At 35.9% G+C, this 72,089-nt stretch overlaps 3 protein-coding genes across 3 annotated transcripts; 1 reads left to right on the forward strand and 2 right to left on the reverse strand.

The window, feature by feature from the left end:
- Nucleotides 1-16,986: 16,986 nt before the first annotated feature.
- LOC145619627 (uncharacterized) lies at nt 16,987-29,370 on the reverse strand. The gene is made up of 2 exons (XM_081674335.1): nt 28,518-29,370; nt 16,987-18,080 (listed from the first exon to the last, which is right to left on the reverse strand). Exons 1-2 carry the CDS (start codon nt 29,368-29,370, stop codon nt 16,987-16,989), a joined length of 1,947 nt encoding a protein of 648 aa, XP_081530461.1.
- Nucleotides 29,371-39,531: 10,161 nt separating this feature from the next.
- On the forward strand, nt 39,532-42,625 carry LOC145620881 (transmembrane 9 superfamily member 12). Its single transcript, XM_081675604.1, has 2 exons — nt 39,532-39,673; nt 40,184-42,625. Exon 2 carries the CDS (start codon nt 40,281-40,283, stop codon nt 42,258-42,260), a length of 1,980 nt encoding a protein of 659 aa, XP_081531730.1. The 5' UTR covers nt 39,532-39,673; nt 40,184-40,280; the 3' UTR covers nt 42,261-42,625.
- A 5,586-nt stretch (nt 42,626-48,211) lies between these two features.
- On the reverse strand, nt 48,212-54,374 carry LOC145620567 (uncharacterized). The gene is made up of 2 exons (XM_081675261.1): nt 53,863-54,374; nt 48,212-48,851 (listed from the first exon to the last, which is right to left on the reverse strand). Exons 1-2 carry the CDS (start codon nt 54,143-54,145, stop codon nt 48,469-48,471), a joined length of 666 nt encoding a protein of 221 aa, XP_081531387.1. The 5' UTR covers nt 54,146-54,374; the 3' UTR covers nt 48,212-48,468.
- Between the last annotated feature and the right edge of the window lie 17,715 nt (nt 54,375-72,089).

Consider the following 72,089-nt stretch of genomic DNA (forward strand, 5'->3'; position numbering starts at 1 on the left):
CGCTATAAGCCTATAACGGCTCAATCAATAGGTTTTTAAGCAATAAACCGCGTAATACATTTGGCGGATTAATTACGCGGATTTTTTTTTACCGTTGATGATATTCGTATAATTGTATCCGTTGAAGTAATTTGTACAGTTGTACCCAGCCTACACAATATAATCAAGCATTTTTTTTTTATCTAAATAATTGCAATTTTTATTTTTTTTTTAAGCCGATGCATTACAAGTTTGATTATTATCAATTTTTTTTTTTCTTGAAAAGCTTGATTATTATCAATATTTTCTTGCTTGTGTTATGAAATTTTTATTCTATATACTTCCTCCGTTTCTTTTTCCTTGCAACACAGCCTTGTGGCATGTGTTTTGAGGTCGGGTTTATGTAATGTAAACGGATAAATTATTAATTATAATTTTTACAAATGATACTTAACCCTATTCTAATCTTCGTGTAAAAATTATATTGATACAATCGCTCGTCTACCCTCACTAATCATCTCCTAAAACTGCGTGCCTAAAAGGTGTGTTGCAAGTAAAAGAAAACGGAGGAAGTACAAGACAAATTTTTGTATGCGGCCTGCTTACAAAAAATAACAGAACCTCATTTTTATCCTATTTTCCACTATTTTAAAGCCAAACATAACATAATGGACTCGCATTTAAAGTCTTCTTTCTTTTTTTTTTTTTTTTTTTCCCACCTCTCACTCCTCATCCTACCTTCCATGAGGATGAATGGTACAACATACAAACAAATTCATTCAAGAAATTTACACAAAGAGCAAGTAATTTGAAAACCCCCAAATCGATTTTTGGTGTTTTTACGTGCGATTTTCGGCAAAAATTTCAAGCAATTCCGCAACGAAAGCATATAAACGGGGTCGTTGGGTTTCTAGGTTGATTTGGTGTAGTTAGGGTTGCTCGTCGTCGTCGTCTTCTTCGGCGCCATTGGAGTAGCTTCAAAGGAGATCTAATAAAGAAGAAGATGAAGAAAAGAGGTTACTTATAATATGGGTTAACTGTTGAAAGGTGATGGTATTGATTACTTGAAATTAGGGGAAATTTAAAGATGAGTTACTTGAAATTAGGGGTTACTTTTGTTACAAAAAAGTAAAAAAAATAAAATTATGGTTTACTTATAATATAAATTAATTGTTTTTGTCTTCTATTCTAGGTATTAGGGGTAATTAGGGGTTACGTATAATATGACTTACTTAAAATTAGGGGTTACTACTTGAAATTAGGGGTTACTTGAAATTAGGGTTACTTATAATATAGATTACTTGAAATTAGGGGTTACTTGAAATTGTGCATGAGTGTCAGACTCTGTTATGCGCGTTTGACCATCGATATCTTTTATTATATATTTGTCAGACTCCCACAATTTCCTCACTCTAGCATAACCAAAAATAGCATGACTATCCGATTCCACCTCTCTACACCATGGGCAAATAGGGGATCAGATTCAATTTCACGTGTTTATAATGAAGGAGTCTTCTTACCGGGAGAGTGTTACTGCAAAGTCGCCACAAGAAATGTCTAACCTTCGGACTGACCTCCAGTTTCCATATATCAACAAACGCACGATGATACTTGTCAAGGTTTCAACCTTTGTCTAGAATATATGCTGTCTAACGGAGTAGTCCCCATCCTTCGTGAAAGCCCAAGAATTTTCCTTAAAGCTTCACTAACTCAAAGGTGTCCATGTCATTCAAACACTCCTCAATTAGCTCGCTCCACCATTCCCTCCTGTCATGATCGATCAGAATAGCAACCGTGTCCAGAGTATATCCACAACAAAGCTAGTCGCAAACCTTCCCTCGCCATCCACCACCCACGGGTCGTGCCAAATTTTAGTGTGCAAACCATTTCCAACTTGCCGCATGTATCCCTCCAAAATTAGAGCCTTCGAGCCTGTAATACCCGAATATTTTATGATTTTATATTATATATTCTATAAAAAGAAATAGTTATTTTTATTTATTAAATAACTTTCCTAATCTCATATTTTTAATTTAGAGTTTGAAAAGTTTTAAACCCTATTTAATATCAAGTAGGACTCTTGTTGCTTTGAGACTATTAAAAAAAATGCCGTAATTTTTTTCTTTTGCTTGTGCGTGAAACCAAACTAGATTTGATATTTTCTTCATAAAAAAAATAAATTCATTCTCAAAATTTGATGTTTTATGATGTGATCAATAGAGAAGCCTATCTACTATATTAGCAGGGGCGAATCTAGAAATTTCAAAATGGGGGTGTAACAATTTTTAAAGATAAAAAAAAAGGATAATGTGTTTTACTTGTTAGTTCTATATTTCATTTACATACATCCTCCGTACCTTTTGTATTAGTACGAATCTCAAAAAAAAAAAAAAAACAAATGACTATTTTTCCTTACGTATAAATCACAATTTGTGGTTACAAAAGGCGATGTAAATAGTGTTAAAAGATAAAATATTTATAAAATGTTATTTTTATTAAAAATTACGAAGGTCGTGTTACTTTTAATTCAATAAGAATAATTTAAGCTCAACAAAAATAAGATGAAAATTGAAAATAATAGGGCCTAAATATTTAGAATGTATTTTTATTGCTTGGTTTTGTTTTTTAGAAGATCAAGTTATGAAAATGGGTTAGCAAAAACTATTAGAAAAAATCTTACTGATTATACATAGGAAAAATTGCTCCCATTAATCTGAACTTTGCCTCATCCACCAAAAATAATCCCAACTTTCGTTTATTATCTATCACTCTCAACTTTAGGGGGTATTAATTTTTATTGCACCCAACAGGTCAGCCAACCTGATGTAGCAGGTTACCTAGACACGTGTCAACACGTGATAGGTCCAAAAAAAATAAAAAAAATAATAAAAAAAACAAATTTTTTTTTTTTAAAAAAAAACTACCAAACCCAGCCACCACCCCCCCATTCCCGGAAAACACTCTATCACCACCCCCACCCCACCGAAAATTCGTGCCCACCCCCGAAAACCCCTACCCAGCTGCCGGAAACCGCCGCCCAGCCACCCCTTCCCTTCCCCCTCCCCCACCCCCAAAAACCCCTCCCTTGCATCGAACACCACCCCAAAAACCCTAGATCCGTCGCCAAGCACTTCCCCTTCCCTTGAAATTCACCCCTTTCCTTCCCCCACCCCCGAAACCCCCTGCCCGGTTGCCGGAAAACGGCGCCCATCCCTGCCTCACCCTCGAAATCCATCCCTTTCCCTTCCCTCACCCTCAATTTCACCCCCTTCCCACGAAAATGGCACCCCCTTCCCCGTCAATTAGCCACGAAAACAACTATGCTAAGGTTGTTTCCAAGGTCGGGGATGGGTGGTGGAGGAAGGCCGGTGGTTTTTAGTGGAAGTCGGGGGTTGTTCGACCGTTTTCCGGTGAAATTAAGGGCCGGGGTTAGGGTTTCGGCGATTAAGGGTGGTGGTGGTGGTGGAGGTGGCTATGCGTGGGTCTTTTTTTTTTAATTTAATTTTTTTTTAAACCTATCATGATGTGACACGTGTGCAATTAATCACAAGTCAGCAATGTTTACCTGATTAACCAGTTGCAAGTCATTTGGGTGCAATAGAAATTAATACCCCTTAAAGTTGGGAGTGATAGATAATAAACGAAAGTTGGGATTATTTTCGGCGGATAAGGCAAAGTTCAGATTAATGGGAGCAATTTTTCCTTATACATAACCCATGAATTTCATTAATTTTTTGCAAAATGGGGATGCAAGTGCTCCCCTTAAGAGCCAAATACATCCGCCAATGTATATTAGGTTTGTAAAACTCAAAGCATACGAGCTGAGAGTCATACATTAATGTCGCCCGACCTTGTGCTATTTTGTCTAGAGGTAATCACACGGAACTTTGGAGATGTTTGTATAATATTTTGTATTATTATGTGTGATATGATTTATTATTGATACTCTTTGTATATATGATTAATTATTATGATATTATATGATTTGATTTGATTTGAATATCATATTATTCTTGTTGTATATAATTAATTGTACAATTATTTCTAGGGTTTTTTTTTCATATTGTTGCTATATATAGGGAGTATTGTTCTTGAGGTTTTAGGGTTATTAATGCAGAGTATAATTTTTGGGTTGTGAGTTACTTATATTTGGGTATTAGTTTATTGTCCTATAAAAGTTGAGATATACTATGATTGAACAGAGTTCGAATTGTTATATTATTTGGGTACTTGTGTCATTGTTGATATACTATCTATTAGTTGTGAATCTTGTGAACGATTATTTAATCAAGTATGAGATCAAAAGGTTGAGAATTATTATTTTGTTCTTGGTTTGAGGCTCAGCATTATAGACCTTAATCCTTGGCATGTTGGAGATAATGATCATGAGTTAAGAAAGAGGTACAATCTTTATTTATTTATTTATTTTTCTATGGTCCCCTATAGTTGGAATTGGCCCGTATGTGGTCTGGTGTAAGGTGTTTTCTGATTATTGAGAGTATTCAAGTTTTTATACTTGTTGGTTTGTTATTCGAATTACCCATGTCCAAGGCTAGGTATAGAATAACAAGCATGGCACACTTATAGGTTATATGAGTTGATTGAGTAAAAGTTCGTATTATTATTCGAGGTTGAGTTGATAAAGGTTATTTTCAGAGTATAATGTGTAATGTAGTTTTGAACTACATTGTTTAATTGAGCTAGTAATATTAATTATTCAATTATGCTCTATATTCTGATATGTGGTGATTACTCAGCTTTTGCTGACGTGTGTGTTGTTTTGTTGTGCTACTTGTGTTTGCGGCCATATCTTTTTCTTATGGTGGCCCTATGATATGTCTATGTTATATAATATTTTACCTCCGTCCCTTGGTCATAATTAGTAGTGTTTTTGGCTCTTTAGAGCCACTTTTATTACTAATAGTGTTTTCTAGTGTTTTCGTAGTTTTGGTTGAGTTTTGTAGGGAATTGCACCTTTGGAGCATTTTCCCGGGATTTTATGGAGCAACTACGAGCATTGGAGGAGCACGACCATCTTTCATAGCCAAAGATCGGTTAGAGTAATCAAGCCGGTGAATAAGGGTTCGACTTGTGTGAAGACGAGGCATTTGGACCGAATGATTTAAGCCCCAAAGAGGATATTTGGTTTGGGCCAAGTTACGAGCCCAAACGAGGAGTCCAAGCGGCCCAAAGGTGTCCGCCCGATGGTCCGCCCGATGATCCGCTCGATAGCGCGCCCGATCGGGAAAAGAAGACTTATATCGCAGCAGCCCTTTGTCCGATCAAAAAGGCGCGCCCGATCGGGTGGTGCCTTGCCCGATCGGGCGCGTGTTTCTGGAGGACGTTTTAAGCGTCGTTTAATTTGTTTTAACTTATGATTTTCTAGCTTAGTATAAATACGCTTTTGTTAAGCGAATTTAGGGGGGAGTTCTTTTCTCCCTTCCCTTACTCTCTCTTTTCTCTCTCTAACTTTTCTCTTTCTCTCTTCTCTTAAACTCTTAGTATTATTTTCTCTCTCTACAACTCTTGTTCCTTTTAACTTTGGTAACGATTTCTTCTCTTTTAATCTCAGTTATTTATTTTATTTCTATACTCTATCATGACTACTTTTATTGCTTCGTTTAGTTTAGATTTAATTATGTCTGAGTAGTTTAATTCTAGGGTTTATGGGGATCCATAATTAATATGAAGGGATAATTTGTTATTATTGATATTTGATATTGCATAATAATTTCGTGTTGAATTGTTTTAATTCTTTGCAATTAGATTATGAATCGAGCATATGTGATTTGATTGTAAAAGTATAGCAATATTGAATTGATGAATCGAGCAGACGTTAATTTGATATTAAATGCTATTTTCAATAGGAACTTAGATCTAGTAAATTGCGAGAGCCTGTTAGATCTATGTTGGTTAATAAATTGCGAGAGCCTGTTAATCATGTTATTTGTGTAATGTGAATTATTGATTGTTATGTTTTATCCCGGAATATTAATTATTGGTGAACCTATGACCTTAGGCCTTCTTATTATTGACTTTCTCTCTAAACTCAATCTCCGTAGTATAATTTCATACTGAAAACAACAAATTGGTTACTTTAATAATTTAGATTATAATTAATTAATTAGGAATAGAAAGACCAGTTTCCCTGTGGATTCGACCCTACTTCCCAATCTACTTTAGTTAGAGGATTTAGGTAATACTTTTGATTAGGTGATACAATTTTAGCCTGTCAAAATTTTGGCGCCGTTGCCGGGAAACAGTTTTATTTTTATTTCTAGTTGTTATTAAAGTCTAGATTATTATTTTTTTTATCTTTTATTTTATTTTTATTTATTTTTTGTTTATGAGTTGAAAATACCCATGCTTACGTCACTACAAGAATTATATGATTTTTATGCAGCAACTGACTACTGTTGTTGTCAACGTCTTTGTCATGAAAATCCTGAATGCCCTTATAGTGAGTTTTTCGTGCGTGCTCCTGATGATTTTAGAGTCTTTCCATTAACATATGATCATATTCGGAAATGATTAGTTGCTAATGAATGTTATTGGAAGGCTCTTGATGAAAAAGTCTATGGACACTATAATAATACGAATGTAATTGAGGTTGAAGAACCATTGGTTATAGAATGTGTGGTTGAAAAATCACTGGTTGACGAATTAGTGATTGAAAAATCATTAGTTGTAGAAACGGTGGTTGAAAATTCCTTTGTTGATGATGAGGTTATTCATGAGGGTAAAATATTCAAATCATTATTGGATGATAAAGACAATGACTACCTCCATGTTCGTTCTACTAATTCTAAATTTTTAAAGGAGGAAGTAGAAGGTTGTGGTGTATTTTCATCTCTCTCTTTTGATTTTTCTTTTTATCTTGAGTTCTCTTTGTATGCTCCTAACCTTTTCTTTGTAGGGATTAATGTGCTTGTTATTAAGCCCTATCTAGTGCCTAATGAAATGTTTGCAGGAGCGTTTGATAAGTTACTCAAGGCGTTGAATTCCTCCGATTGAGAGGAGGAGTATGGTCGAGCGGGACCTTGATAAACTAGCGCTTTGCGGGAGGCAACCCGTATTTTGTTGCTTTTTATTTAGTTTTTTTTTTAGTCTTTTATTTTTGTGTATTTTCTTTTTGTTTTGTTATAGAGAGGTAAGGAAAGTGTATCTTATGCTTGTGGGAGTACCTTTTTGTGCAGGTTTTGATCAAGAGAGCGAAAAAGAAAACGACAAACTAGTACAAAAGATATTTGGGCAGAGAGTAACAGCGATCAGCCCGTCAAATCAGTAGCACGGGCCCGATCGGGCAGAGCTCACCCGATCGGGCACGCTTATGCGTCAGCAAACTTTGTCAATTTCGACAGGCCATAACTTTTGCGTTTCTTATCCGATTTTGGTGTGTGACCTATCGTTGGAAAGCTCTTCAAGTCTACTTTCCAATGAAATTAGAACCACTGCATTATGATTTATAGATCAAAAGTTATGATCAGAATAGTGCACCTGACTCAAATTTAGACTTTTTCCCACTAACACTTTGTTTCATTCTTGCCCAATTTTGTTCTAAAGAGATGCATTGCAATCCTCGAGGCTTTGGTGAAATTTATGAGGTGATGATGATGAGTAGTCACCTTGACTACTAGCTTCCCTTTAAGACAATGAGGACATTGTCTAATTTAGCTTGGGGGGAGGTTCTCGTGTACGCATGGTATATCTTTCACCCTCTCTCTTTTTATTTATTTTTTTCTCTTTTTATTTATTTTTTTTTCTTTTGACGTGCTTAGTATAGATTTTATTGTTTTCTTAAGTTAGTTTCGTTCCAATGAATTATGAATCATGCTTCCCTGTGCCCCTTGATGAAAATTTTTCGAATTTGTTTTGATTCTTGGTATTTGATGATTAATATTGTGGATTTGTTGATCATGATTTGAAGTTTAATTGCTTTGATTCCTAAACATGCGTCAATTTTGTCCAACTACATGTGAATATAGTGCTTGACTAGTTGATTTGGTTAGGAATGTGTGATTAGTTCCTGGTATGTCAATGAATTTGAGTATTGGTTTGCAACTATGAGTAGTGTTTCATGACTCAATATTATGCACATGTGGAGGACGAAGGCATTTGTTCTTTAGGTAGCCTTCAGATGATTTTAGATACATTTGTTCCCTTCTTGCTACCCACGTTGTTGCCTTGACTTTTTATTGTTTATTAGCCACATTACAAGCCTTATTTTCCCCATTGGTTACTAGTCCCAAGCTTGGCTTGGGGGAGCTATTAGTGAGTGAGGTGATGGAGTTTGTAGTGTGCACATTATTTGCACAATTTGGGTGGGTTTTGAGAAGTAATTTGTTTTTGATCATATTTTTGTTTTGATGAGTTTAAAGTTGTATATTTCTTGAAAAAAAAAAGTGTGATGAAAAGGAAAAAAAAAAAGAGAAGTTCAAGGAAAAAAAAAGTGAGAAATTTGTTGAAAAAAAAAAGAAAGTGAACTTCTAATGAATTCAAAAGAAAAAAAAAAGAGAGCAAAAGAAAAAAAATGTTTGATGTTCAAATGTTCTAAGTGAAGGTTGATTAAAAGAAAAAAAAAGAAAAAAAAAAGATGAGTTTCAATGAAATATTTCAAGTTATGAGTTCAAAGTTTGTTTTTCACTCTAGTTCATTATTATCATATTTTTATGAGTGAATATTGTAAGAGTTGGGATTGTTTATATTGTTTGGAGTATATTTGGTGGATTGTTATTGGAGTTGATTATGTTGGAGATGTGTATGATCATTATTTTTGATCATGGATTTATTAGGTTTTGGCTCCCTTAATGCATAGCTTTTTCTCTCACATATCCCCAAATTTATCCTACCATTTACCCTAGCCTTACATTACAAGCTTTAAAGACCTTCCGACCTTGTGCATAGAGTTGTGTAAATGTGAAAGTGTTGTTTATCAATGCAAGTTATGACTTGACATATTCCGAGTCGACTATTAGGTTGAGTGTATGTCTTTTTAAACACACGAGTGTTGTGAGTTTGGGAGGGCATTGTTCACATAAAGGGGTTGGGATGGAGAGCGATCGAGTACATCTTTTACTCGCCACATAAATGAGAGTTGAGTGTGTGAGCACTAGTCTTGAATTCTATATGCTCATGTGGTTTGCTCTACTTGACAATTGTTGGGGAGGAAGAGTAATTGGATGAATGAGATTGATTGATATTGAAGCATGTTCATTAGATTTTCCTTGAATCGTTTGTGCTTGATTTGATTATTGGGGTGAGGCATGTTTTATATGTTCATTGATGAGCTCTTTCCTTAGGGACAAGCAAAGGTTTGGCTTGGGGGAGTTTGATATGTCTATTTTATATAGTATTTTACCCCCATCCCTTGGTCATAATTAGTAGTGTTTTTGGCTCTTTAGAGCCACTTTTATTACTAATATGTGTTTTCTAGTGTTTTCGTAGTTTTGGTTGAGTTTTGTAGGGAATTGCACCTTTGGAGCATTTTCCCGGGATTTTATGGAGCAACTACGAGCATTGGAGGAGCACGACCATCTTTCATAGCCCAAGATCGGTTAGAGTAATCAAGCCGGTGAATAAGGGTTCAACTTGTGTGAAGACGAGGCATTTGGACCGAATGATTTAAGCCCCAAAGAGGATATTTGGTTTGGGCCAAGTTACGAGCCCAAACGAGGAGTCCAAGCGGCCCAAAGGTGTCCGCCCGATGGTCCGCCCGATGATCCGCTCGATAGCGCGCCCGATCGGGCAAAGAAGACTTATATCGCAGCAGCCCTTTGTCCGATCAAAAAGGCGCGCCCGATCGGGCGGTGCCTCGCCCGATCGGGCGCGTGTTTCTGGAGGACGTTTTAAGCGTCGTTTAATTTGTTTTAACTTATGATTTTCTAGCTTAGTATAAATACGCTTTTGTTAAGCGAATTTAGGGGGGAGTTCTTTTCTCCCTTCCCTTACTCTCTCTTTTCTCTCTCTAACTTTTCTCTTTCTCTCTTCTCTTAAACTCTTAGTATTATTTTCTCTCTCTACAACTCTTGTTCCTTTTAACTTTGGTAACGATTTCTTCTCTTTTAATCTCAGTTATTTATTTTATTTCTTTACTTTATCATGACTACTTTTATTGCTTCGTTTAGTTTAGATTTAATTATGTCTGAGTAGTTTAATTCTAGGGTTTATGGGGATCCATAATTAATATGAAGGGATAATTTGTTATTATTGATATTTGATATTGCATAATAATTTCGTGTTGAATTGTTTTAATTCTTTGCAATTAGATTATGAATCGAGCAGATGTGATTTGATTGTAAAAGTATAGCAATATTGAATTGATGAATCGAGCAGATTTTAATTTGATATAAAAGGCTATTTTCAATAGGAACTTAGATCTAGTAAATTGCGAGAGCCTGTTAGATCTATGTTGGTTAATAAATTGCGAGAGCCTGTTAATCATGTTATTTGTGCAATGTTAATTATTGATTGTTATGTTTTATCCCGGAATATTAATTATTGGTGAACCTATGACCTTAGGCCTTCTTATTATTGAATTTCTCTCTAAACTCAATCTCCGTAGTATAATTTCATATTGAAAACAACAAATTGGTTACTTTAATAATTTAGATTATAATTAATTAATTAGGAATAGAAAGACCAGTTTCCCTGTGGATTCGACCCTACTTCCCTATCTACTTTAGTTAGAGGATTTAGGTAATACTTTTGATTAGGTGATATGACTTTAGCCTGTCACCCTATGACGATCTATTTTTGGAATTTGTGCTTAATGGTGAGCAGTCAAGTTTGTCTAAGCAGGTTAATCAAGTGATTGTAGCTAAAGAAGCTCAAGTGTTTCAATTTGTATGCTATAACGAGTTTGTAAAGCTGTATAAATAGCTCAATTAGATTTATTGAGATTGTGTAAGCCTTAGCACTTGACAGGTTGTCGAATGTGGCGGTAATACCTCCGATTTAGGTGTATGCTTATGCATTTTTATTTAAAGGTTGCTTATTTTTCCTTTATTTATTGTTTATTATTAGCTAGTAAATCAGGGGTGTTACAGAGCCCATATGTTTCTCCACAAAAAGCTGCACCCATAACCCAAATTAACCTCTAAAAAAGTGTGATTCGAATAATACTTTCCCCTTATCACACGTCCTAGGATAGATTCCGGTTTCCTGATAAGTCTCCAAGCTTGGAGACCTAATAAAGCGTCATTGAAAACACCCTAATCCTTGAAACTCATCCCACCTAACACATTTTGGAGTGCACATGTCCTCCCAATTTTTCCAATGGATCTTCTGTTTCACATCGTTCTGACCCCACAAAAATCTAGCCATGGCTTATTTTAGACTCTAAATAATCTTCAACGGAAATTTGTAGACCCCCATTAGGTAAGGCAGAATGGCTTGGACTACGAATTTTAGAAGAATCTCTAAAATGGACCTCTGAAGCTTCTTCCAAACTATGTCAAGTAATAAGGCATCAAAAGTGGATCTCTTCGATCTGTCAACATGTAGTTGGCATCCCGAGATACTTATCATGCATATCAACTATTTCATAACTAATAAATTCAATAATTCTTCCCTTTGCTTAGTTCTGACCCTAATACGAAAAGAAACTTCCAGCTTCTCATAATTAATTTTCTGCCCAGATGCTCCTTAGAATTGGTTAAGAATATCAATTACTTTTGGACATTCTTGCCGATTATTAGTTTTGGTAAAGAGTACACTATCATATGCAAATTAAAGAAGTGAAATTTCAGGCCCATTGCGACTAACTTTGGCCCCATGTATCTTCCTTTCTGTAGGCGTCGTTCAAAATGCGCCTACGTTAAAACATGTGTGAATATGCATGGCACTCATAGGAAGTGGGAATTTACATTAAGATTAGGGACAACGATCAGGGACAAGGAAAGTAGGGAGCCGCCAACAAGTTTTTAAGGAACTTGTGAACCATTCACGGATCATAAAAGGCAACCACGAAAAGGGACAACGATAGGCAACAACAATTGACCCGTGAAGGTTACACTCCATTCATAATCCATGATATTATAACTCCATATGGTTCGTAACCACGAAAAGAGGATCGGGGATGATGGTAGGAAGTGAGTCATGGAGTCACATTCGCCCGTATTGGCCTCTACTCGATTCTTATAGTGAAAAGCATTCTTGTGATCTCAAAGGCATACAAACAAAATATTCGATTCACACCAAACGATTATTTATAAATTGGTTGAACATTAATGCAACATATAATTCTAAAATATTTGCGACCACTTAATTAAATAACAAGATTAAAGGAACCTAAATCGATTGTCCAAATTATCTTATTAGTCGTGATTTTCAATTACATATTCCCTTTAACATGCAATATGGTGATCATAATTAATAATAATAGAACATACAATAATATTGGAAGCAATTTAACCATAATAGCGTTAGTCAAATAAAATAATAATCCTAATCATGATACTAGCAATATAAAATAAAATAAGTAATTAAATTAATTAATTACTCACATTCCGCGCGTTCCTTTAAATCGCTACATCATGAATAAATTGTTAGTAACTTCAATAAAAAAAAATCAAATTTAAACAACTAAATTAAATAAAAAGTAGAATTAGTTTGGTCCAAACCCTCAGTTAATTATATCTTTTACGCCTTGGTTTAAGGACAAAACCTTGGGTCAAGTATGGACTCCTTGCAGTGCTTAGGGGAAGTATTGTAATAGAATAAGGTGGCTAGAAATTAGGTTAAAGAGAGAGAAGAGAATGATTTTTGGTGTAGGGAGAGAGAGAAAGAGTGATTTTTGATACCCCAAACTACAGAATGGAGGAGAGTATTAATAGAGGAAATGAGCAGAGGGAACACGCGAAACCCTAAAAAGATTAAAAAAAAAAAAAAAACCCTACACAAGACGTTGGCGCGACACGCCAAAATTTGGCGTGACACGGGACTGAATAGTGTGACGCGGGGAATTAGCAGCCCTAAAATGAAATGCGTTTTAGGTTTTACGCGGAGAAAACACGGGAAATTCCTATGTCACTGCATGTGCACAGTAACACGGCAAAATATGGAGTGAGGCGGCAAAATATGGAGTGACGCGGGATATTTTTTGGGTCCAAGTTCATAAGCGCGTGAGAAAAGGAACACGGAAAAACACGAGAAAGCACCGTGACACGTGAAGAATACCGTGTCACTGTACCAGGCACCGTGCCACGTCATCAGGTGTCGTGACACGCCAATTTATCTTTATGCGCGGTAATTCCAGTTTTTAACACGTTTTTAAAACTATGATAACTTTTGATTCGTAACTCGGAATAAGGCATATAATATATCATTGGAAATATTATCAAGTCTACTTTAATTTCCAACCCAATTATAACCAGGTTAAAATAATTTGTTAATTGTAAGATATGGCCGTTTTAGTAGAAGGGTGTCGGCTTTGGTCCGAGTTTAGTGTTTGGCTCATATCTTCTTTGTTTTAAATCGGAATTGGGCTTATGATATATTGTCGGAAAGCTTATTTCAAGGCCGATCCAACCTAATAATAATTGGATCAAAATTATAAGGACACGAGATCAGGTTCTCTCGGTTTTGTGATGTGGATACGAAAAGTGGAAAGTAAGTTATGGTTTGGGGAAATGAGCTAGGAATTGGATTGGTTTATGAAATGTTTTGGATAGAACATGGATTTAAGCACTCCACAGATTAAATACTTAACCCGACCAATAATGGCGGTGAAAGGTTGTTCATCATCGGGTTTGGTTTTGGGGAGACATTTTTAGGTGTCTACAGAAGCCCTCACTTTGATTGAGTTTGTGGAAACGTCTGTTTTGAAAACGGTTGTCAAAGTAGTCGATAGGGACGACGGAGAATGATTTAAGATGTTCTGCAATCCTAAACCACTCTGTATACGCCAATACCTGTAGAAAAATGTTAGTTCCACAGATAAAAGAGTAAAGGGATAAAATGTGTATCTGACACCAGTGTATCGGTGGCAAATAAATTTGGTAGTTTTTTATGCCTGAAGAAATCCACCAGATGAAGTTTGTTGAGATACTTTTCACGCTTGAGGAAAGTTGATAAATGATATAATCACTGACTTCTTCGCCTTGAGAGGTGGCAACGGCTGACAGTTTTCCATGCTTGAGGAAAAACTTGTCTAATGATGAGATTGCAAGTCTCTGTGTATCGAGAACCTTGCGCGGTGAATCGTCTTCTCCTGGGAGATGATCACTAAGATGATGAAAGTTCATTTGTCCCCAAACGTGGGCTGCAGATGGTTCACGTGTCCCCGAACTTGGGTTGTAGATGGTTCACTTGTCCCCGAACGTGGGCTGTAGATGGTTCGTTTGTCCTTGAACGTAGGCTGTAGATAAATCGCTTGTCCCCGAACGTGAGCTGTAGATGGTTCGCTTGTCCCCGAACGTGGGCTGTAGATGAGACCTGCAAAATAAAATTTGCCAAGGGACTCGTATAGACTATGATTGACTTGACCAACTGATTTGACCAAGCTTGACTTGACATGACATGTTTATGACTTGTGATTGTGTGTGTATTGAGTGAGTGTGTGCACAGACACAAGCAATCGACAATGCAAAAAGCAAAAAATTTCCGTTAGTTTTGTCATGAGTGGAGGTTACCGACTTTCTCCCAAAAAAGAAAGACGTGAACAGTGAATTTTTTTTTTTAAACTTCCCTTGATGAAAATTTTGCAAAAGTTCTTGAACTTCCCCAAAAGAAAAATACATGAAAAAGGGAAGAAGTTTTGAACATTCTTGCTGAGCAAAGCGAAATGAATCGCACGGATTTTCTTATTGTCATTTTGAAATGCTCGTCTTGAGTATAATGTATGCATGATGTATGTTCTTAGGCCAGGAGGCTAAGGACAATTACATCATGTGACACGATAGATAAATAAACTTAGGTCATGGAGCTAAGCATCATATATGGTGTAAAGAAACGATCTTAAACATCACTTAGGTCTGGAAGCTAAGCACGTATATATAGATAAAGCGATTGCTGAGTATTACGTAATGAATGTTGCTTAGGGAAAGGAGCTAAGCATGATATGCGATGCATGAAACAATGAATATTGCTTAGGTGTGGAAGCTAAGTAAGTATACAATGTTTCTGTTGTCTTGAAACATGCACAGTGTTGAAACAAGATTTCATGAAAAAGGGTTCCTAAAGGGAAGGGTAATGATATAGCCATGTATGTGTGAAAGAAGTGTGTGAAAGTGATGCTAAGGCTGGCTGCAAATTTAAGGTTGTGATTGTGGAAATAGATGTGAGAAGAGTCAATGATGATGACTCTTTAGGCTAGGTAGACTAAGTGATGTGGGTTCAAGCCCCCAAGTCTAGCTCTATATAGGTAGGGATAAGAATTGGAAATGTCTCGATCATGTGTGGATATGAATATGAATTTGGCCGCACCTCGATGTGAGGTTGCCTACGTATCCGTTAGGAATTAGGCCGAACGTAGCTCTAACCGAACTTTGCACAAGTGTATGTACACCTCAAAGAGGTCTTTCAAGGGTTGTAATGTGGTTAAGATTATGGTTTAAGGAAGAAAGAGGTAAAAGGCTCAAGACCCGAGAGAAGCCCCCAAGATATGCAATTGTGTATTTGAAAATTTGGACTTTGCAAGTTTTATTTTTTCACATTTTTTTTCTTTGATTTTTGTTTCTTTTTTTATTCTTTTGAATCAATATAGGCAATCCCAGATCATGCGGTCCATCACTCACTTAGCATTCATGTTTCTCAAGCTCAGTACCAAGCACTCGATGAGAGACACAATTTGAGACGTGTTCATATCAGGGACATTGGTACACTTGCCTTTAGACATTTTTATTTACTTTTTTTTATTTAATTAGTTGAACTTGCTTTCTGAATGTTACACAAATTGCACACCTTCTCATCCCAGGGTTAGGTGAATGTGGGTTGAATAAATAAGGCCAATCGTTAGACGATGCTCAAAGTGGTTGATGAATAAATGGATATGTGATTGAAGGGTTAAAGGGGAATAATGAGTTGCAAAGGTGCCTTAAATCATTATTGTACCTTGTGTTTAGTTTGACGATTTTTTTTTTTTTGAAAGTGATGATCGAGATATAAAGGAATAATGCTCTTATTATTGATGGAAATGGTGAATAAACAAACACAATGATTAAATAACGGAAAAGGAAATCTATGCTAAACTAATGGGGAAAAGTGAAATGATTAAGAAAAGTATCATGAAATATTGCATGATGAACTCGCTGCGCCCTTGATCTTCATTACTTCTTGCCGCCTGGAGGGGCAGGAAGTTTGTTTGCATCCACTAAGTCTTGAATGATGTCCTTCAAATTCCAACATTGTTCGGTGGTGTGGCCCCTTAATGGAATTTGCAATGGGCATTGGGGTTCCACTTGGCGCTCTTTTTTTCAGGTTTTGGCTTTGGAAACGGCCTAATAGGTGTGATCAAGCCTTGACGATAAAGGCAATCAAAGGCCGCATCATAACTCAATCCTAAAAGAGTGTAGGTTCTCCTTTTCTTGGGACACTTCATTGAGATCAACTTGGGTTATATTGTTGGTAGTATTTTCGTGCTTAGAAGACAAAGAAGAAGGAACGTCGTTTTTCTTGTTTTTCTAAGTGTTATGATTATTGCTACCAACAGTCTTTATTAGCTCGTCCTCAATGTTAATGCCAATGTCATATACAACTTTGAAAGTGTTGAAAGGCAAGAATCTAAGGTGTTGCTTGTACTTTTAATTTAGGTTATGGATAAAGAGGCGAACCATCTCTCTTTCTTTGGGGGGATCTACTAAGAGTGCAGCCGTTTCCCCCACCTGTTCAGATAAGCGGTGATGCCTTCATTCTCAATCTGTTTGAGAATGGCAGACGTTCTAGTCTAAATGTTACACTTGTAACCAGGGGCGAAGCCAGGATTTTCAAGTCCTGGGGGCCGGACTTGTTAAACAAGGGATTGATGGAAAAAAATTAAAATGTACTAGTATTTTATTGTTACAAAAAACATTAGTTGAATCGTACTCTACGATTTTTCATGGTAGCAAAATCATCAATCAAAGATTCAACACTAAAATCTACAACAATATCTTTTTCTATGTATACAACCAAAACATCTCTAAGAAAATCATCCTCCATTTTACTCCTTAGTTGAGTTTTGACGATATTCATTGTAGAAAAGGCACGCTCACAAGTTGCTGTAGAGACAGGAAGAGTTAGCATAAGATGAATCAATCGATCAACAAGAGGATACGTAGACGATTCCCCTGTTGTAGTTAACTCTTGGCAAAGATGTGATAAGGTAGATAACTTATTGAATTGCATATTTACACAAATATCCAAGTAAAAATGTTGCAACTCACATTCAAGTTGGTATTTTTCTTGTTCAGAGAAGTCTTCAGGGTAATGCTTTTGCACCAAGTGGCATATTTTATGAACATCAAAAGACTTAAAAGAGTCTTTAGGATCCAATGTTGCACTCAATATAAGAAGATCAATCATTTGTTCATCAAACCTATTATTTATTTCTTGTAGTTGTGAATCTGAAGCTGCAATAAATAAATCAACTCGATAATGATGCTTCATTGTTATTTTTCCACCTTGACGAGAACGACCTTTACCGGCTGTGTAAAGAGTAGTCATATCTGGAATATCAACATTATTCTTCTCACAAAAAGACTTAACCTTTTCAAACAAATCATCCCAACCAGTCAATCTAAAATTTTGTATCAAGTCTTTTGTTGTAGAAACAAGACTCATAGCATTCACTATATCTTGACCACGCCGTTGTAGAGCTTGGCATAAATTAGCAGTCACCCCTAAAAGTTCCCTCATCAAGTGTAAAATAAAAATGAACTCAAAGGACATCAATGTATCATAAGCAACATCAGCATTGGCACGTTGTTCAGAATTTCCTTCTTTAATAATGGATAGAAGAACACTACCTGTAGAAGAAAATGTCCTTACTAAACTGTTGATTGAATTCAAATGAGATGTCCATCGAGTATCAGCAGCACGCTGCAAGCTCCCTATTTGATTCAATCCTCTCCCAGTTTGAACCTCGTCATTAGCAATCTTATTTGCTAAATCAGCTTGTTGTGCAGCTGTAGACACCCATTTGTGTCTCCCCAAAACCAAACCTAGTGATGAATACATTTCGCGTCGAACCATAATCGAATGAGGTCGAATGAGGTGAAAGTGTGAAAAATCAAGTGTTGCGGTTAGTTTTTATTAAAAATCTCTTCTTTCTGTTTTCGAAAACCCACTCTATTTTATAAAAACGTCCAATCCAGTTTAGTTTTGTCCATGATAAAGGTCCAATAATAGTGTAGTTGGATGGGGCATGAAAAGACCTTTCCAACGATATATTATAAGCCCAATTCCGATGAATAATGAGGAAGTTATGGCCAAAATACTAAACTGGGCCCAAACCGGATTTTACCTACGACCCAATGATCATGTGGAGGGTCCAAAGGTTTAATCCTATTCCTAAACTAATTAGGATTGATTAGAATCTTCTATAAGATTCTAAAATATCTTAATTATCCTTTTTTGAAAAGATAAGATTAATGAATTTGATTTAAATATAAACTTTCCTTTTTTTATAAAAACTTTCCTTTTTTAAAGTCCTATTTCTATTCGAATTTAAACATGTTCAAAGACAGTCAGATATTATTTTCGTGCCTCATATTTTTTATCCAAATTTTATATGGTTGGATAGATCTTGAAATTATCTTTCAAATGATATATTATAATATTAATTCCGAGCTATAACAAAAAAGATATGAAAGATATACGAAACTCTATCCAAAACTGACACCCTCCCACTATTTCGGCCGTATCTTTTTATCTACAGAAGATTTTAATCTGATTCTAATTGCATTAAAAAGTAGACTTCACGATCTTTCCAACGACATTTTATATGACTTTTTTGGACTTCTAGATCAAAATATATGACAAAAACAAAATCCGCAAAAACTGTCTCTGTCGCCAAACGACAGGTTTGTCGCCTCGCGACAGACCCTGTCGCCTGACGACAAGATGAATTTCTGGCGACAAGGTTGGTTTATTAGCGACAGAGTGTAGTTTTATTCCTTATCAAATTCTATGATTTTCCGGACTATTTTTCTTATAAATAGGGTCCTAAAACTCCGTTTTTATTCATTAACTCTCATCAAGAATTACTTGATATTCTCTCTCTCTTTCTAAACTAGTCTTTTATCAAACACAATTCCGCATACACAAGATCTTGAAACACCTAGCCAAGTTCGAAGTTGCCTTCGCCCTAGACGTGCAAGGTTTAATATTTTCTGAGGGTTTGTTCTCAAATCCAGTCTAAACTTTTTAACTCTTTCTTTCAATTAATTATTTAATTATTCAATTCTTTGATTTATTATTTTCATTGAAGTTTACTAACTCGTGTATTTTGTTATTAGAAAGAGGTACGAGGCTTCAAAGTATGTAATCTTATTACTCTCTTTCAATTTGGAAAGCATGTTTATTATTTATTAATTCCTAGTATCATGTTAGGATGTATTTATTGCTTTCTAGTATCATGTTTAGGGTGCCTTTTATCGTTTCTAATATCATGTTAGCATGTTAGTACCATGTTAGGTTTAAAGCTTTGATCTTTGATGTTTAGTGACATGCTAGGATTTGTTATTAATCTTGTTGGTATCATGCCTAGGATCTTGCTATTATATTTAAGCTTTATTATGCCTTATTATAATTATGCTATGATTATTATTATGATTATGCTATGATCGTTGTTATTATTATGCTTATCATTATGTTGCTTGATATATTTATTGTTATTGCTTGATCACGCTTTTATGCTTGTTAAAGGGAATTTGTACTTGAAATCACGCTTAATAAGATAATTAATAATTTGGTTTAGGCTAATGTGATTTTAATTCAAGTGATAGCCAGTAATAGTATTATTTGTGCATTAATATTCAACCAACATAGATAAACAGGTTTAGGGCTAATATAATGATTGCATGTTAGTCAGAAAGCGCACATGAATACGAGTAGAATAAAGTAGAGGCCTATTTTATAGGGCGGGTCCTTTCTTTTGTAGATTGGATTCGTACCTTCATCCCCGAACCCTGTTTGGTTCAAGACCTTATGGAATTGACGATCTCCTGGATCGTTTTGGGTTTACAAGTTCCTAAAACTTGTTGGCGACTCTTTTGCTCTAGTTTTCTTCCCTTTGGAACACCACCATATACTTTAGTGTATGATCACAGTGGGGTTCAAGCTTGGGGTTATAGTGCTTGAAATATTCCCTACAGTTTTTTGGCGACTCCACTGGGGAGGATTTCTATTTTAATTCCTGAAATTTATTTTAGCAATGATTTAGAATGAGCGAATGAGACTCGAAAAATTCTAAGTATTTCATGTGCGTAATTTTGATTAACATTATTGTCATATGTATAAAAAGGTCCTCATTGGATAGACCAATGAGTCAAAAACATATGATTTTACACGTAGGAAATTTGAGAAATTTCTTTCACAACTAGAATCGAAATAATACCTTGAAATCTGGAAAATTCTAAGAACACAGATACCTGCTGAGGCATGTAGGAACTAGCGTCTAGAAAACAGAGACCGTCGCCTGTAAAGAGCTTCTGTCGCCTGGCGACAGTGTTGTCGCTTGGCGACAGGGGTTCTTTTGCGGCGACAGTCCCTGTAGTCTGGCGCCAATTTCTTCCAATACCGAGCTAGAACTCTGCCTTCTTGTTTTGACCATTTCTAGTATTGTTGGCTCGATTCTACTTCCTGATTGAGCTTTTCTCACTTTTCTAAAACCCATATGTGTTCTACATATGGACATAACCCTCTGGGGGTTCACGCTTCATCTACCCAAACGAACGCTCCTGGCAACGATGGGTACATGCAAGTTTGTGAATCCACCAAACCATGGAAGCAAGTTTTTAACTTGCGGGGTCCCATCCATACGCGCCAACCCTTCACGGTTAGGCTTCCGCGCGATGCATCCGGACTCATAACCATGGACCCTCTTTGACTTAACCCATATCCTTGAACTTTAGAGAACTAGAGCCATGGTTAGGTTGCAAACTCATTGCATCATATTGTGACTATATGAACTACTTGTGCATCTCTTACTTGTGCATAGCTTATATGTGACTAAACTAACCGTTTGGTTTGACTTGTGTTTGTAAATAAGTCTTAATAAACTAACCAATGAATAAAGGACTTTGTTTAATTAATTAATTAATTAATTTGAACTAATGAACAAGCCTATAATCGAGTCATAGTTCCTTTAAGTCAACCCGGATTTTTATTCCCGTATACTGCACTTGCGTCAACTTGTTTTGGTCATAGTCAGAGTTCTAGGAAGAACTATGGGTCGTACAACCTATGGATCTGTAGCCCCGGGTTTTATCTTTAATTTGGCGTTGGTTTCGTCCCAATTAAAGTCACAGATCAAAAGTTATGACTAAAATACCACAGCCTATCCAGTTTAATTCACATACGTGAAGTCTTAACTTAGTCTTTGCTTGAGTCTAGTCACATAGTCTAGTCACATGGTCATGACACAAGTCTTAAAATGTCACCAACACTCACTAGTCTTAGCACACACTTTGTATATGTCATCATGACCATGTCTTAGGTTCATGCATGAGTCGTCTTTCCGTCATTTGAGTTGGGGGTCCATTCTATTCCTATTTCTTCCATATTTCTTCATCTACATCTTCTTCCTACACTCCACATACTTTCTCCACACATATCATTCTACCATAATCTTTTCCCATCTATTGCATGTTGAATAGATCTTGAGTCAAAATAATTAGTATAAAACTTACCCCTAATTTCCCTTTTCACAGTACTTGGTCAAGGAGAGAAGGGCGACAATCAAGGACAACACTTTCATTCAAGTATCACTTTTTGATAAACCAATCGGTAGGAAAAGGAAAGCTAAGAAGATAATGGCAAGTCAAGAAGAACTCAATGAAGTTAGGGGAGAGGTAGCAAACCTGGCTGAGATATTGAAGGGTTTAACTCTTCAAGTTAATGACCCTACAAAACAACAACAAATGAACCTCATCCAGGAAAGTTTGAGCAAACTATCTAATGATTATAGGTTCCAAGGGATTAGCTCACAAGGGGTCTCGGTGGACAAGGATCTTCTTCCGCAGAAGTTCAATGCCAATGACATCCCTAAATTCAAGCCTATAGACAACCCTTATTTTCATTTAAGAGCTTTTGAAACCATAATGAATATTAAGGGAATAGATAAGAAAGCATTTCATTCTGTGTTCTCTTTATCTTTAGAAACTGTGTGTCAACAGTGGTACTTTTCTCTTGACAAAGAGAAGACCTCCAATTGGGAAGAAATAAAAAACGCTTTCATCAATAGATAAAAATGTAACATTCAAGTTGAAACTGACCATAGACAGCTTGAGATGCTAAGACAAAAAGAAAACGAAGGTTTCACTTCCTTCTTTAACAAGTGGAGGGAAACTTCCGCTAATATGATTAAAGTCCCTACTGAGAAGGTGTTTGTGAGATTGTTTATCAAGAATTTACAAGAGAAGTATTTGAAGCATTTGAGATATCAACACAACTTGAACACTTTCAAGGCAGTCTACGACATAGGCATAGAGATTGAAGATGACCTTGCAAAGCAAAAAGCTACTAACAATAGTAACCACAGTGGCTGGAAAGGAAAGAAGAACGACAATCCTTCTTCTTTCGAAAGCACCCACTCTAGTAACAATGTTAGTACCTTTGACCTCAATGAAGTCTTAGCCATGAATAACCAAGAATCTAAGAAAGAATTAAGGAAAGAATTCACTCCTATTGGGATGAGCTATGATGCTGCCTTCGATCGACTCCATACTAAGGGGCTCATTACTCCCATTGGACCTATTCAAGATCCCACACCTGAAAAGAGATTGCCTAGTTGGAATCCAGATGCACATTGCAAGTACCATCAAGGTAGGGGTCATACTACTGAGAGCTGTTGGAAGCTAAAGGAGGCCATCCAATATTTGATCGACAATAACAAGCTTCCTATACCTCCAGTCGGCAAGAAGACCGAGTGATGATAAGGCACAAGACAAGAGGCGAGCTTCAACGACAAGATTTCGCGACCTCTTTTTTCTATTTCTTTTTTAGTCTTTCCCCCAATAAGTCTAGCATAGGCACCTTTCATTTTCCCCTAGTTTTTACTTTGTAGGACCTTTCATTTACTTTTTACTTTTTCCTTTTAATAAAATGAGCATTTTAATTTCTTGCATATGATCATTGCATTGCATTATTCAAATGCAAAAAAAAAAAAAAAAAAAAAAAAAAAAAAAAAAAAAAAAAATCGCCAAATTAAGCACAAGGTATACCTATGATTTGAGGCACCTCTTGTAGCCATATCATATCACCTTTCACCTTTTATATACACAATCCTTTTTTGATAAAACACTTTGAGCCTCGTCTAACGATAGACCTTACATTTTTCTTTAACCCACATCTACTTAACCTTGGGATGGGTTGGTGTGCAACTTATTATGCAAGTTCTAAATACAAAGCTTGAGTGATCTCAAAAGAATAAAATAAAAATATAAAAATAAATAAAAGTGTACAAAAGGGCAAGTGTTCCAATGTCTTTGATATGAAAATGTCTTTGATAAGAACACGTCTCAGATTGCGTCTCTTATCGAGTGCTCGGTACCGTGCCTACGAAACATGAATGCCAAGTGAGTGATAGACCGCATGATCGAGATTACCCACACTTACAGAAAAGATTCAAAGAAAAAAAAAATGCAAAAGCAAAATAAATAAACAAAAACAAAAAAAAAAGAAAGAGAGCTCAAAAGTGAGAAAACCTCAAGCATAAAAATATAAAGATTTAAAAGCAAGGTTGCACACCTTGGGGGCTTATTTAGGGTCTTGAGCCTTTATCCCTTTTTTTTTCTTCGATCTTTAGCCTAACCACGTTACAACCCTTAAAAAGACCTTTCTGAGGTATACACACACTTGTGCGAGGTTCGGCTAGAGCTACGTTTGGCCTAATTCCTAACGGATACGTAGGCAACCTCATATTGGGGTGCGGCCGTAATAAAATGCATTCATTTTCACATTCACACACTTACACCATGATCATATCAAGGGATCTCCAATGCTCATCCCTATTTACTTAGAGCTAGACTTGGGGGCTTGATCCTTACATCATTAGCCTACCTAGCCTAAGAGTCATTATTATTTGACTCTTATCAAATAATACTTTTCCATACACTTAGCCTTTGCAGCCTAACTTTAGTGTCACTTTCACACACATCACAGATACATGACCAAATAGTCCTTCCCATTAGGAACCCTTTGTCATGAAGTCTTAACATAACGTTGAAGCATGTTTTGTCATACCACACATCACTCATCACTCATAATCATTATTGTATCAGGAAGTATGAAGTGCTTAGCCTCCGCGCCTAAGTTACCTAAATACTTTCATAATCGAGTCAACTAAGATAGCTTAGGAGAAATTAATTCTTGCACCTTGAGAGATAGCATCAAATGCATATACTTGATTAAGTTCATTCAACATGCACCATCAAACACTTTGATTCTTTATCACGTCTTTCTTTTTCGGGAGAAAGTCGGTACCCTCCACAAAAATGACGGAAAATTTTTGCTTTTTTTTCGCACATCACACACGAGTCATGTACATTGAGTCATGTCGTGTCATATCACATCGAGTTGAGTCTAACACATGTGTCAAAACACATTAAGTCACACGTGTCAATTCACCTTGGGTCAACCTCAAGTTAGTCAGTTACATTGGGTCAACCTCAAATCAGTCAATAAGCCTTAGGTCAACCCTAAGAAACACATCAAGACTTAGGTCAACCCTAAGAAAAACACCAGCAAAGTCTTTTGGCAATTCTTTTGATTTTTACAGGATACAACCATTCAGCAAAGCTCCTGTTCGCAGCCGACCGAACGATCGCAACAAGCATTCAAGTATCAAGCTCTATTGTTCAGAGACGCGTGGACATATCATCAAAGCTCTTTTGTTCAGAGACGCGTGGACATATCATCAAGCTCTTTTGCTCAGAGACGCGTGGGCATTCTTTCAAGCTCTTTTGTTCAGAGACGCATGGACATCTCATCATCAAGCTCTTTCGTTCAGAGACGCGTGGACATCTCATCATCAAGCTCTTTTGTTCAGAGACGCGTGGGCATCCTATCAAACCTCTTTTGTTCAGAGACGCGTGGACATATCATTCAAAGCTCTTTTGCTCAGAGACGCGTGGGCATCCTATCAAAGCTCTTTTGTTCAGAGACGCGTGGACATATCATTCAAAAAGCTCCATTGTTCAGAGACGAGTGAACGATCCTCAAAAAGCTCCATTGTTCAGAGACGAGTGAACGATCCTCAAAAAGCTCCATTGTTCAGAGACGAGTGAACAATCCTCAAAAAAGGCTCCTTTGTTCAAAGACGAGTGAACATCAACAACAGAAAGATGGCGTTCTCTAGCTTGTGGAAGGTCGTCAAAACAACAAAACAGTTACTCCAGAAGTCCAGAGACGTGTGCTCGACGGTGCAAGATACGTGTTTCTTAAACTCTTTTATCTGTTTAACTAATATTGTTTATAGGTATCGGCGTTACACGAATGATTTAGGATCGCAGAACGTTCTGAATCATTCTCCGTCCCTATCGCTACTTTGACTTTTGTTTTCGAAACCTAGGTTTCTCCAAACTCAGTCAAAGTGGGGGCTTCTGTAGACACCCATTTGTGTCTCCCCAAAACCAAACCCAGTGATGAATACCTTTCGCGTCGAACCATAATCGAATGAGGTGAAAGTGTGAAAAGTCAATTGTTGCGGTTAGTTTTTATTAAAATTCTCTTCTTTCTGTTTTCGAAAACCCACTCTATTTTATAAAAACGTCCAATCCAGTTTAGTTTTGTCCATGATAAAGGTCCAATAATAGTGTAGTTGGATGGGGCATGAAAAGACCTTTCCAACGATATATTATAAGCCCAATTCCGATGAATAATGAGGAAGTTATGGCCAAAATACTAAACTGGGCCCAAACCGGATTTTACCTATGACCCAATGATCATGTGGAGGGTCCAAAGGTTTAATCCTATTCCTAAACTAATTAGGATTGATTAGAATCTTCTATAAGATTCTAAAATATCTTAATTATCCTTTTTTGAAAAGATAAGATTAATGAATTTGATTTAAATATAAACTTTCCTTTTTTATATAAAAACTTTCCTTTTTTAAAGTCCTAATTCTATTCGAATTTAAACATTTTCAAAGACAGTCAGATATTATTTTCGTGCCTCATATTTTTTATCCAAATTTTATATGGTTGGATAGATCTTGAAATTATCTTTCAAATGATATATTATAATATTAATTCCGAGCTATAACAAAAAAGATATGAAAGATATACGAAACTCTATCCAAAACTGACACACTCCCACTATTTCGGCCGTATCTTTTTATCTACAGAAGATTTTAATCTGATTCTAATTGCATTAGAAAGTAGACTTCACGAGCTTTCCAACGACATTTTATATGACCTTTTTAGACTTCTAGATCAAAAGATATGATAAAAACAAAATCCACAAAAACTGTCTCTGTCGCCAAACGACAGGTTTGTCGCCTCGCGACAGACCCTGTCGCCTGGCGACAAGATGAATTTCTGGCGACAAGGTTGGTTTGTTAGCGACAGAGTGTAGTTTTATTCCTTATCAAATTATATGATTTTCCGGACTATTTTCCTTATAAATAGGGTCCTAAAACTCCGTTTTTATTCATCAACTCTCATCAAGAATTACTTGATATTCTCTCTCTCTTTCTAAACTAGTCTTTTATCAAACACAATTCCGCATACACAAGATCTTGAAACACCTAGCCAAGTTCGAAGTTGCCTTCGCCCTAGACGTGCAAGGTTTAATATTTTCTGAGGGTTTGTTCTCAAATCCAGTCTAAACTTTTTAACTCTTTCTTTCAATTAATTATTTAATTATTCAATTCTTTGATTTATTATTTTCATTGAAGTTTACTAACTCGTGTATTTTGTTATTAGAAAGAGGTACGAGGCTTCAAAGTATGTAATCTTATTACTCTCTTTCAATTTGGAAAGCATGTTTATTATTTATTAATTCCTAGTATCATGTTAGGATGTATTTATTGCTTTCTAGTATCATGTTTAGGGTGCCTTTTATTGTTTCTAATATCATGTTAGCATGTTAGTACCATGTTAGGTTTAAAGCTTTGATCTTTGATGTTTAGTGACATGCTAGGATTTGTTATTAATCTTGTTGGTATCATGCCTAGGATCTTGCTATTATATTTAAGCTTTATTATGCCTTATTATAATTATGCTATGATTATTATTATGATTATGCTATGATCGTTGTTATTATTATGCTTATCATTATGTTGCTTGATATATTTATTGTTATTGCTTGATCACGCTTTTATGCTTGTTAAAGGGAATTTGTACTTGAAATCACTCTTAATAAGATAATTAATAATTTAGTTTAGGCTAATGTGATTTTAATTCAAGTGATCGCCAATAATAGTATTATTTGTGCATTAATATTCAACCAACATAGATAAACAGGTTTAGGGTTAATATAATGATTGCATGTTAGTCAGAAAGCGCACATGAATACGAGTAGAATAAAGTAGAGGCCTATTTTATAGGGCGGGTCCTTTCTTTTGTAGATTGGATTCGTACCTTCATCCCCGAACCCTGTTGGGTTCAAGACCTTATGGAATTGACGATCTCCTGGATCGTTTTGGGTTTACAAGTTCCTAAAACTTGTTGGCGACTCTTTTGCTCTAGCTTTCTTCCCTTTGGAACACCACCATACTTTAGTGTATGATCACAGTGGGGTTCAAGCTTGGGGTTATAGTGCTTGAAATATTCCCTACAGCAGCTTGTAACTCATCATGTCTTTTGGAAGATGCATCAACTATATTGACTATAATTGCCAATTTAGTGAAAAATTGTTGTATGGGAATCACTTCTTTTGTAGCTCCAACCAAAGCTAATTGAAGCCGATGAGCAAAATAATGAACATAGTATGCATAGGGTGAATCTTTCAATATTAAAGCTTTCAAACCATTAAATTCCCCTCTCATATTAGAAGCTCCGTCATATCCTTGACCACGAATATTTTTTGGGTTCAAGTTATGATAAGACAAAACTTTATATAATTCTTGTTGCAAGGTTAATGATGAAGTGTTTTCCAAATGAACAAGATCAAAAAATCGTTCTTTTAAAATTCCATCATGATCAATAAACCTTAAAACAATTACCATTTGTTCTCTTAATGCCCTATCTTGAGATTCATCAAGGATGACACAAAATTTTGATTCTCCAATTTCCTTTCTTATTTTATCTTGCACTTTTTTCGCTAAAATTTGCAAAATCTCCTTTTGAATTGTGGACGACGTATATGAAGCATTCCCTAAAAATAGTAGTGTTAGTTAAATGATGTTTGGGAGCATTGAATAAAAATACAAATCCTCTAAAACAATTTATAATGAGTGCCTGGAGCATTTTGCAAAACGACTTTGTTAACATCTTTGTTATATAAGGCTATAAACTTTATTAGCTCGAGAAAGTTTCCTTGATTCTTAGAGTTTACACTCTCATCATGGCCTCTAAATGGACAATTTTGAAATGCTAGCCAACGAACTGCATCAATTGAAGTTTTTAACCGCAACTTGTTATTCTTAATCTCTTCTTCTATCTGCCCTAAAAGTGCTGGTTCAATATGTTGATTTGTATTCAACAAGTCATCACACGCCTTTTGATTCTTATTGTGTTGGGAATTTGGACCTTTTCCCATATGATTCAAAAAGGAACAACTATTTCCACTATTCACTTTTTTCCAATTAGTAAACCCATCATGGGTAAAACATCTGGTTGCTTTATTTGTAAAAAGAAAGCATGGAAAACAGAATGCCGTATCTCTTGATAAAGAATATTCTAACCAAGGAAATTGTTTAAACCACGTTGATTGAAATGAACGGCGATGTTTTTCTGGCCCAGAATAGGGATAATCATCTTGAATGGGTTGAAACGCTTTTAGTCTCAGATTCTCCCTCCTTATTTGCTCACGCTCATTGGGACGATAGTCACTAATTTGTTTGCGTAGCCCGGGATCACGCTCAAGAGTACATGAGGTATTTATATCGTTAGTTTCAAATCTTGGAACTTTTTGAGGGTTATCAGTTTCGGGAATTGAAGTACCAGATCTTTTTTGCCCCTCAAAATTTGTGTTTTGCTCATTATCATCACTCAAATTACTTTCGGGATTCAAATTTGCCTTTGAAGTGGAACCCTCAGCTTGTTGATTATTAACTTTTTTGTAAAAAAAATCTAGTGTTTTTGATTTCATGATTTAACCTATATCAATACAAAACAACAACTATCAAATTAAGTAGCATATAACCCTAAAATTTGATCTAATGGTCCATTCAATAAATTAAAAATTAGCCAAAATTATTAAATAAATAAACATATTAACCAAGTAAACAACTAATCACAATCATGTAAATAACAATAAGAAATTTATTAATTAAATGAAATTACATAATTTTAAAAAAAAAAATTAATGAAGAAGAATTTTTAAAAATACCTGTTTTGTTTGAGTTGCTTAAGAGTAGAATCTCAATTCTCAAATTATGATGCAGATTTCCGTCATTAAGTTTATTTGTAGCTTAAGTCTTTGGGCTTTATTATCAAAATCAAAGCCCAAATTGAATAAGAAGTTTTTTCTAAAAATCTTAAAAACATGTGAGTGAGGGGAATCGAACCCAGGCTGCTTGGGAAGGAGTATCATCACCTAACCAATATGAAAGGCTTCATTTGTTGTATCATATGTGTCTTCAATACCATATATAATAATATCTAGGGGGCCAAGAGTTAATAATCAAGGGCCGCAAATCTGGGCCGAGGAGGCCGGGCCTCCACCAGCCCCCCCATACCTTCGCCCTTGCTTGTAACGATTCATGAAACTGTCGATGACATCTTGCCAAGTTGCAGTATGCTTGGCATCTAGAGAATAAAACCATTGTTGGCAAGCATGCTCTAAGGAGAAAGGGGACACCGTAGGGAAGAGTGTTACAGTCCCTTGAGAGCCATGGTTGCAAAGAACGCCTTCAAATGGAACGTTGGATTGTCAGTAGGCTTGAACTTTGGAATATCAGCAGTGGAGAACTTTTCTGGGAGCCTGTCTTTCATATTTTAAGGAGTGGGAAAATGTTCCACATAGGTGAAATCCACATAAATCTTGCTCATTTGCTCTTTGATCTTGTCCATTGCAGCCACAGTGACATTGTTTTACTCTACTGTGTTGACTCTGGTAGTGAGCGCTTGCATCATGGTAGACAGTGTCTCAATGGACTTGTTAATGTTCTCAATATCCTCCTTAGAAGCCATTGGTTGAAAGTAAACTGGAGATGGACTTTGTGGAAATGATTGTGGTGGTTTTCTTTGAACGCCTCTTAGGTCTATGAGGTTGATGTGGTAATGACTCGAACCGTACCAATCTACAACTGCTCCTTGACCAAGTACTGTGAAATGAAATAAATTCACTTAATTGTTTGACTCATTGCTCAAGATAGGAAAGGAGGCGGAAAATAGACATTTGAAAACAGGTGAGAAAAACTCCACTCATTTTTTAATTATGACCAAAAAAAGGGGTGCATGAACCCTAGTATACGATCATAAACGACATAGTGCACAACTCGAGTCGGTAAATAAATAAAGTGTGTGAACTATACTTGACTCATGAGTGATTAAGTGATGTTATAAGACTCGTGGTATGATCGTATGGCTAGACATGTGAACAGTAACCAAAATGACTGACGCGAGGACCAAATTAGCACAGAAGACTAAAAAAAAGCTTACTGGACTTATTCCCTGGGCACCGTGACACGGCAAACTGTACCGTGTCGCGGTACAAGCTGTTGTGACATAGCACTGATTGGCGTAACGCAGCATTGATTATCATGACGCGGTGATCAGTTCCAGGAATTTTTTTTATATATTATAGTGTTTACGCTAATTATTAAGTGAGTACGGTCCGTTGGCAAACGTTAGTCATAAAATATAACACCATAGACAAAGAAAGATCGTTAAGGTTAGGATCAAAACGATCAAGTATACAAACATAGAACACGTAGGCACAATGATGCAAAGAAGAGTTCGCAACCTAAGGTCAACTTCTATGTTCCACTATGGTCAAGTTTATTTGGTGTCAAAAGGGCACCATGGTTAAGAGTTTGGACGCGTTAGCAAGGCAGCCTCCCTTGAGGGTGTATGCCAACGAGCGGCTCCGCGAGTTCGTGATGAAATTGAACTCGACTCCATGGTTTGGGTGGATTTAATAACTCAGATGAACCCTTATTGCCATGAGCGTTTTTAGGTTGATAGAGCTTAAATCCCCCGGGGCTAAGACGTATGTAGAACAAACACATTTTTTCAGAAATATCGAAGGAAGCAGACTGTGAAAAAAGTAAAATTAAGCCACTGCAAAGATTTCAAGACTGTCGTGACCGTGTGATGGTGCCCTGCATCGTGACACGGCAGGTTCTGTCGTGGCGCGGTAGTCGGGAAATCTGACTGGTGCCTCTATTTACTTCGTTCACGACCAGGTTATCCAATTTTTCCTACGGGACAGACTTGATAGCGACGTTAAAACGTCTTATGCAAAAATGCCAAATTAATCACAGGAATACGATTCAAGAATCTTTCAAGTCTCACCCACTCATATTAATTAAATACCAATCACTCAAATCGATAAATAACCAATAATCCTCCCTAGTGGAGTCGCAAAATTGTAGGCGTCGTTCGAAGTGCGCCTACGTTAAAACATGTGTGAATATGCTTGACACTCATAGGAAGTGGGAATTAACATTACGATTAGGGACAAGTAAAGTAGGGAGCTGCCAACAAGTTTTTAAGGAACTTGTAAACCGTTCACGGATCATAAAAGACAACCACGAAAAGGGAAAACAATAGGCAACAATGATTGACCCGTGAAGGTTACACCCCATTCATAATCCATGAGATTACTAACTCCATATGGTTCGAAACCACGAAAGGAGGATCGGGGGTGATGGTACGAAGTGAGTCATGGAGTCACATTCGCCCGTATTGGCCTCTACTCGATTCTTATAGTGAAAAGCATTCCTGTGATCTCAAAGGCATACAAACAAAATATTCAATTCACTCCAAACTATTATTAAGCTAAATTGGTTGAAAATTAATGCAACATATAATTCTAAAATATTTGTGACCACTTAATTAAATAACAAGATTAAAGGAACCTAAACCGGTTGTCTAAATTATCTTATTAGTCGTGATTTTCAATCACATATTCCCTTTAACATGCAATATGATGATCATAATTAATAATAATAGAATATACAATAATATTGGAATCAATTTAACCATAATAGCGTTAGTCAAATCAAATAATAATCCTAATCATGATACTAGAAATATAAAATAAAATATGTAATTAAATTAATTAATAACTTACATTTCGCGTGTTCCTTTAAATCGCTACATAATGAAAAAATTGTTAGTAACTTCAATAAAAATAAATCAAATTGAAACAATTAAACTAAATTAATAGTAGATTTGATTTGGTCCAAACCCTCAGTTAATTATATCTTTCACGCCTTGGTTTAAGGACAATACCTCGGGTCAAGTATGGACTCCTTGCAGTTCTTAGGGGAAGTATTGTGATAGAATAAGGTGGCTAGATCTTAGATTAAAAAGAGAGAAGAGAATGATTTTTGGTGTAGGGAGAGAGAGATTGATTTTTGGTAGGGATGTTCATAGCCGGGTACCCGGGATTTACCCGGGTTCTAGGTAGTTAATTAAGCGGCCCATGACCCGACCCGGTAAATCCGGATACCCGGCTGTCGGGTACCCGGCTGTCGGGTACCCGGATTTACCGGGTCTGGTCATAGGGTACCCGTTTTCCAATTTTTTTAAATAACATAAATTTAATATAAATTTTTTCAATGTAATTCCAAATTTAGAATATCTGGTACATTAATTTAAGGAAATTTTGACTTTTGCTACCTCTGAAACATATGAAAATCACTTTTGCTACCTGGGAAAAGTTTTATTTTATTTTACTACCTATCAAATCCCATTTTTTTAAATTTGCTACCAGATAACAGAATCCGTTAATAATTCCGTTATTGAGATCTTGCCACCCTCATTACCATCTTCCGGCCACAACTCCCTCCTTAGCCACCCTAAATGCCTCCCCGTCAGCCACCAAAAAAAAAATTATAACATACTGCCTTCTCTTTCTCTCTCATCTCCTCCCTCCTCCTTCTCTTTCATAACCGCTCCTCCTCCCTCCTCTCTCCTCTTTCTCTCTCATCTCTGCCTCCCTCCTCCGGTCCTCCCTTCTCATTCTCTCTCCTCGATTTTTGAAGTTCGGGCCACCCACCCTCACGGTTTTAGATCAAATTCGACCAATTAATGGTTTTTTAGGTCGAATTCGACCATGAAAACTCCATATCTGGGGTTTTCATGGTCAAATTTAACCATATAAACCAAAAGTTGAAGATTTCATAAAGTATGTTTACCCTTTTCCATCAATTTATTATTTTTTTTAATTTTTTGGGTAGTTGTGGTCTGGTCGTGCGTGTGGTGTGTGTGGCTGTGCGTGTGTGATGGTGCTGGTGGTGGTGCGCGTGGTGTTGAAAGTGGTGCGTGTGGTGGGTGTGGCTGTGCGTGTGTGGGGGTAGTGGTGCTGGTGGTGCGTGTGGTGGAAAGGGGGTAGGTGGGGGAAAGGGGGTAGGGGACAATTGTTTCTGAGGTTGAAGATGAACAGAGCTCGAAACCGAAGTGGCGATTGTGGGTTCGCCGGGGAACGCCGAGAGGACAGAGGAGAGAGATTTGTGTGTGGCGATTGTGGTTTTGGTGTGGTGGTTGGGGTCGGGGCAACAAGAAGGGGAAAAGGGAGGGGGATGGGTTGCGTTAGTGGGGAAAGGGTGTGGAAGAGGGTCGTCGGCGCCGGCCACAGCTTTGGGTGCCGGTCGTCGGCAGGGGGAGGGGGGATGGTGGCTGAGTGGCTGACGGAAGGCTAGGCTGGGCATTTGGGGTTTTTTTTTTAATTTTTTTAATTTTATTATTTATTTATTTTTAAAATAAACTTAACGGAACCCTAACGGATTCCGGTAACTGGTAGCAAAAGTTAAAAAAAGGGCATATGTTAGGTATTAAAATAAATTAAAAGTTTTCATAGGTAGCAAAAATGAAATTGATGTGTTTGATAGGTAGCAAAAGTCAAAATTTCCTTAATTTAAGTTTAAGATGATGTTTAATAACAAATCAGAACCAATAGTACCTTATACTCCATTATAACCAATAATATAAATATGATTAATTATTTGCTTTGTTCCATCAATAAACTCAAATTAATTGATCCAAAAAAAACTTACAAAATTATCCTAAATCTTGTACATTACATGTAATCTATGGAAATCCAAATCAAGCCTAAAAATTAAACAAATTTGAAACCATTTCTTTAACCCTTTAATTACTATAAGTAGAGAATTTTTTCTAGACAACTATTTCATAGATTTAAATTTGATTCAATCAGACAAGGAATGAGCCTAGTCTTGATCTGTGAAATTAGGCAGCCGACATGTGTAAAGCGAGGAAAGATGTGGCTAGCGGCGGATTATGTACCTCTATCGTTTGCGACTCGCATGTTGAAGAAGACAACCTGACCTCTTTCGATTTGCAACTAAGATCTATGGCCAAAAATGGGTGCAGGTCGTGCAACGATTATTGTGAGGTGGATTGAGAGAGTAAGAAAATTGAGAGCATAAGAAGTGTGGTGAGTCTGAGAGTGTGGTGAGTCTGAGAGTGTCGAATTTTTGAGAGTGAGATGAGAGAGAAAGAAGCAAAAGTGGGTATTGTACATTTGTGTGTGAATGCGGCTAAATGACTGAATGAATATTGACTTTTGAGTAACCCTAAAGGGCCTTCTAGAAAGAAAAAAATACCGGGTATTTTTCGGGTACCCGCAGAACTCAGAGTGCGGCCCATTACCCGACCCGAAAACTGACTTTTTTAACGGATCGGGTACCCGACCCTGAAAATTCAGAAAATCAAAAAATACTTGTCGGGTAGTTTGCGGGTCTTCGGGTTTTCGGGTCGGGTCAAGCGGGTCGGGTTTTTTTTAACACCCCTAATTTTTGGTACCCCGAACTGCAGAAAGGAGGGGAGTATTTATAGAGAAAATGAGCAGAGGGAACACACGGAACCCTAAAAAGATAAAAAAAACCCTAATTTGGGGCGCCGTGACACGCAAGATGTTGGCGCGACACGCCTAAATCTGGCGTGACACGGGACAGAATAGTGTGACGCGGGGAAATAGCAGCCCTAAAATGATAAAAAGCGTTTTAGGTTTTACGCGCAGAAAACCCGGGAAATTCCCGTGTCATTGCATGTGCACGGTGACACGGCAAAATATGGAGTGACGCGGCAAAATACGATGTGACGCGGGACACTTTTAACATCCAAGTTCATAAGCGCGTGAGAAAAGGAATGCGGCAAAAATACAGGAAAGCACCGCGACACGTGAAGAATACCATGTCACAGTACTAGGCGACGTGCCACGTCATCAGGCGCCGTGACACGCCAATTTAGCTTTATGCGCGGTAATTTCAGTTTTTAACACGTTTTTAAAACTATGATAACTTTTGATCCGTAACTTGGAATAAGACATATAATATATCATTGGAAACCTTATCAAATTTACTTTCCAACCCAATTAAAATCAGGTTTAAATAATTTTTATGTTGTATGTTATGGCCGTTTTAGTAGAAGGGTGTCGGCTTTGGTCCGAGTTTAGTGTTTGGCTCATATCTTCTTCGTTTTAAATCGGAATTGGGCTTATGATATATTGTTGGAAATTTTATTTCAAAGCCTATCCAACCAAATAATAATTGGATCAAAATTATAAAGCTAAGAGATCAGGTTCTCTAGGTTTTGTGATGTGGATACAAAAAGTGGAAAGTAAGTTATGGTTTGGGGAAATAAGCTATGAATTGGATTGGTTCATGAAATGTTTTGGATAGAACATGAATTTAAGTACTCCAAAGATTAAATACTCAACCCAACTAATATTGGCGGTGAAAGGTTGTTCATCATCGGGTTTGGTTTTGGGGAGACATTTTTAGGTGTCTACACTTTCCCATACTTTATTATGAATCATTCTGGAGAACACATCTGCAACAAGCTAGGATAAACAAGTGTGGGGAAAGAGGAACACCTTGCCTAATACCCCTCGTTGGTGGAACAAACCCACATACACCATCATTGATCACAAAAGAGTATGACAAAGAAGAAACATACCACATAATCAAATAAAACCCCATGGTGAGTAACAAACAACGTAAGAATCCCCATTCAACCTTGTCATAAGCCTTGCTCATATCAAGCTTCATTCCCACCCTACCCTTTCCGACCTTTCTTTTTTTCATGTTATGAAAGATCTATAGAGCAACAAGGGCATTATCTGTAATAAGCCTTCGGGAACAAAAACAAACACTCTGATTCTCCGTGACTACTTCAGGGAAAATATTTTTTAGTCTAATGAAAATAATATCTTTTGAGACCAGTTTATACAAAACATTACATAGTACAATAGAACGAAATTCTAAAGTAGAAGTGGAGGAATTCACTTTCCAGATAAGAACAATATTTGTCTGAGTAGCAGTATTAAGAGAAATAACACCATGAAGAATACATTAAAAAAAACTTTGAGACACTATATATCACCAATTAAATGCCAGAAGTGTTGATAAAAAAAATAGCATGCATACCGTAAGGGCCCGAGGCCTTGAAAGGAAGCATTTGGGAAATGGCTCCATAAACCTCTTCCTTTGTGAAAGGTCTCATGAGCTCTGCATTATCATCAAGGGTAATTGTCGACTCAATATGGAGTAATACTTTATTTACGAAAATTATCATCAGTCGGGTTTGTGAAAGCGAATGATTTCTCATAAAATTTGAAGACAATGTTCTTTATGTCACGATCCTCTAACTTCCAAACCCTAGACTCATCATAAAGGCCTTTAATAAAAAATTCTTTTTGCGTTGTTAGGCCTTGTGATGAAAATATTTTGTATTCTTATTCTCATCCCGAATTCCTAAGACCCTTGATCTTATGTACCAATACACCTCGTGCTTCTCATTTAAATCATCAAGCTTCTTTTCTAAACAATTACATTTATCACGACTGTTGTTCTTGTGATTGGGAGTTGCTAGGCAGCGCGGAGTGCCTCTTTAGTGCTCTCAATTTGCTTCCCAAGGTCGACAAATTTGTGGCTAGGTGGTGAGGGAAGGGTTTCGGGGAGGGGCATCAAGTGGCCTGGGGGCTGGAGAAGTGGGAAAGTGGAAGAAAGTAAGAGAGCGGTGTGGTGATTTGGTGGCTGGAGAAGGTTGTTTGTTTCTCTTTGTGTTTCAAAACAAACAACATAGTAAATTTTGAGAAAATCCAAGTTAAGCAATCTCCTAGATATATATGAACTTCATATTTATCTAGTGGCAAAATTGTAATAAAAAGCATTAGGTTTCATGAAATCTAATTGAATAAATATAATTCCTGCCTTTTGTATAGCTGACATTTATAAAGGCATGCACTTCACGGAGTATACTAATGATGTTATTGAAAGTGTATGTGGTTTGTGAATTCCACACTGCTTTTAACTCAAATCCAAACCCAAATTAACCACCTCCACTTTCCTCTAATGGTGATCATACCTTCATCTCCATTTTTCGCTTGTAGTTTCCCATAATCTCCTACATATTTAGTTCTACAGGTGAAGTGGTGAATATTAATTTATGGTGTTGTGTTATAGTATACAATCAACTTGGACAGATTAACACACATAGCTGTCAGCCGCAATCCATCACCCTGTCGATGAAATTCAGTTTAAAAGGAACACAAATAGTTCATAAAATGTAACGCGACCATTATCAACAGCAATTAATGAAGTAATCAATATAATTATTTTATAAAAGCTAAGCAAGGGTTTAAACCAGAGAATCATATCCAATTCCAAATCAAAAATTAAAACCAATTACGGGGTCTGAATCAAAAGGTGAAGGTATCATGATTAATTACACAAAAAGACAACTTTGAAATCAACATTGAATATACACAATGACCATTACTCAAATAATAAATTCAAGCGCTTTACCTTACGACAGGAAACAAAATCCAATTCATCACCTACGAACATCCACCACTCTCTTACTTGTTACCCAACCACCCACCAAACAACCATCACCTACGAACATCCACCATGTCAAATTATTTTTAAAAAATTGTTTTACTCTTCACCAATTTACGCAAACGGTGAATGGACAAGTAACAAGTTTAAGGAAGCAACAACGACACTGGAGAGGTCGTCGGAGCATACGGAGTCGGTGAGGGCTTTGACTTTTTATCGTTTTTTTTTTTTTGTATGTTTTGTAATCATAGAAGGAATACCTGAATTTTTAGATTCACCCTTGGAACATTCTAAAATTGCAGGCGTTCAAGGGGGGAAAACGCCTGAAATTTTCGAATGTTCTAGGGGAAAAGCTTGAAATTTTAGAATATTTAGGGGGAGATTCTAAAATTTCATGTGTTCCTTCCATGGAACATTCTAAAATTTAAGGAGTTCGTCTGGAACAACTGAAAAAAAAAAAAGAAGTAAAACAAGTACTTAATCACCACCCCTTTACCTTTTCGATTTCTTGACATCGTCCCTTGTAGCCGGTCGCAACCCTTTTACAAAATTGTAGTGGCTTTGCTGTGGCTTTGCTTTGTCGTGACATAATTGTGGTGGTTTGCTTGGTGTTGCCTGTTGGTGGTTTGATTGGTGGTGGTTGTGGATGAAATTCTTAAGGTGAAGAGAGAGAAAAGTAAAATTAAAGTGAAAGTAAGAGAGAGAAGATTGAAGAGTTATTTAAGAAAGGGTTACTTAAGGGAGTTCATATAAAAATACGGGCGTTACCCGTTAAATACCGGGCGTGATTTAGTACCCGTATAAGAACCCCCAAATTGTACCGGCAACAACAAAGAACAGATTCTCCGTTTTACAAGTGCAAAGGGATTAATTCAGAGGGGTAGAAGAAATTCACTTGACAACTATGTTGTGCGGTAACGCCAACTAACTATGGTTAGCATTTAAAAGTTAACGACATCTGCTTCCATTTACGTTGATACCCCTGACTAAAGATTGGAAAAGACGTTAATAACCCTGGATAAACAAGCCCACTTTATCTAGGAGATGAAATAAGTATTGCTTGTAAATTTTAGGGATTTTCACTCTATTTTTTTTTTCTATTTGTTTACCCCGTACAAACCAAACGATCCCTGATTATTGATCCACAATCCACAAGTAACCTTATTTTCACGGTAACCCCAAAACGCCCTTAAACGCATCCCTAAATTTCGAAAAATGCCCTCAATATGCCATGCCTAATTGCCTATCACCCCTCAAATCTCACATGTTGTGAAAGCTTACTTGCAGTATACAAGTTGTAGTTATACAATCACGTTCTCCCTAAAAAAACATTTTTATAAAACAAATCGATTCATAAAATCTCAACCTCGAATCTTCCACTTTTGCAATCTCATTCAAGTTCATCGAGATCTACTTCAGGCAAGCTTCTCTTCTCTCTTCTCTTTATCCCTAATTCCCTCATTCATGTGATCTTCTACTTATTTTATTTTTCCTGTTTTAGATTATTTGATGAATTTGGGTTTTTGATTAGTATTGCCTATTATCCAGATCTGATTTTTAATTTCTTGTTAATGTTTAATTTAATTATTTTTGTTATTTGCATCGAATTGCATTAGGATTTTGTTGTCGAATTTATCTTAATCAACGCATGTTCTATAAAGTTTTGTAGATTTCGGTTAGTTTGGTTAATTCAAGATTATTAAAGTGATTTTTTTCAATTTATGATATCTGTTGTCGAAATTTGAATGTATTTGGAGTGTAAATTTTACTAATTAATTGGAAATTTGGTGGGTTATTGTTAATGATTTTGTTTAATTACTCTGATTGGATTGTACTCTTGAAATTTGGTTGTTTAGTTACTGTGATTTACACTTTTTAGATCTGTTTTATTGGCCTGAATATTATATAATTTGTATTGTTAAATTATAGGTAGATTTGATGCTGCAAAACGGTTGGGTTAGTTATATAGCTTAGATCAAGTTAGGTTGAATTGAAGATTGAGCTGTTTTGCTGGTTTTCTATTGCAATGGCTTCTTCGGAGAAGAGGATGCTACGAATTAACCGGGTAATCTTGTGTTTGTTCCTATTTGCTTTTGTTTGTGAGGGATTTTACTTGCCTGGGACTTACATGCACACATACTCCAATGATGATGAAATATATGCGAAAGTGAATTCGCTGACCTCCATTGAGACTGAGCTTCCCTTTAGTTATTACAGTCTTCCATACTGTAAGCCACATGATGGGGTTAAGAAAAGTGCAGAGAATCTCGGAGAGCTTCTCATGGGAGATCAGATTGACAACTCCCCTTACCGATTTCGGATGAATAGGAATGAGTCTGTTTTCTTGTGTATTACTAGTCCTCTTAATGAACAAGAGGTGAAACTTTTGAAACAGAGAACTCGCGATCTATATCAGGTGAACATGATTTTGGATAATCTCCCTGCAATGAGGTATGCAAACCAAAATGGTGTAAAGATCCAATGGACTGGGTTTCCAATTGGATATTCTCCAGCAAACAGCAATGATGATTACATTATAAATCATCTGAAGTTTAAGGTTTTGATTCACGAATATGAAGGAAGTACTGTGGAGATTATTGGTACAGGGGAGGAAGGTATGGGAGTGATCTCAGAGGCTGACAAGAAAAAGACGAATGGTTATGAGATTGTTGGTTTTGAGGTTGTTCCCTGCAGTGTCAAGCATGATCCTGAAGAGATGTCAAAACTTCACATGTATGATAACATTAGTTCGATCAATTGCCCAGGGGATCTTGAAAGGTCTCAAATCATAAGAGAGCAAGAGAGAGTTGCTTTTACTTATGAGGTTGAGTTTGTGAAGAGTAGTACTAGATGGCCATCTAGATGGGATGCTTACCTAAAAATGGAAGGTGCACGGGTGCATTGGTTCTCCATTTTGAATTCCCTCATGGTGATCTTTTTCTTGGCTGGAATTGTGTTTGTAATATTTTTGAGGACTGTAAGAAGAGATTTGACCAGGTATGAGGAACTGGACAAAGAAGCTCAAGCACAGATGAATGAGGAGCTGTCAGGATGGAAACTTGTTGTGGGTGATGTGTTTAGAGAACCTGAGCATGCTAAGCTATTGTGTGTGATGGTTGGAGATGGTGTTCAGATTACAGGAATGGCCGCTGTGACTATTGTCTTTGCAGCTCTTGGTTTTATGTCACCTGCATCTAGGGGAATGCTGTTAACAGGAATGATAATACTATACCTACTGCTTGGGGCTCTTGCAGGATATGCTGGTGTATACCTATGGAAAACCATCAAGGGAACACCCGATGGTTGGAGGTCTGTTGCCTGGTGGAATGCTTGCTTTTTCCCTGGGATTGTCTTTGTCATCCTCACTATGTTGAATTTCCTCCTTTGGGGTAGCAAGAGTACTGGTGCTATACCAATATCTTTATATTTTATCCTTCTCTCCCTTTGGTTCTGCATTTCAGTTCCCCTCACTCTGTTTGGAGGTTATCTTGGAACCCGAGCTGAGCCTATTCAGTTTCCTGTTCGCACCAATCAAATCCCCAGAGAAATTCCTGCTCGAAAATACCCTTCATGGTTGCTTGTTCTTGGTGCTGGTACCCTTCCATTTGGAACCCTGTTTATCGAGCTTTTCTTCATTTTGTCCAGCATTTGGCTGGGAAGGTTCTACTATGTCTTTGGTTTCTTGTTTGTTGTCCTCTTGTTGCTGGTGATTGTTTGTGCTGAAGTTTCTGTGGTCCTAACTTACATGCATCTCTGTGTTGAAGATTGGCGTTGGTGGTGGAAAGCATTCTTTGCTTCGGGTTCTGTTGCTCTATATGTCTTCCTTTACTCCATTAATTACTTGGTTTTTGATCTCCAGAGTCTCAGTGGACCTGTGTCAGCTCTACTTTATCTGGGCTACTCCTTAATTATGGCAGTTGCGATTATGTTGTCTACCGGCACCATCGGATTCCTTATGTCATTCTACTTTGTTCACTATCTGTTCTCATCAGTAAAGATTGATTAAGGTTACATACGATGATTGCTACGTGATATGGCATTATCTACAGAACAAAAGAGGAGATTTTGTTGCCTATTTCTCCCATATTTGTCAAATGTCCTCCCCGGGATGGACGAAAGGTTACTAGATATAGAGGATAAGAGAATTTAGCTGCATCTGAAGACCTGATGAAGCAAGGTCTTTTTTCTTTTTCCCCCCTCTCTAGCATGTATTCTCTTTTTATTTTTTTTCGTTTTTCCCTCTATTGTTTAGTTTTGAGTTGTATTCTCAATAGATGTCCTCGTTTATATACCGGTTTCCACCGGCAGAATTGTACTCCATTGGATGTATTTTCATCAATTAGATTTTAGACCAAATGTTTGTTTCATTCACATTCTTTCTACATGCAGTATCATTTTATTTGAGTTTTAAGTTTAACTGAGCAGTTCTCAACTCTCATTGTATTGATCCGAGTCATCCGGCGTTATAAACTGCAACTTATTGATCTTCATAATACTTGGGAAAGCGGCAAGCTTGATCATAATTTAACACCTTAAGTGCTGTCTGCAATGTGTAGAGACTAGAGAGGGTCTAAAACATTGAGAACAACTTTCTTAATTTGGACAATGACAGTATGACACAGTAATGAGCACTTGAACAAGTTTTGGCTGCAAGAATGTGAACGAGAAAAAGGGGGATCGTGATATGATTCTAAGTAACTTTTAGCTCAAGGACACTGGATCAGATACCTAACCAATGCTTGATCAAAAGCATCACCGGGATTTGCATTTCTAGGCTACAATCTAATTAAATCATCATAGTCTGCAACATATCGAACATCAAGCAGCCTTTGTGGAGGAGCTTCTGTATATCGTTACGGTAAACACATATTTTAAATTTGCAAAATATAGATTTAAAATAAATGAAATAAATTATAATTTATTAATTTGATCTGTCTGTGTACAATCTTTAATTCGATGTCCATTGCAATTTGACTTGCTTCACAAACAGACTTGAGGATGTTTCAAAGTTCTTTTCTCTCTTGTCGAGGGCCGTCGAAGTTCGATCTTGTCCAAGGATGATTTTTTAGAGTAGAATGGCACGATAAAATCTTGAAAGTTTTTCTTTGAAAGGTTTTCTTTTCAGAGGTTTAGGATTTTAGATTCTCCACGAAGACACCTTTAGGGTTAAGGTTTGATGTACATTAGAGTTGGGCTTTCAATATTGGACTTGATTGTTATAACCCATATATAATGATACAAATTTTAGTGTATGTAGCTTTCCCTACACCCCTTTCTATACTACATCGTTTTATCAACTAGCACCTTTTGCATGTTTTTTTTTTCCTTTCCTTCTTTATTGTGCATTCAAACAAGTACTCTATATACTACTGTAGTAAACATTTTTATAGACTTCATTTGCTTCATTTTCTCTATCCTCTTTTTCATCAATTTTATTTTCTCTCTCCTCTTTCACTGATATCATTTTCTCTCTCCATTTTTTTTTAAATTTTTTTATTGTTTTTCAATTTTCACTCTCTTCTTTCATGGAGATCAATGTAAGTAATTCATACATTTATGATAATTAGTCAATCAATTTTGATAATGCTTTGTCTTACAATTATAATTGTACGATTATAATATTTTGATTTCATAATTTTTGTTGTATTGATTTTAATTTTGATAATGCTCTGCTTTTGGTATTGTTATCGATGTTATTAGTTGATTAATAATCTAGGTTGTATATATTGTTCTTCTAATTCGATTGTTATTTATTTTTGTTTGTATTTTTTTTTATTTTAATGTTATTATCTGATAGTTGTTTTTTTTCCAGTTTTGTGAGTTTCATATGAGTATCTTTTTTTTTTTTTTTTAGTTTTGCTAATTGATTATTTTTACCAATTTTGTGCTTCGTATAAAAACAATCTTAGTTAAAATAATGATCATTTCTGTAATAGTAAATGTTCATTTATGTTTAATGTATTTTTTTATAAAGTAAACTACTTGTATATGTTTATTGTAGCTGTATTAGAATATATATGTTGTACATGTGAATTTCAATTATTTTCATTGTTTTGTAAACACTCATATACATTTTAAGTGAATATTTTTTAAAATTTGCTCTGTCGTAATAATGTTCATTTATGTAATTATAAATGTTCATCTATATATTTATTTGTGTTTATGGAATTATATGCTGTTCATGTGACTTTTAATTATTATCACTATTTTTTTCTCAAAAAAAAAAATGATTATCACTATTTTGTAGTTTCAAAAATAATGTTCAGTTATGTAACGATTGATGATCATTTTATTTTTACGTATGGTAATTTTACTGTAATTGACCAAATGCATCATTATAATTGAATATTATTGCTAATGTATTTGTTTATTTATTACATATTACATTGTTGCAGCGGGGAAAAGAGGATATTATTATTATTGAAGAAACAAGTAAGTCTGAGTTGGTGGGGAAACAATTTAAATCTGCTGAAGATGTTTATGAAATGTATTCAAATTCCAATTATGTGATCAAGCCAATGATCAAGTTGCTTCTAGTGCTCAAAAGATCAAGTGCTCAAATTCCTCCCATTAGCTTCCAAAAATATACAAATTCCTATAAGTGCTAAAGTGACTCCTAATATTTATAAGAATACCTTTAACCTTTTGTTATTAAGTACTATTCTTCTTATTGATTTTTTTTTTACTCTTCTAAAAGTGAATATTTTAGTATTTGAAACTGATTATTTAGTTTCTATAAGTGATCATTATGTTTTTGTAAATAGTCATTTAACTTTTGCAAATGATTAAAATTGATAAACATAAATACATAATACTTTTCATAAAATCCGCAATTTTCATATAAAATTGTAAGAATTATTCTATAAACAAATAATATCTATCAAACTTTAAACGTAAAAAATTTAAAATTAAACAACATAGAGTAATTATGTTAACAAATAATATCTTATAAGTTTTATCAACCAGCTAAGGACATATATATATATATATATCCATAAGTGGACATATTATATTTTGCCTTTGCAAATCTTCATGTTGTTATTCTATTATTCTTAGACTCATGGTTTACCTTCAAAAGCATTAGTTGAGAAGTGTATTGCATCCTCAACCTTCTGATTTGACCTACTTGTTAATGAAAACAATTGTTATTTAACTAAACATTAAGTGCTATATAATTGAACATTATGTGCTACAAAATTGAACACTAAATAATATAACTTGTTTTTAAAATTTTGCTCAAAATGTTAACTTTAAAGGCACAAACCTAGATTTCTAACTTATTGTTCTCTTGTTGCCCAGTTTTTGAAGAAATTTCAAAGTTGAATTGATGGTTTATATATACTTCCTTTATGTTATAATAAGAATGTATAAGTACAAATAAGCGTTAGATTCATGAACATTTAGTCAGTGGCGGAGGTAGGATTTTTACTCTGGGGGGACAAATTTTAGATGTTCAATAATTTGACGAAAAACTCAATAAAAAAATTGCTCACATAAATTTTTTAATATTTAAGTATTTAAAATCCTATATGGAAAAGAGAAGTTAAAAGTTCCATCACATATTAAGATAATTACATAAGGAATAAATTCAAATCAGTTACTTTATTATAAAATAAAATACTTAGCCGACCTTCAAACAATTTGAATATAGATATGAAGGGGCTTGGATAAAAGGATTACATTCTAGAAATATAAACGCCACAATGAAGATTCTCTAATCAAATTATTACATTGTACCCCGTACATAAATAATTTTGGAAATTTAGTTACAAAAAATTAATAAATGGTAATCTATTAAAAAATGAAATAGAATTTAGGCACACATAATAAAATAGATTATAAACTATGGAGGTGTATGTGTATTCATTAATGAAATGTATGAACCAACTCATAGGTGATCAACAAATAGTAGTTAATCATTTTTTTTAAAAAAAAAAAAAACTATATTCACTCACTCTATTAAATGTGAGAGTTGGGGCTTGAACCTGGGTCAAAATGATGAGGGGTAAAACCTATATTCACTCACTCTAACCACTAGACCATGTTCACTTTTGTGATACATTGAATATCCGTATTGTATTTATTTCTTTTTACTGCATCATACAAGCAAAAAAAAAGAAAAAAAAATGGAAAATGGGGGGACAGCTGTCCCCCCATGTTCTAACGTGGTTCCGCCACTGCATTTAGTTATCTATATTTGAACATACTTTTTTATTATGTATGAATGTGTGTCTTGAGTTTAATTTGTTCTAAAAAAAAAAAGTGTGTCTTGAGTTGTAGGTATATCATCTCCTTTTCACTTAAAATGGTATAAAAATTACAATCCAGCTTTGTTTGTTATGAATTTTTTATAAATGTTCATATATGTATGTAGAAATGCTCATTATATTTAAAACTAATGAACATATTAATAAATGTAAAAGCACAAATATAAACTATTAAATAAACACTTAAATGTATGGTATTTCAAGTTTTGTATGCATTCATAATATTTTATACATACATACTATGTTAATGAACACATATTAACATGTTTTTTTTTTTTTCTTTTTGAAAGAAAACACATATTAACATGTAATTATTGGTAAACATGTATAAATAATTTCATTATATGGAAATGAACATATAGTGCTTTGAAATTGTTCATTTTACCTATGCATGCATCCGAGATATTATTTTTTTAACTGTAACACTCGACGCTTGTATATCTTTAAAAGTGTTGGATCTACAATAGGACATTTTCGTTCATGTTTTTGTTTTTGTTTTTTTTTTTTTGTTTGCATTTTTTCTAATATTCTGTAGAGGTGGTTTATCATATAAATATTTTACATTATATATTATTTATTGATACTTTTTTTGAAGAAATATTTGTAAATTTAATAAGTTTGAGTAAATATATACTTACATTTATGAAGAATAGTTGTTTTTCTTCTCTGAAATAGATTTCTCCGAACTGAAAATTAAATTGAAGCACAATCACAAGCAAATTCTCAAAAAAATTAGGATTTGTATTTATAATTATTTATTTTTTTGCTATAAACATGAACATTAATACTTAATCTTTTGATTTCCGCTTTTTTTTTGGTGAAATTTGCTTCAATTGTTTGATTTCGTTTCTAATGTCCGCCATTGTTGAAGTTTTAGAGCTTAAGATGAGAGAGAAAATGAAGAGAGATTGAGATGAAATGTCAGTTTTTTTTTTTTTTTTTTTTTTTTTTTTTGGGGTAGGAGAGGTTTCTGACAGCTTTTAAAATTAGGATAGTGCGGTGTATTGTGGGGAGTAGTGGTACGCTGTGTTTTATTTGGGAAGGGGGTGTAGGGATAATTCCCTACCATAGGGTCTAGCCATAAATAATTAATATAATGAAAACAATTTCATTAAAATAATTAAAGTTGAATAATTTTAATTTCTTACACCCAAATGAATCAATTTAAATTAACAGTCAAATAAAATTGAGTCAATAAGTTAAACTTTGACTCGTATAATATAATATTATATCCAATGTGGCACTTACATAAAATTTTACGTGCCTACAGGTATAAAAAGCGTTTCATGTCTTTTGGTCTACTAATAATATGTAACTCGATCTTGTTATTCAACCAGGCAGTGTCTGTTCAGCTCAATACATTCCATACCTTGCTGAAAATCTGATCGTTGAATCTTGAATGACAGTCACACAATTTCTGGCAAATTCCAATTCCAAAAATGAGACCAAGAGAGATGAACAGACAATTCCCAATTACGATCCTTGCGAGGCCCTGTGCTCGACAGTTATTTATACGTTCAGTTCCTATAGCTTGTTGAGGACTTGAGGCCATGTTGACGCCGTTCACAAGCCATCAATAGGCAATTTTAGCTTTGATTCCAATTACAGCAAGATTGCTTTTATTTCTTTGTTAACATTGTATTCAAACAAAAACAAAAGGTTAAAAACCAAGCTTGAACTTTTAGGTTATGGACCAGAATTTCAAACTGTTCAAAACTTTTATCACTCTGTTCTTCTATAAGAACAATTATTCCCCTGTTAAAACTATAAATTAAAAGATGCAGTTGGACAGGTCTATTACATATGGAGTTAAACATATGGAGTTAACTAAACTCGAACACCATTGACAATGAGTAATGTGCCAATGTGGGCATCTTCTAATTAGGCACTGATTTACACCATAAAACAAAAGGGTGCATAATTTTGAGATTACATGGGGCATTTGCTTTACATGGTTTTCTTGCCATCAGAGTTTGCAAGGCCTTGACCAATTTCCTGCAACTGGCTACGAAGGCTCTGGTTATCCTCAAGCAACCGATCGTATTCAAGAAGTAGGCCTTCAGATTGCTTTTTCAAAGCCTCTGATTTAGATTCAGCAGATTTTACCTCATCTGTTTTGGCAGCACACTCAGATTCCAAGGTCTTGATCCTAGACTTCAGGGAAGCAACCTCCTCCTCCATGGCTTTAAGATCTTCTGAACTACCATTCTTGGCGTCATCAAAACTCCGGCTTTGTTTCTTTACAGCCTCCATTGTCTTTCTGAGTAAGCGGAGTTCTCTGATGTAATGATGCAACCTGTCCATCATCAGTCCAAGGAACAAGATGAATCCTGCACATTATCAATTAAATCAAATCTGTCAGTAGCCCATGATATAAAGCTTTTCTATACACATGCCCAATTTTCCATTTGGGTATGGTGGTAGATATTTCCTTAAGCTATTTAATATACCAAGTAGGAAGACATGTGGGAAAATAAGAATTAAAAAAGAAAAGAAACATAAAACATACAGTACTATTCTAACTTTTTCATTGGCTACGGTATCAGAACCATATACTCTATCTCTGCCTGATGCCTTCAGTTTAACAGGTCACTGAATAATTGCTTTTAGAGTTTAAGGCATCATATTTTATTCCCATTTCCTACGGTACCTTTTCACCCTTTTCCCCATTATTGAATGTCTGGCATATTCAGTGCTGATGAGTAGTTCATTAAAGTATGCAAATATCCACCAACGAAAAATAACTTCAAACCAAGGAATGGCCTAGAAGCCAGGATAATGACATAAATTAACCTTCCTAAGAGGCTAACTGGCTAAGAACAACTAAACCTAGCACATGGAGGTTTCCGCATCATAAGATACCAATAAGAGAAAGAATTCAATGGTGAGAGTCCTAGCCTAGATGACACACCGGAAAAAAATTGGATTGCATCATCATATAATTGTCTGTCAGCAAACAAGCTGAAGCAAAGATTTGTAGCTTAAATTGTCAGCAAACAAGCTGAAGCAAAGATTTGTTAATCTGTATACAAGAAGAAAGGCAAATACTGGGATGGAGGTATACAAAAAATATTTCTATCTGATTCTAAGATAAGTTAAACCATATTTTGAGAATACCAAAAAAAGCGAACGAGGGACAAGCTTAAGGCTGAAATAATTTGGTTGCGGATTTGAGAATGTGACCAAATATATCCAATATTCTGAGTATGCAAGAGGAAAGTAATGTTCTTTAAATTAAAAAGGCAATAGGCAAACGGAAAAAGTTCATTGTTGCCAAAGGATGTAACAAAATTGATTATTATGATGAGAAAAAGATTGAGTAGAAACAGCCTAAAGCCTTAAACTAACCTTAGACGCCTTATAGTAAGCAATTATTTGTATCATGATAGTAGATTTCTTATAAATAATTTAATAAATAAAAAATAAAAAACCCAACAACAACAACTACTACTACTACAGCAACAACAAAGGGGTTCTCATAACATATTTTTCCCTTCTAATCCCAAATATGTAATCAAAGATGGAGTAAAGGAGGAAAGCAACACTCAACAACCTATAATATGAGTTTAAAAAATCAAGGGACAATTTGCAAGGAAATAACATGGTGGTTTATAATAAGGGAGTAGCATTTAAATTGCTAATATTGAACTTTTTAGTGATTAATAACGACAAAATCAGGAAATATAGACTAATTAACAAAAGAATTAGCATGCATACAATAGAAATTCTTTTCCTTAGAAGGCAGATGATACACACACAAAGCAATGGTAAATGTGGGTTGTGGATAAAAATAGAAAAGATTATAAGATTTCACAATAGGTTGTGCAAATTAGTAGCCCTAAAGAACATTATGAGGCTTTCTTGTAAACTCTACAAAAAATTGAAGTATAAAGTTTTCATAGATGTTTTTGAACTCGAGAAAGAAGTAGATATGTTGTTTAATATACTTGTGACATGATGGAGAAACTTACATAGGAAAAAGATGTTCAGGAAGTAATGGATTATGCATCTTCTTATATTAAAATAATAAAATGAGTATGATACTAGTCCTAGTTTTCCCAAGTTACAGCTAACTACTTCTCACCCACTCATTTTTTTTCCCCTGTCAAACTATTCACTTTTTCAACTTGCATAAAAGTGTGTGCAACTAGCTATGAAGAAAGTAAACTGGGAGAAGTGATAAAATTTAAAATCAACTTCCTCTGTTTAAGATTAATCACAACAGTAGAGTGCGCACATAATTTAACAGTGAAAAGAAGGGACCAAAATGGGAACTTTTCATAATATAAAGTATTGTCAGTGGGGGTACATTTTATCGTTAGTGCGAGGGAAAAATAAGATATTATAGACATGAAGAGTGAACAGAAGATAGAGATATTAGGAAAAAAAAAATGTGCATCTGGCTGATGGGGGTCTTGTCCCACAGAGTAGTGTAGCAATAAACTGAAAATGAAAGTAAAAGGAGAAGTGAAGAAATTAACTTGACAAAGAGAACTTAATTTTGATCTTATGAAATAATCAAGGTAAGTGTTGAAAGCCAAAATCCCACCTCTATAGCAAGTTGCTTTAATCATATGTTGATGAATATAAGAGGGAAAAATTTAGGAGTTAAGAAAGCTTTGGAGAAGCGAATGTCATGAATGCCTTTTCATATAGTCATATTGGTCTTATTAACGAGATGAAGAGAAGGATCAGAAATCGAAGGACTTCACATAGGCCCACAATTACTAAGTTTACGAAATGCTCAATTCTCGATCATATACTCCATACAACAGCAATAGATCAATTTGAGAGAAATTTGCAGAATACTTCTTTAAACCAAAAAGATTGTAGGATTGCAGTTTAAAGTTGACAGGCCCTCTAATAAAAAGTTTAAGATTAGTTGATAAAGCGAAGAAGCCGAACAAGGAATTCAATTACGGAGCCATGGACAATACTTCATAACAAAAAGGCAATTGATAATTGATTTGCAATTAAATAGTACCACAAAAAAGCATTGACCCTACCTCTTTACGATGCTTTTTCGGACAAATATATATGGATCCATGAGTCTAATATTATACTCCATAATACAAGGAGGTGTTAATAAGAGTTCAAATATTGAATATGGACATAGAGAATAATCAATTTAAAGAACAATCTACTTATCAAAGCAAGAAAATACACCTAATCAATGACGAACTAGATATTTCTTGTGCGAATGGCAGAGAGATGACAAATCAATATGTTACCAAATGCAAAATGATTGTCTTAAAAAATTTAATGTCTCACTTTTCAGATACAAACACAATAGATTGCTATATCTTGTAAATACAAACACGATAGATTGGGATATCTTGACTTTCAATTAATATGCTATAAATTATTTTCCCCTAATCATAAAAAAATAGATTATTTTTAAAAGTTTAAAGTGCTAGTTTAGAGTCTTAATTACGTTATTCGTTATTTCCTCTCCATACACTTTAAACTTTTAACACTATTGAATATTAATCAATAAATTTACAGGTTGTTTGGATAGCATGTTTGGAAGGAAGGATCTATAGAATACAGAAACTTGATGCTGGGAAAACTTAAAATACCACACTACCCTTTGCTAACTTCTCTTATTGATATTCCATACAATATCCCACTCAACTTTGGTCAAGTATGCAACCATGACAGATTTTTTCATGTTTTTTAAATATTCAATTCCTTCAACCCCTCGACTTTTTTTCCCCAAACATCACTCATCATTGCAAAGCTTATTTAGAAATCTTCACAACGAGAGTCAGTTATTATATAAAATAGTGGATGACTAGATGGTTGGCATGATCTAATGGCAGAAGTTTAATCAAATAAGATCAATTATCGAACATATTCTTTTATACACCCAAATGCACATAGAGTGATAGAGGTGAGAGCACTCAAGAGTAATTTTTTGCTCATTTAAAATTTTAAAATGAGCAAAATATATCAAATAAGCAGAAAATTACCCTTGGGCATACCTAAATGGTGTATCTAAAAAAATTTAATTATCCACAACCTCTAATTAATGAGATTACTCCAATAACCTTTTATACTACTCACATGAGTGATTTCCATACAAATAGTTCTAAGATTCAAAAATTCCCAAATTACATTTCGTTTACAAAAAATTTCCCCCCATACCGTCCAACTCATCATTTAAATTAATTAAATCTTTTTTTTTTACAATTTACTAGTAAACCGCTAATTGAATTAGCGGTTTATACACATATAAACCGCTAATTCAATTAGCGATTTAGTTGTTAGGTGAAATAATCTCCACAATTGTATGCACAAATTCTTATAAAACCGTTAATTGAATTAGCGGTTTTATCCTGGATAAAAAACCGCTAAATTCAATTAGCGGTTTTGTGTTGATTGAATTTTTTTTAAAAAAAAATAAAAACACAACAAACTTGCTTATGTGGACGGTATGGAGAGATTTTTTGTAAAAGGGGTGCAATTTGGGAATTTTGGCCTTTTTAAGCATTATCTATGGAAAACACCCTACTCACATTAATACAAGAGAACACTTTTAAATAATAAAAAGTAATATTTCCTCCATTCTAGTAATATTACAACAATTGGACTTATGAACTATTTATCACTCTTGTTTGACCACAAATAATGATTCATTTTTTATAGTCATGTGGGGTCTTATTAGATTCATTTCGTAAAATACTTTCACAATATTAACTTTTCATAAATTAACATATAAAATAAGCTTTGGGATGCGCATTTCATCCTTGTTGCACTATTACTAGAACGGAGGAAGTATCAAACAATGGCAATGACTAACTGAACTATCGAAGGTGAACCAATAGAACAACTGTTCCTGCCTCTCTACATCATTCAGACAACGATTGTGGTTTCAAAAACAAATATGGACCCATAAGTCTAATACAAGTAATGCATAAAGATAATACATGGACACAACTAATGTGAGTTCAATAATCGAATATGGACACGAAGACTAGTAAATTTATAAAAGGAATCTACATACCAAAGCTAGAACAATTAACTCATCAAATAGAAAGCCCAAATATCCCCATCTAAATCTAATTACTAATGAACACAAATTAATTGCACTATTAAACTAACAGAACCAATTCAATATATATATTTAAGTGAATTAATCAATCGAATAATCCTAAACATTAACAACATCATATAGTTCCTTCAATTAGATCTCTAATCATTTAAGTACCCAAAAAAAAAAAAAAAAAAAAAAAAAAAAAAAAATCCAACAACTCAATTACATACCAAAATACAGAACAAATAACCTAATTCATCATTTCACGAACAAACAAAATAGGAAAAAATTGAAGAAGATCGTACCCATGAGAGAAGTATCGAGAAGACTGCGAGTAAACAAAACCTGATCAGTAGGATTAATAGTACCCGGCTCAATTTCACGCTGTTGAAAAGTGAGAATGCTTGAGATGCTGGTAACGAGCAAAACAAGAATGGTGCCGCCAACAGTGGTGATGACAACAGGTCCTCTTCCTCGTTTCATTCGATCTAAACCCATAATTACGAGCTTTCGCAATGGAGTTCTGAACAAAAGTAGCAGAATTACTGCCATTTCTACGAAGATTATGGAGAAGAGTAGGTGAATCATGGTTGATCAATTGGAAGAATGAAGAACCCTAATTTTTTGAGAGGAGAGAAAAAGTGAAAAGAGAAAGAGAAAGAGGGGTTTTAGAGAGTGGAGCGACGGTTGAGAGTTTGGTGTCGTCGGCTACTAATTGTTGTGGGAATCAATTCCAATTTCAATTTCAATTTGAACAACTTTGAAAAGTTTGAGAAAATGAAATTATGAAAATGATGATCTCAAACGTTTAAACTCACGATTTTGGAATCTTCGGAAACGGTGGGCTTATAGTCGGAATCATCAAAGACAAAGTATTTCGGGTTTCGGGTTTCGGGTTTTGGGTTTTGGCCTTTTGGGTTTTAAACCTGAGCAATGCAAAGAATCATCAAAGCATGAAAATCAATAAAGATATATTTCTATGTCCTTTAGCTAACTGTTTAAATGACTTTTTAAATGACTAGAAGGATCCTTATTGATGTTAAAATGGCTAAAAGGATCCTTATTGATGTTCAAATGGTTAAACTGATCCTCTTGACACAAAAATTGGTAGATTCCTCTTTTTAAGAGCATGAACATTACGGAGTAATAAGGATCCTTGATGATGCTCTAATAGCATAACAATGGTAAGGAATTAATGATACACAAAAAAAAATTTCCCATTTTCTCTCTCCTTTCCTCCACTTGACACATCACATTTTCTTTTTTCCGCAACACTTCCAACTATTTTCATCCTTTTACTTATATCCTCTTTCATAAATATTTCCAAGACCAATGAGTATCTTTTCCCATTTTCTCTCTTTTATTTACATATATCCCACTATATATTCTCTCTCCTATTAAAATACTTAATTATTATTAAAGTATGTAAAAGATGTTAATTACTGTTATTATTACTATTATTAAGAAAATTTGTCAATAAGCAAATCTTATTTGATCGGTCTTCCCAAAATAAGCAAACATTTGGATTAACTCAAAATAAGTTAACCTTTATGGGGTATTATCTTTAAATAAGTCAGATGACCTACAAACTACTAAACAGGTCACTTTGTTCCTAATTCTATTTTTTTTTTTCTTATTTTATAATTGATAAGTAATTAAATTGTATTTTTAAAAAAAAAAAAAAAAAACAAAAATCCACCACATACTAGGGCTCCATTCTCATCCTCGCCATCCACCGCACTGTCGCACAAACCACCTCCTGTGGTCCCTCACCCCTTTCTTCCACTCCCTGAGCGCCGACGACCGACCTCTCTTCCCCTCTTTAAACACCGGCCCGCGTAGAAAGCCCGAAACCCACCAGAACCACCTCACCTCGAAACTCCATTTTACACAAACCCTCCCGAAAACCACAACACCTCGATTCCCCACCCTAACCACCAATTACCCACCTCAAAACCCAACACCCACCACATCATTATTGTTTTAAGGATTTACGACTTTGATTGTGTGGGGTTTAGGAATTGAAGGGGGACAAAGAGAGGGTCGGGATGGTGGGGAAGGCAAGGGGCCGGGTGGTAGATTCAATGGTGATTTTGAGGGTGGTGGTGGGAGGGGTGGTGATTTCAATGGTGGGGATGGGATGTGGAGGTGAATTCAATGGTGTAGATGGTATTGACGGTGGCCAGCGGGCAAAGTGGGGAGGATGATTGACGACTGTAGTGAGTATATCTAAAAAATTAAGTTTTTTTTTTTTATAAAAAAGAGTATTTTTTTTTTAAAAAATAATTAAATTAACAAAAAAAGGACAAATTAAATTATGACACGTGGCATAAACAACCCAAATAACCGGTTACCCCATAAAATAACAGGTCTGACTTATTTTGAGAAAATACCCCATAAAGGTCAACTTATTTTCAATTAATCGAAAGGTTTGCTTATTTGGGAAGACCGAACAAAGGTTTGCTTATTCTTGATAATATTTCCTTACGTCAACTAATACTTTTTCACATTTGCACGTTAATATAAAAAAATTAGTAAAAAGATGAAATACATGAATTATAACACATGTGTAGACACCCATTTGTGTCTCCCCAAAACCAAACCCAGTGATGAATACCTTTCGCGTCGAACCATAATTGAATGAGGTGAAAGTGTGAAAAGTCAAGTGTTGCGGTTAGTTTTTATTAAAATTCTCTTCTCTCTGTTTTTTAAAACAACCTTATTTTATTAAAAATAGCCAATCCAGTTTATTTTGGTCCGTGACAAGGGTCCAAAAGTAATGTAGTTGGATGGGGCTCGCAAAGACCTTTCCAACGATATATTATAAGCCCAATTCCGATGAATATTGAGGAAGTTATGACTAAAATACTAAACTGGGCCCGGTTTATTCTTTACGTGCGGCCCAATGATCTAGAGGAGGGCCCAATATTAATTATTATTCCTAAAATTATTAGGATTAATTGTAATTTTCTAGAATTCTCTAGAAGGTTCTTTTAAAATTCTAACAGAATTAGGATTAATGATTATATTATGATGGATTTTTATTTGAAATAAAATATCATTATTTTAATTATACGATTTTAGCTTCTGTACGGATTCCGCAGATCAAATTTGGTTAAAGATTGGATTCCGCGTGGAAAGCGCGTAAAAGTCAGGCTGTCGCCTCGCCACAGACCTTGTCGCCTCGCGATAGAGTGGATTTCTGGCGACAGCATGTAGTTTTATTCATTATCAAATTCTATGCTTTTTCGGACTATTTTTCTTATAAATAGGGTCCTCGACCTCCGTTTTTCAATCATCGACTCTCATCAAGGCTTACTTGATATTCTCTCTCTTTCTAAACCAACTCTTTTGCAAACACAATGCCGCATACACAAGATCTAGACACACCTAGCCACGTTCGAAGTTGCCTTCGCCCTAGACGTGCAAGGTTGATAATTTCTGAGGGTTTGGTCCCAAATCCAGTCTAAACTTTATTTAACTTAATTATTTAATTTAATTTAATTCTTTGATTTATTATTTTCATTGAAGTTTACTAACGCGTGTATTTTGTTATTAGAAAGAGGTACGAGGCTTCAAAGTAAGTAATTAGCTTACTCCTTATTTTATTTCAATGTAGAAAGCATGCTTAGATATGTTTGTTTAATTCCTAGTATCATGTTAGGATGTTATTTAATGCTTTCTAGTATCATGCTTAGGGTGCCTTTAATGCTTTCTAATATCATTGTTAGTACCATGTTAGGTTAAAAGCTTTGATCTTTAATGTTTAGTGACATGCTAGGATTTGTTATTAATCTTGTTAGTATCATGCCTAGGATTTTTCTATTATTATCAAACTTTATTATGCCTAATTATGATCATGATTATTATTATGTTGCTTGATATATTTTATTGTTCTTGCTTGATCACGCCTTTGATGCATATTTAAAGGGAATTTGTACTTGAAATCACGCCTAATAAGATAATTAATAATTTGGTTTAGGCTAATATGATTTTAATTCAAGTGATCGCCAATAATAGTTTTATTTGTGCATTGATATTCAACCAACATAGATTAAACAGGTTTAGGATTAATATGATGTTTGCATGTTAGTCAAAAAGCGCACATGAATACGAGTAGAACAAAGTAGAGGCCTATTTTATAGGGCGGGTTCTCTTTTGTAGATTGGATTCGTACCCTCATCCCCGAACCCTATTTGGTTCAAGACCTTATGGAGTTGACGATCTCATGGAACGTTAATTAAGGGGTGAAACCTTCACCTCGTGATTGGTTTACAAGTTCCTAAAACTTGTTGGCGACTCTTTTGCTCTCTTTTCTTTCCCTTTGGACGCCACCATACTTAAGTGTATGATCATAGTGGAGTTCAAGCTTGGGGTTATGATTCTTGAAATATTCCCTACAATATGAAATACACGACTGAAAATAATCAAGGAAAATAACGTACATAATTAAAAATTATTGAAATGCTAATTTTCAACCGACCTCCTAGACCTTACCCATAGATGCTCAACCAAGTCGTTCTTTAATGTCACATGGACTTGTCTATCGCGAATCTCCCCTCCTGAAGCTATCCATCTACCGAAATTATCAGGATCATATTGCTCGGGACTTATGGTAAATGTTGTTGCATTTCTAGTTGAGGACGACCCTAGCATATTTTCAGGATGTTCTTGGGCGAACTCAAGTGGATATTTATAATTTAAATATGTATCACGCTTGTCTTCAACGATCATGTTGTGGATGATGACGTAAGTCATCATGATTTTCTAAAGCAATTCCACACTCTAGGCCAAAGCAGGCTTCCTAATTATTGCAAACTGAGCTTGTATAACACACCAAATGCACGCTCATCATCCTTTCTAGCACGCACTCTCTTGACATTCAGTGAACAATTTATCCTTACATGTTTGCGGGCTCGCAATAGCATCTATAAATGTCGACCATTTTGGATAAATCCCATCTGTGAAATAATATCCTTTGTTGTAACTTATTTTGTTAACTGTGAACAAAACTTGTGGAGCACGATTATTTATTATGTAATCAAACACCGGAGTACGTTGATGTATATTAATGTTGTTGCATGATCCAGGCGTCCCAAAGAAGGCGTTCCAAATCCAAAAATCCTTGGAAGCAATTGCTAGAAATCCCCAGGCGTCCCGTTACTTGAATTATTACGCAGATTTTTTTTTCCGCAAATATGAGATTAATGGGAAAAAATGCAAAAAATGAAAGTGTGTGAAAATATGGAAAAATTATACTCATTTTATAGAGAAATTTTTTTTATGACTATTGGTGTTTTTGGTTTTTCCAAATAAGTTACCGTTTACAAATTATAGTCGTTTTACATTTTTAATCACAAAAAAAAAACTCCACCATTTAAATGAAGACAAGTGTCATCTTTTTCAATCCATTTGACCATTGCATTTTGGGACTTCTCTGCTTCACACTACTTTTTCCACGTTTTTTTGTTTTTTTTTTTTTTGTTTTTTTTTTGTTTTTTTGTTTTGATTCGTGGAATGAGGGATTTACTCCTTTCCATAGAGAGGATTGGGTAATATCGTCCCATTAAAAGGATCATTTTAACAATTTGCACATCTATGAGGAAGCTAAAAAGGAAGCAAAAGGAGAGCTAAAAGGATTTCCATCGTCATTGTTGTTGGAGCCTAAAGAGCATGAATATTGTTAAGGAAACAACTTTTCTTTCCCATATTATCTCTCCTCTCTTCCATTTGACACATCACACTCTCTTTCCTTCACATTATTACCCACTATCTCATCAATTCTTTGAAGGGTTCTCATGCTCTGGCTAAGGGTTGTAGGCGTCTTTTGATGCGCGCCTACGTTAAGCATGTGGTGAATATGCTTGGCACTCATCATAAGAAGTGGGAATTGACATATACGATTAGGAACAACGATCAGGGATAAAGAAGTAGGGAGCCACCAACAAGTTTTTAATTAAGGAACTTGTAAACCATTCACAGATCATTTAAGGCAACCACGATTAAGGAACAACAATAGGCAACAACGATCGACCCATGAAGGTTAAGCCCCATTCATAATCCGGAGATTACTAACTCCATATGGTTCGGAACCAAAAAAGGAGGATCGGGGATGATGGTACGAAGTGAGTCATGGAGTCAAATTCGCCCGTATTGGCCTCTACTTGACCCTTATTATGAAAAGTGATTCATGCGATCTCAAAGGCATGCAAACAAAGATTCAATTTGCTTCAAACTTATAATCATGCTTAATTGGTTGAATATTAATGCAACACATAATTCTAATTATTAGTGATAGATCACTTCATTAAGCAACAAGATTAAAAAGGAACCTAAACTAGTCGTCCAAATCATCTTATTAAATGTGATTTTCAATTACGTATTCCCTTTAACATGCAATATGGTGATCAATAATAAACAATAGAATAAAAAATAATATTGGAAGCAATTTAACCATAATACCTTTAGTCAAATCAAATCATAATTATAACCCTAATCATGATACTAGCAATAAAAATAATAATAAGAGTAATTAAGTAAATTAATTACTCATGATCCGCGCTTCTTTAAATTGCTACATCATGAATAAATTGTTAGTAACTATTTCAATAAAAATATAACTCAAATTGAAATTAAATTAAATAAAAAGTAGAGTTGGTTTGGTCCAAACCCTCAGTTAATTCTACCTTTCACACCTTGGTTTAAGTATAGAAGTTCGGGTGTTGTATGGACACCTTGAAGTGCTTAGGGAAGAATTAGTGTAATTGGGATAACATGTTTAAGGCTTAGAATATGAGAGAGAGAAAAGAGAACGATTTGGTGCATAAGAGAGGAGAGAGAATGATTTTGGTCCTAAAACTGAGGAAATCAGCCTCGTATTTATAGAGAAAATGCATCGGGTGAAGCACGAAACCCTTGATTTGAAGGAGTCGCGAAGAAAAGCCTAAAAAAAACACCGTGTCACGGAAAATATGTTGCACCACGCTATAAATTGTCGTGACACGGCAAGAAATCCCGCTGCGCGGCATTTCTGACGTGGCGCGGTAAATTCCTTTTTATACGCGTTTTTAAACTATGATAACTTTTGATCCGTAACTTGGAATAAATCATATAATATATCATTGGAAATCTTATCAATTCTACTTTCTAACCTAATCAGAATTAGGTCAAAATCATTTGTAGATTTTAAGATATGGCCATTTTAGTGAAATGGTGTCGGTTTTGGGTCGAGTTTAGTGTTTTGCTCATGTCTTCTTCATTTTAAATCGGAATTGGGCTTATGATATACCATTTGAAAGCTTTTTTCAAGGCCTATCAAACCAAATAATCAAAATTATAGGGCCATGAAATCAGTTTAGCTCGGATTTTTGATCTTGACACGAAAAGAAGGAAAATAAGTAATGGCCTGGTTTGGGGAAATGGGCTAAGAATTAGGTTGGTTTGTAAAATGTATTGGATTGAATAAGAATTTAAGCACTCTAGATATTAAATACTCAACCCGACCAATAATGGCGGTGAAAGGTTGTTTATCACCGGGTTTGATTTTGGGGAGACATTTTTAGGTGTCTACAAGGATCATTTTACAAATTAAAATAGATGTAAAAAAAAAGGAAAATGAAATTGTAAAAAAAAGTCACGTGACTCCAAAAAAAAAATTAATTTTGATTTCTGCCGCCCACTTTTGTAGTACAATGCCTCCCGCTTTTGCAGTACAATGCCTCAGAAATTGTGAAGTGTAAAACTATTTCGTCAGCCTTTTATGAAATACCAGCAACATGACAAAATAAACCAATAATAACGAAAAATTCAATGATAGTCTCCATAACAACATTTTTGGTATGAAAGATATACCAATCCAACTAATTATCATACCAACAAATACCTGCACATTCCATGAAATCTAATGTGGTGAAACACCATATTTCACTTCATTCCTCTAAAGAGGTACCTTGTTAAACAAAGTCCTTGCTCACAAATTTATTTGAAAATATCATGTATTAGTTAAAGTTAGTGCCAACTGTAATACCCCGTATTTTGATACGTATTTTTCTAATTAATTAATTAATTAGTTAGTTATTAGGAAAAATTTCCCGCAATAATCCGACCTTTTGCCCGTCCGCTGAAATTAATCCCACCTTTGGATTATTTTTAAATAATCCCACCTTTACCCCCCGATCTTTTTTAATGGTCCCTACCGGTCAATTAACTTGTTATAGCAAGTTACTTAACACGTGTTGGCACCCAATTAGTCCAAAAAAAAACAAATAATTAGTTTTAGAAACCACCCAAACCACCCACCCACCCACCAGCCAAACCACCGCCCCTGCCACCCCTGCGCACTGACCGCCCTGCCACCCCTGCGCACCGACCGCCCCTGCCACCCATCCCTTGAACCACCGTCAAACCGTCTCTCCTGAACCACCCTCAAACCCCTCCCTCACGAAACCACCCTATAACCCCTCCCTCCCTCACGAAACCACACACCACTCAAGCCACCATCGTCCCCGCCAAGCGCCTCCGGCCAGTCAGCCCCCTACCCCCCCCGCCGGTCCGGCGCGCGACTGACCCTACTCCCCCTCCCCTATCCTTGAACCACCAATCCCCTCCCTCCCCCACGAAAACGGAAAAACCCAGCAACCCTTAACCCTCGAAAATCCCTTTCTCGGCCCGATCCCAACCTCCTCCCCGTCCACCTTCCCTTTTCCAATCGCTCCTACCTTCCCAGCCCTAATCCCGATCCCAGCTGCCCTCCTCCGACCTCGAATCAGGGTTTTCGATTGCCATGGGTTTTGGTGGAATGGTGGGTTTTCGATTTTTCGAAAGGGGGTTTGAGGTTGGGTTGGTTGGGGTGGGATGGGATTCCGGTTAGCGCGTCAGTCGAGGGAGGTCGGTTTGAGTTGGTGCGTCAGTGGCGGTGGTTATGGGCTCTTGGTTTTGGGTAGTGGTGGGGATGGTGGTGCTGAAAGGTGATTTTTTTTTTTTTAGTTTTACTTTTTTTTAATTGTTTTTGTTAATTTTGGACAAATCAAGTAGTGACACATGTAAATTGAACTTAATTAAAAAAAATTACCTCTTCAACCGGTCACTGGTCACCCGGGACCATTTTAAGCAAATTGGGTATAAAGGTCGGATTATTTATAAATAATCCAAAGGTGGGATTATTTTTAGCGGACGGCCTAAAGGTGGGATTATTCCGGGCAATTGTTCCTAGTTATTATTCCCTAAAAAGGGTATTTTAGTAATTTAAATTATTATTTGAATTTTAGAGCCAAAATGATATTTGAATTTTGGCGCCAATAGTATTTTGAAACCTAATTTCTATTTTGGATAAGATTTATTATCCATTTATTTTAATTTAAAAACATAATTATTTATATATTTTGGATATTTTAATTAAAGCATAAACTATATTTTATTATTTAATTAATGAGGTCCAAAATTCCTAATTAATTGACTAAGATTTTCATATTTTCCTAGTGTGGAAAATCTGATTCCTAGGTTAATTTATTTAGTGAATAATTGGTATTTTATTAATTAATTATTTTATACAATAAATATTATTTACACAATTATTTTTGATTCAAAATTAGATCTATGGAAGCTCAATATTTTCGGCCCTCATGGTCAAATCTTGGGTGATTTATCTTGGTAAATTGTATTTTTAATTATTTCCCTTAATTCCATTATTTTTCCATCTCCTAAATATTTGATCATCTTATTTTCATACCTTATATCTTCCTTGTTATTCCCCAAATAATCTCATTTGCCATATTATTTTCATGACCAACACCCTTTCCTAAATTTTATTATTCTTAATCACCTTAATATCAAAACTTTCCATTTTTTTTCCACTTTTCCAAGTAATTCCTTAATACACAAGTTTTTCACCAAAAACCACCAAACTAGTTCAAAAAATTTACACTATCATGAACACGGTACAATGAGTTAGCCTAGTTTTAGATTAACTACAGACCTAGAAAATCTTTAAAAAAAATAATAAATAAATAAATAACAGTAATCATAGATCATTGAGAAGTTAGTTCTGCAGCTTTGTTCATCATCTTCATCTTTGTCCCAAAATCTGCCAAAAATGGACTAAGACTCTAACGATGGGTTGTCTGACTTTGATGACCAGTTCATGGAAGATGTTGGCTGTGTCTCCTTGCTTATGAGCATTAAAACCTTCAACAAACACCCACGATGAAGGCAAATCACACCATCGAAAAACTGGGGAGTGACAATCCTCCAGCAGTGGCAAATTTAGCATTTTATACAAGTGAGTTCAAATTAAATTAAAATTAAATGAATTATATTATAGATATTTATAAATTAACAAATTACATGAAACTATGTATATATTATGTTGAACATATTCAATGCTAAATAACTTATTATTTCTTCATCTTACTTTCAAATATTTATAACAAATATTTGTTTTACAAAAATTAGTGGGGTACCTTGAACATAAATTCGTCCATATTCTCTAGTGACCTTTCCACCAGAGATTCAATGCAATACTACGGTTGATTACGTGGCGCTGTAATGTAGAAATATACGCGAGTTGGTTGACATAGGTCCCCTCATCAGCGTCTCTATATCAAATAAGGAGGGGACCTATGATGTTATCCAATAAGGAGGATGCCGACCGATTTTCAGCCATTTAAAAACTCTTACTTATGCAAATTGTGAAGAATAGGCCTCTTATGAGAATTCCAAGTCTTGCTTTCAAAAACTCTAGCTTATGAGAATCCTAAGCCTTGCAAACTGATCAAAACGTGTGCATTCAAGGAGTCATTCAACAATTTCTCAACAAATTTGTTCTGACATATTTCAAAGGATTAAAGTCTTGAGTTTAATATAATTGAAGTAAAGACAAGGAATCCCAAGCTAGACAATCTAAATTCATTTGTCCGTGTGTCTAGCTATTTTTAGGAATAAATTTAGACATGTAATTACAGCAATTTAGTTTGCATTAAACTCAATTAAACATGCTACAAATCCAGACCAAAACGTCATAAATTCAAACCATAAATGTCACAAAATACAGTAATTCTGTCTGCATTACATTTGCAGTAAATCAGACCCAAAAATGTCTCAAATTCAGATAAAAAAAAGTCACAAATCAAACCAATAATTCAGACTAACAGCCGTCACAAATCAGGCCCAAAATTTAGTCTTGAATTTAGGCAAAAAATTGTCACATATCAGACCAATAATCATCAAAAAATCAAACCCCATTGTGTGAGAGGCAATGCATATAGGCCATAGGGACTATGCGACTAGTGGGACTCGAATTGTTATACCTTGAGAAAATGATAGTCACCGCAAGGTATTAGATGAGTTAGACAACCATTAGAAGTCTTTTAAAAATGATCACCGGTGCTATTACCTTCACTAGCCCTTTCATTTTAATTAATTATCATATCTCATTCGACAAAAATCCTTTTTTTTTTTAAATGTAGCCTTAATTACCAAAATCATACTTCTCTCTCTAGAATTCTCTCCTAAGAAGTTTTATCTACTTCTCTTCTAGGACTCCTTTGCTACCTTTAGGTAATCGGGGATCAACCTTCACGCCTGAGCGTGTAAGACTCCGGGAATTAATTGATAGTATTGGGTTCCTTTTCCTCCATCATGGAGGAGGACTCACCTAGCAGTGAGTATATCCCTATATCTCTGGTTACGTAACAACTTGAAAATATTGTCATGCATGACTCTTCAACGTCATTAAACATTATCTCTGAAGGCACTCCCCAAGGTAAGGCTAAGCCCTCTCTATCGTTTAGAGAAGTGGTGGCAAACTCCTCTAAATGGTTTAATGAAGCAAGGAAAATTATGCTAACTTCCATGGAATGGGAAGATCCCAAAATTGATCCACTTGAAAGCAAGCATGTAGTTCAATTTCCTACAGAAACCTTGGAGAAATTACGTCATCCATGGAAGTTATCCCTAATGAGTAAGTGCATGGGCATAAATGTTAGACCTTCTTTCATGACCCAACGAGTCAGGGCTATGTGGAAGCCTAGGGGCTCCCTTGAAGTGATAGACATCGATAAGGGTGTCTATCTATTTTGATTTTCACTACAAGATGATTATGAAAAAGCCCTTTTTTGGTGGGCCGTGGTTCATTCAAGATTATTACTTAATGATCACTAAATGGGTGCCCAACTTTAGGCCATCCATGAATCCTTTTGATCAAATAACGGTTGGGATCCGTTTTTCAGAATTACCAATAGAGTACTAAGATAAAGAAGTCCTTTTTCAAATTGCCAAATCGGTCGAGAAACCGATTAGGGTGAATTTTGCTACAAATTAGATTACTCGAGCTAGGTATGCAAGAGTTTGCATTGAAATTAATGCTAAATCTCCCCTAATCTCCAAAGTTTGGGTTGGTAATCAATGGCAAACTATTGAGTATGAAAATATCCATACCATTTGCTTTGCTTATGGAAGATTTAGGCATGCAAAAGATAGTTGTAGCCACGTGCCACTTCCTGCACAACCAGACCACACCCTCCCCTTAAGTCTATCGGTTGTTGAAAAGCAGCAGAAGTTAGTGGGCATGGTGGATAGTTCCGAAAGCACTGACCAAAAATTAGTGGATCAGTCTGATGTAGAAATTGGGCCTTGGTCCATTATGGTGAATAAAAAAATCCCAAACAAAAGAGCCCAGCCTACAGCAAAAAAACGAGAAATAACAAGCTACCCCACAAAATTCAGAAAACGTAACTAAGAAAAACATACCAAAAACCCCGTTAACAATTCCCAAGGTAACAAGTGGAAGGCCTTATTACAGGATAATTCTAATATTAAAATATTAGAGAAGCCAAGAGTCACTGCTAATTTCGAATGTGGAGATACAATCATGAGCTCTTTTACTGTAAGCGTGCATACTATACCAAAACCATTGACATCCATTTCTCATCATATTCATGCAGCCAATAAGGAGCCTAGCTTGCAACAATCTCCTCTGGAAACAAGTAACCTCCCCCATGATAATACTTATACCCAAGACAACCCTTCAACTTCTTGTCAATCATTCCACATAAAAAATACAACTTCTCCCAATGGAACAGGAAAAAAACCAAGAACCTTCAACCACTCTTTCCATGTCAATAACTCCGGTGACACCCCCATCTCCATCTCAAATGGATCTGGACCCTCCAAGCCCGAAACAAGCACCACCGCAAAAAAAAAAAACCAAAAATAACATCTCCACTAACCCTAACCCTAGCAACGTCAGGCACCATACCACCACCAATCACCCAAGCTCAGACTTACTAGCGCAAGAACCCAGTGTCTTACCGATCCTCCATCAGCCACCGCCTGTCGTTCTCACCCTTTTCGAAACCACTAGCGTCGATTCCACTTCCAGGATTACCGACGAACCCTCCAAAGAAAGCTCAGGTTATTCCATCCTCAACCCGCTCCTTGTTCAGGCCAACTCCAACGAAATATAGTGCTGCCACCCCATCACCACCGAATGTGGTGAGAGTTTCGCAACCCCGGGTATCCATGCAAGCAATATCCAACCAACATCAATTACTTTTGAATCAATTGGTGGGAAGAGTACCGGATTGGGAGCTGCCACATCTAATTCCGCCGCAACGAAACTTACCCCAAATTCCCTTACAATTAATAAGCCGAGGGGTAAATATGGGGGCAATGGAAAACCATACGAAAATTTTCAGTGTGCAAAGAGAGGTAGTAGGGCTTCAATTACAAGCACGGTTGTAGGCGTTGTTCGAAGTGGCTGATGAAGAAATGGATATGTGATTGAATGGTTATAATGGATTGCAAAGGTGCCTCAAGTCATTGGTGTACCTTGTGTTTAGTTCGGCGATTGAACTTTTTTTTTTAGTGAATGAAAATTGCTATGATCGAGATGTAAAGGAAATATGCTCATTTTATTAATGGAATAAAGGTGAACAAAACACAAAAATCAGAATGGGCAATCTATGCTAGACCTGAAAGGGGGAAAAAAAGAAATAAAATTAAAATTCCAAAAAAAATTATGAAATCTTGCACGAAGGGCTCCCCACGTGCTTGTCCTCATTGCTGCTTATCATTTCTTGCCGCCTGGAGGGACTGGAAGTTTGTTGGCATCAACAAGATCTTGAATAGCGTCCTTCAAATTCCAGCATTGTTCGGTAGAGTGACCCCTTCCTTGATGGAACTTGCAATGGGCGTTAGGATTCCACTTGGCGCTCCTTTCTTTAGGTTTAGGCTCTGGAAATGGCCTAATAGGTGTGATCAAGCCTTGACCGTAAAGGCGATCAAAGGCCACATCATAAGTCATTCCTAAAGAAGTGTAGGTTCTCCTTTTCTTAGGCAATGGAGAATCGAGCTAACACTTCATTGAGATCAACTTGGCTTATATTGTTGGTAGTATTTTCGTGCTTAGAAGACGAAGAAGAAGGAAGGTCGTTCTTCTTGTTTTTCCAAGTGTTATTATTGTTACAAGTACTTGTGAGTCAAATTTTGGATGAAGAGGCGAATCATCTCTTTTTCTTTGGGGGGATCTACCAAGAGTGAAGTTGTTTCCCTCCACCTGTTCAGATAAGCGGTGAAGCCTTCATTCTCTTTCTGTTTGAGAATGGAGAGTTCACGTTCAGAAGTTCTAGCTTGAATGTTACACTTGTAACGATTCATGAAACTTTCGGTGACATCTTCCCAAGTTGCAATGTGTTTGGCATCAAGAGAATAAAACCATTGTTGGAAAGCATGCTCTAAGGAGAAAGGGAACACCGTAGGGAAGAGCGTTACGTCCAATCCCTTGAGAGCCATGGTTGCAGAGAACGCCTTCAAATGGAACATTAGGTTGTCAGTTGGCTTGAACTTGGGGATATCAGTAGTGGAGAACTTCTCAGGCAATTTGCCCTTCATATCTAAAGGAGTGGGAGGTCTTTCCACATAGGTGAAATCCTCAAAAATCTTGCTCATTTTCTCTTTGATCTTGTCCATTGTAGCCGCAATAACATTGTTTGCTCTACTGTGTTGACTCTGGTAGTGAGTGTTTGCAACATGGTAGACATTGTCTCAATGGACTTGTTAATGTTCTCAATATCTTCTTTAGTGGCCATTGGAACAAACTGAAAGTAGTTTGAAAGTGATGAGTGATGTGGAGATGGCAAAGTTCTCTTTAAACGCCTCTTAGGTCTAAGAGGTTGATGTAGTAATGACTCGAACTGTACCAATCTACCCCTGCTCCTTGACCAAGTGCTGTGAAATAAAACAAATTCACTTAATTATTTGACTCATTGCTCAAGATAGGGAAGGAAGGGGAAAAAATAGACATTTGAAAACAGGTGAGCATAACTCCACTCATTTTTTATTATGACGAAAAAACGGGGTGCATGAACCTAGTATACGATCATAAACGACATGGTGCACGACTTGAGTTGGAAAATAAAGGAAGTGTGTGGAATAATACTAGACTCGTGAGTGATTAAGTGATGTTATAAGACTCGTGGTATGATCGTATGGCTAGACATGTGAACATTAACCAAAATGACTGACGCGAGGACCAAATTAGCATGGAAGACTAAAAAAAAGCTGACTGGACTTATTCACTGGGCACCGTTAGACGACAAACTGTACCGTGTCGCGGTACAAGCTTCCGTGACACGGCACTGATTGGCATGACGCGGCATTGATTGCTGTGACGCGGTGATCAGTTCCAGGTATTTTTGTGTTTTTTTTTTAGTTTTATCAATTTTAGAGTTTGTGCTAATTACTAAGTGAGTACGCTCCATTGGCAATCGTTAGTCATAAAATAATCCATCATAGACAAAGAAAGATCGTTAAGGTTAGGATCAAAACGATCAAATATACACACATAGGACACATAGCCACAATGATGTAAAGAAGAGTTCGCAGCCTATGGTCAAGTTCTATGTTCCACTATGGTCAGGTTTATTTGGTGTCAAAAGGGTACCATGGTTAAAAGTTTGGACGCGTTAGCAAGGCAGCCTCCCTTGAGGGTGTATGCCAACGGGCGACTCCACGAGTTCGTGATAAAATCGAACTCGACTCCATGGTTTGGGTGGATTAAAATACTCGGATGAACCCTTATTGCCATGAGCGTTTTAGGGTTGATAGAGCTTAAATACCCCGGGGCTAAGACGTATGTAAACCGTTCACGGATCATTAAAGGCAACCACGATAAAGGGACAACGATAGGCAACAACGATTGACCCGTGAAGGTTACACCCCATTCATAATCCATGGGATTACTAACTCCATATGGTTCGGAACCACGAAAGGAGGATCGGGGATTATGGCACGAAGTGAGTCATGGAGTCACATTCGCCCGTATTGGCCTCTACTCGATTCTTATTGTGAAAAGTATTCCTGCGATCTCAAAGGCATGCAAACAAAATATTCAATTTGCTCCAAACTCTTATTAAGCTAAATTAGTTGAATATTAATGCAACACATTATTTTAAAATATTTGTGACCACTTTAATTAACAACAAGATTAAAAAGGAACTTAAACCGGTTGTCCAAATTATCTTAGTAGGCGTGATTTTCAGTTACATATTCCCTTTAAACATGCAATATGGTGATCATAATAACAATAATAGAATAAACATTAATATTGGAAGGAATTTAACAATAATAACGTTAGTCAAATCAAATCATAATAAACCTAATCATGATACTAGCAATATAAAATAAAATAAGTAATTAAATTAATTACTCACATTCCGTGCGTTCCTTTAAATTGTTACATCATGAATAAACTGTTAGTAACTTCAATAAAAAATAAATCAAATTGAAATATTTAAATTAAATTAAAGTAGAGTTGAATTGGTCCAAAGCCTCAGTTATTTGTACCTTTTACGCCTTGGTCTAAGGACGGAACCTCGGGTTAAGTATGGACTCCTTGGAGTGCTTAGGGTAAAAATTATGGAAGAATAAGGAGGCTAGAAATCAGGTTAAAGAGGGAGAAGAGAATGATTTTAGGTGTAAGGTCAGAAAGAATGATTGTTGGTGTCCCGAACTGCAGAAATGAGGGGGGTATTTATAGGGAAAATGAGCAGAGGGAACACACGGAACCCTAAAAAGATAAAAACCCTAAAAAAGGCTACCGCGATACGGCAGATTCTACCGTGACACGGGGAATATTTGTGTGACGCGGGATATTCTGGAGTGACACGAGACATATTAGACCTACGGGGCGTCAAGGGTTTACGCAGAGAAAACACGGAACAGCCCCGTGTCACGGAATGGGCACCGTGACACGGCACGTGTGTAACGCGACACGAGAAAGTCCACCATGGCACGGTGTATTACACCGTGTCACGGTGAAAAAAATCACGTGGAAATGACGAGGAAAAGCACCGTGACACGGTACAGATTGCCGTGACGCGGTAAAGTCCACCGTGGCACGGTACAGTACACCATGTCACGGTGAAAAAAGCACGTGAGAAAATGTGGAAATGACGCAGGAAAAGCACCGTGTCACGGTATGTGTACCGCTACACGGTACAGACTGTCGTGACACGGTACCAGCTGCCATGCCACGTCAGCATCTCCCGTGACGCGGCAGTTTTACACTGTGCGCGGTAATTCTTGTTTTTTATGCGTTTTTAAAATTATCATAACTTTTGATCCGTAACTCGGAATAAAGCATATAATATATCATTGGAAATCTTATCAAGTCTACTTTCTAACTCAATTAGAATCAGGTCAAAATCGGTTGTAGATTTTTAGTAGAAGGGTGCCGGTTTTGAGCCGAGTTTAGTGTCTGGCTCATATCTTCTTCGTTTTAAATCGGAATTGGGCTTATGATATATTTTTGAAAAGATTATTTCAAGGCCTATCCAACCAAATAATAATTGGATCAAAATTATAGGGCCATAAAATCAGTTTCTCTCGGTTTTGTGATGTGGATACGAAAAGTGGAAAGTAAGTTATGGTTTAAGGAAATGAGCTAGAAATTAGATTGGTTTATGAAATGTATGGGATAGAACATGAATTTAAGCACTCCAAAGGTTAAATACTGAACCCGGCCAATAATGACGGTGAAAGGTTGTTCATCATCGGGTTTGGTTTTGGGGAGACATTTTTAGGTGTCTACAACGATACTCTCAAGTGATCCCCTTTGAGAAGGAGATACATACATTGATGACACCTCTAAAGGTGGAGGATATATGGATGATGGGAGAATGCAGCAATTGAGGGATTGGGAGGAATACCAACCACCAATGATACATAAGGGAAAGAATATTGTGGGTGTTAGCCATGGTGATCAAATGCCGAATCTAGATATGAACATAGTGCTATGGGATATTTGTGGTGCCTCTACAAATGACTTTGTTCCACATGCAATGGATGTTTTGCATGATCATCGCCCTAAAATTGTCATTCTACTTGAAACAAAATTGGGTGAACAGCGTGCTAAAGAAGTATCAAAATTCCTTGGTTTTGATGACTATGTCACAGTTGCTCCTTGTGATAAAAGGGGTGGAATCTGGCTGTTTTGGACGAAAGGGGTGGATCTTATTAATTGCACTACTAGGGCTCC

Source organism: Chenopodium album, chromosome 27, assembly GCF_948465745.1.
Source record: "Chenopodium album chromosome 27, dcCheAlbu1.1, whole genome shotgun sequence".
NCBI classification, from domain to species: domain Eukaryota; kingdom Viridiplantae; phylum Streptophyta; class Magnoliopsida; order Caryophyllales; family Amaranthaceae; genus Chenopodium; species Chenopodium album.

Bases quoted from the DNA above. Each gene is read 5' to 3' on its own strand.
- LOC145619627 (XM_081674335.1), bottom strand. From the start codon at position 29,370: ATGAAATCAAAAACACTAGATTTTTTTTACAAAAAAGTTAATAATCAA. The intron at 18,081-28,517 runs GCACTCATTATA...GGGTGTCTACAG, and splicing joins CGTTTTGCAAAATGCTCCAG to CTGCACAACAAGCTGATTTA.
- LOC145620567 (XM_081675261.1), bottom strand. From the start codon at position 54,145: ATGATTCACCTACTCTTCTCCATAATCTTCGTAGAAATGGCAGTAATT. The intron at 48,852-53,862 runs GTACGATCTTCT...GATAATGTGCAG, and splicing joins TCTCGATACTTCTCTCATGG to GATTCATCTTGTTCCTTGGA.
- LOC145620881 (XM_081675604.1), top strand. From the start codon at position 40,281: ATGGCTTCTTCGGAGAAGAGGATGCTACGAATTAACCGGGTAATCTTG.